The sequence below is a fragment of the Haematobia irritans genome, chromosome 2 (assembly GCF_050003625.1).
Source record: "Haematobia irritans isolate KBUSLIRL chromosome 2, ASM5000362v1, whole genome shotgun sequence".
Taxonomy (NCBI): Eukaryota; Metazoa; Arthropoda; class Insecta; order Diptera; family Muscidae; genus Haematobia; species Haematobia irritans.
In genome coordinates, this window is record NC_134398.1 from 216,840,867 (window position 1) to 216,912,955 (window position 72,089).

Sequence of the window (72,089 nt, forward strand, 5' to 3'; positions counted from 1 at the left end):
ATTTATATAGAAAATTTTGTCAAAATTTTATTTCTATAGAACATTTTGTCATTAATTTATTTCTATAGAACATTTTGTCATTAATTTATTTCTATAGAAAATTTTGTAAAAATTTTATTTCTATAGAACATTTTGTCAAAAATTTAATTCTGTAGAAAATTTTGGTAAAATTTTATTTTTATATTTTTTTTAATTTTATTTATATAGAAAATTTTGTCAAAAGTTTATTTCTATAGAAAATTTTGTCAACATTTTTTTTTATAGAACATTTTGTCAAAATTTTATTTCTACAAACAAAATTTTAAAAAATTTAGTTATAAGAAAATTTAGACAACATTTTATTTATATAGAAAATTCTATTTATGTATAAATTTTATTTGTATAGAAAATTTTGCCAAAAGTTTATTTCCATAGAAAATTAACTTTTGTCAAAATTTTATTTCTATAGAAATTTTTAGCAAACTTTTATTTCTATAGAAAATTTTTGCAAAAATGTATACAGAAAAGTTTTGCGAATTTTTATTTCTATAGAAAAGTTTGTCAAGATTAAAATTTTATCAAAATTTTATTTCTATAGAAATACAATTGTAACAAATGTCGCAAAAAAAATTATATAAAAATAAATTTTTGCAAACATTTTCTAAAGAAATAAAATATTATTTCTATAGAAACTATAGCAAAATTTTAAAATTTTTTTCATATTTGTTGTTTTGTTCTCAGCTTTAAAACCAATACGTTGACTAAACTGCAAGAGTACAGAACGTGGCAAAATATTATACTCCCAAGTGGAAAAATCAACTGGCTAATGGATACGGATATAAATTAGGAACCGGAAATTAAAACAACAGCTAAACACCATTACTCTAAAACTCAAACCAACCCTATGAAATGTTTGGCTCAGCTAATGGTGTGAAACAGACACCATACAAAAATAATCTACAAAAAACGCGATGTTATATTACCACATACCTTTGTCCTTCAATCATGGGCTCCTAGTATTGGAAGCCGAAAATTTCTTTGAAGTTGCATTCCAAGCCGCCGAACACGCACACATTTCTCGTCATACCTACAAAGCATGAAAACCAATGGCAGCAAACTGCTGAAAAATTAGTGGTGGGAAATTTTACCCCAAAAAAACTTTTCTTGGGACAATGAAATAAGCAACAAAATTAATTTATTGTTTTCGTTTTGCAGCTTTGTTTCATACTATGGCTGCGGCTATATGACAGCGATTGTAGTTGCTTAGAGTTGAAGATTGAAAGACGTAACAGACATACATACAAATATTTTTCTTGAAATTTGCAATATTAAAAAATTTTGCCAACACCTTATTATTAGGAAAATTATATCACTATTTTATTTTTAAGGGAATATTTTATTTCTACACAAATTTTTTTTTTTTTTTTTGTAAAAAATGTTTATTTATTTCTACATACAATTTTCTCAAAATTATGCCAGAATAAAAAATTATGAAAAATTCTATTTTTATAGAAAATTTTGTAAAAATTATATTTATATAGAAAATATTATGAAAAATTTTTTAGGCAATATTGTTAGTACTTAATTTTTTTAAATTTTTGTTTTTTTTTTTACAGAACCTTTTGACAAAACTTTTTTTCTATAGAAATTATCGTTAAAACTTTATTTCTTTAAACCATGTCAACTTTTTATTTCTATAGAAAATTTTGTCAAAATTTTATTTTTATAGAATATTTTATTTATATAGGAAATTATGTCAAAATATTATTTATATAGAAAATTTTGTCAAAATTTTATTTTTGTAGTAATTTTTTTCAAAATTCAATTTCTATAGAATTTTGTCAAAATTTTATTTTTATAGTAAATTTTGTCAACATTTCATTTATATAGAAAATGTTGTCAAAATTATTTTTTTTTTAGACAATTTCGTCAGTACTTAATTTTTTCTAGAAAATTTCGTAAAAATTTGATTTTTACAGAACATTTTGACAAAACTTTTTTTCCTACAGAAATTTTTGCTAAAACTTTATTTCTTTAAACCATGTCGTCAACTTTTTAGCTCTATAGAAAATTTTGTCAAAATTTTATTTTTATGGAATATTTTATTTCTATAGGAAATTTTGTCAAAATATTATTTCTATAGAAAATTTTGTCAAAATTTTATTTTTATAGAATATTTTATTTCTATAGGAAATTATGTCAAAGTATTATTTATATAGAAAATGTTGTCAAAATTTTATTTTTGTAGTAATTTTTTTTTTTTCAAAATTCTATTTATATAGAATTTTGTCAAAATTTTATTTTTATAGTAAATTTTGTCAAAATTTTATTTATATACAAAATGTTGTCAAAATTATTGTTTTAGATTTCGTAAAAATTTGATTTTTACAGAATATTTTGACAAAACTTTTTTTCTATAGAAATTTTTGGTAAAACTTTATTTCTTTAAACGATGTCGTCATTTTTTTAGTTCTATTGAAAATTTTGTCAAAATTTTATTTTTATAGAATATTTTATTTCTATAGGAAATTTTGTCAAAATTTTATTTTTGTAATAAATTTTGTCAAAATTTTTATATAGAAAATGTTGTCAAAATTATTTTTTTAGACAATTTCGTCAGTACTTATTTTTTTCTAGAAAATTTTGCCAAAATTTTACTTTTTACAGAACATTTTGACAAAACTTTTTTTCTATAGAAATTATTGTTAAAACTTTATTTCTTAAAACCATGACGTCAAATTTTTTATTTCTATAGAAAATTTTGTCAAAATTTTATTTTTATAGAATATGTTATTTCTATAGGAAATTATGTCAAAATATTATTTATATAGAAAATTTTGTCAACATTTTATTTTTATAGTAATTTTTTTTTTCAAAATTCTTTTTATATAGAATTTTGTCAAACCTTTAATTTTTATAGTAAATTTTGTCAAAATTTTATTTTTATAGTAAATTTTGTCAAAATTGTAGTTATATAGAAAATGTTGTCAAAATTATTTTTTTAGATTTCGTAAAAATTTGATTTTTACAGAATATTTTGACAAAACTTTTTTTCTATAGAAATTTTTGCTAAAACTTTATTTCTTTAAACCATGTCGTCAACTTTTTAGTTCTATAGAAAATTTTGTCAAAATTTTATTTTTATGGAATATTTTATTTCTATAGGAAATTTTGTCAAAATATTATTTCTATAGAAAATTTTGTAATAAATTTTGTCAAAATTTTTTTTATATAGAAAATGTTGTCAAAATTATTTTTTTTTAGACAATTTCGTCAGTACTTATTTTTTTCTAGAAAATTTCGCCAAAATTTTACTTTTTACAGAACATTTTAACAAAACTTTTTTTTCTGTAGAAATTATTGTTAAAAATTTATTTCTTTAAATCATGTCGTCAACTTTTTAGTTCTATAGAAAATTGTGTCAAAATTTTATTCCTACAGAAAATTTTTTTTAGAAATAAACTACCGAAAATTTTGTCAAAATTTTATTTTTGTAGAATTTTTTATTACAATTTTATTTCTATAGGAAATTTTGTCAAAATATTATTTTTTTTGACAATATTTTTATCAAAATTTTATTTTTATAGTAAATTTTGTCAAAATTTTACTTCTATACCAAATTTTGTCAACATTTTTTTATACAGAAAATTTTGTCAAAATTTTATTTATATAGAAAATTTTGGAAAATTAGATTTCTTAGGAAAATTTTGACAATTTTTTTTTTATTTAAAATTTTATCTATTATTAAGTATTTCTATAGACAATTTTTTCAAAGTTTTATTTCTATAGAAAATCAAATAAAAGTTTAATTTTTATAGAAAATTTTGGCAAAGTTTAATTTCTAAGATATCATTACCACGGAAAATTTTATCAAAATTAAAAATTTTATCAAATTATTTCAATAGCAAATTTTGTAAAAATTTTATTTCTATAACAAATTTTATCAAAATTTTATTTCTCTAGAATATTTGTAAAAATTTTATTTCTATAGAAAATGTTGACAAATTTTAATTCAAATTTTGCAAAAATTTTTTCTGAAAACAATTTTGTTAATTTCATGAAAGTTTTAGTCAATTTTTTTAAAGGAACATTTTTAAAAATCTATTTTTAGGTGTGAGTAAACATAACACATGGCCCATTTGTAGTCAACTCCATTTAGAATCCTTTTTCATTACCATCATGCCATCAAACATACCACAACCAATGACGCATAAAGTTAATTAAGACTCACCTTTTGTGGATAGTAAATATGTGTGAAGCAAACCCAATTTCTTCAGTTTACATCATCATCAAAGACATATGCCGCATTTATTACCAGGCGAGCAAAATATGGAAACAACGTTCGTTCAAAAGAAATTGCAAATATTTGTATGTCCTTTGATCTGCATAACAATTCCGCTCCAAGGATATTTCCATAGCTTGTTATTATCCTGTCTCCTAGTTGTTTGCCATCGAGGATATTGGACCGTAATAGTTTTTGTTTTTCACTCATCCGACATGCAGCTATATTGACATTATCAAAGGACTATTTTGTGCTTTGATGTCGGCATTTTTACCACTTCAAAGAAATTTACCGCATGCAATACCAGGAGATCATAATAGTCAAGCAAATATCAAACAGTTGTTACAGAGCTCTTTTTGAATTGGCGTTTGAATCTGTTATAGTTTTTGTTCAAGGGTGTTTTTGGTAACCGAGAGGTTGCTTTTTCCATGGAGATGGGACTATTTCACTGGTTGCAACAATACACACTCATTTGAAATGCTTGTCAGAGGAAAGCAATTCAATTGTACAACCGGAAAAACAGAACGAAATTTTTAACAAAATATAGTGAAATAAATTGATAGATATAATATCAATCAAAAAGTTTGTGATGATAATTCTTTTTATACTTTTTTATATAAAAAATTTCAAAATTTTGACAAAATTTTATTTCTATAGGAAATGTTATCAACATTTTATTTCTATAGAAAATTTTGTCAAAATTGTATTGCTATAAAAAATTTTGCCAAAGTCTTATTTCTATAGAAAATTTTGCCAAAATTTTATTATACCCTGCGCCACACTGTGGAACAGGATATTATAAGTTATTGCATATGTTTGTAACACCCAGAAGGAGACGAGATAGACACATGGTGTCTTTAGCAATAATGCTCAGGGTGGGTCCCTGAGTCGATATAACCATGTCCGTCTGTCCGTCCGTCCGTCCGTATGTCTGTGAACACATTTTTGTGATCAAAGTCTAGGTCGCAATTTAAGTCCAATCGCCTTCCAATTTGGCATATGTTCCTAATTTGGGTCAGAATAGAACCCTATTGATTTTGGAAGAAATCGGTTCAGATTCAGATATAGCTCCCATATATATCTTTCCCCCGATATGCACTAATATGGACCAAGCATCCAGAGTTTTATACCGATTTGCTTGAAATTTTGTACAAACATAACACTTAGTCGTATAGTCAAGTGTGCAAAATTTGATTGAAATCGGTTCAGATTTAGATATATCTCCCATATATATCTTTCGCCCGATATGGATTTATATGGCCCCAGAAGCCAGATTTTTGGCCGAATTTGGTTGAAATTTTGCACTAGGAGTACAACTAGTAGTATAGTAAAGTGTGCAAAATTTGATTCAAATCGGTTCAGATTTAGATATAGCTCCCATATATATATCTTTTGCCCGATATGGACTAATATAGTCCTAAAAGCCAGAGTTTTGGCCCAATTTGGTTGAAATTTTGCACAGGGAGCAGATTTAGCATTGTAGCTATACGTGCCAAATTTGGTTGAAATCGATTCAGATTTAGATATAGCTTCCATGTATATCTTTTGCCCGATATGCACTTATATGGACCCAGAAGCCAGAGTTTTATCCCGATTAGCTTGAAATTTGCACAAGGAGTACAATTGGTAGTATAGTCATGTGTACCAAATTTAATTGAAATCGGTTCAGATTTAGATACAGCTTCCATATATCTTTTTCGCCCTAGAAGCCAGAGTTTTGGCCCAATTTGGTTGAAATTTTGCACTAGGAGTACAATTAGTAATATAGTCATGTGTGCCAAATTTGATTGAAATCGGTTCAGATTTAGGTATAGCTCCCATATATGTTTTTCTGATTTCGACAAAAATGGTCAAAATACGAACATTTTCCTTGTTAAATCGCCACTGCTTAATCGAAAAGTAGTAAAAATGACTCTAATTGTCCTAAATTTCTAATACATATATATCGAGCGATAAATCATTAATAAACTTTTGCGAAGTTTCCTTAAAATTGTTTCAGATTTAAATATTTCCCATATTCTTTTTGGTGAGAAACTTCAAATTTAGTGTAGGAAATTTAGGTAGCAAATTGTCTTTCTATGGAAAATTTCTTCACAATTGCCTTTCTATAGAAAATTTTGCAACATTTTATTTCTATAGAAAATTTTCTCAAAATTTTATTTCAATAGAAAATGTTCTCAAAATTTTATTTCTATAGAAAATTTTGTCAAAATTTTCTTTCTATAGAAAATTTGGTGAAAATTTTATTCCTATAGAAAATGTTGTCAAAATTTTATTTCTGTAGAAATTTTTGTCAAATTCTGTAGAAAGTTTGGTCAAAATTTTATTTCTATAGAAATTTTTCGTAAACTTTTGCTTCTATAGAAAGTTTGGTCAAAATTCTGTTTCTATAGAAATTTTTTGAAAACTTTTGTTTCTATAAAAAGTTTTGTCAAAATTTTATTCCTATAGAAAATTTTCTCAAAATTTTATTTCTATAGAAAATTTTGTTAAAATTTTATTACTATAGAAAATTTTGTCAAAATTTTATTTCTATACAAAATTTTGTCAAAATTTTATTTCTATAAAAAATGTTGTCCAAATTTTTTTTCTTTATAAAATTTTGTCAGAAATTTATTTCTATAGAAAAAATTGCCAAAATTTTATCGGTTCAGATATAGGTATAGCTCCCATATATGTTTTTCTGATTTCGACAACAATGGTCAAAATACGAACATTTTCCTTGTTAAATCGCCACTGCTTAGTCGAAAAGTAGTAAAAATGACTCTAATTTTCCTAAATTTCTAATACATGTATATCGAGCGATAAATCATTAATAAACTTTTGCGAAGTTTCCTTAAAATTGCTTCAGATTTAAATGTTTCCCATATTTTTTACTAACATTGTGTTCCACCCTAGTGCATTAGCCGACTTAAATCTTGAGTCTATGGATTTTGTAGAAGTCTATCAAATTCTGTCCAGATCGAGTGGTATTAAAATGTATGTATTTGGGGCAAACCTTTATATATAGCCGCCAACATATTTGACGGATGTGATAAAATGTATCGACAATTTAGATCTACAAAGTGGTGTAGGGTATAATATAGTCCGACTTTAGACTTTCCTTACTTGTTTCTATAGAAAATTTTGTCAAAATTTTATTTCTATTAAAAATTTTGTCAAAATTTCATTTCTATAGAAAATTTTGTCAAAATGTTATTTCTATACAAAATTTTTTCAAAATTTGATTTCTATAGAAAATTTTGTCAAAATTTTATTTCTATTAAAAATTTTGTCAAAATTTTATTTCTATTAAAAATATTGTCAAAATTTTATTTCTATAGAAAGTTTGGTCAAAATTTTATTTTCTATAGAAAATTTTGTTAAAATTTTGTTTCTATAGAAAATTTTGCCGAAATTTCATTTTTACACAAAATTTTGTCGAAATTTTATTTCTATAGAAAATTTTGTCTAAATTTTATTCCTATAGAAAATTTTGTCAACATTTTATTTCTATAGAGAATTTTGTCAAAATTTTATTTCTATAGAAAATTTTGTCAAAATTTTATTTCTATAGAAAATTTTGTCAAAACTTTATTTCTATAGAAAATTTTGTCAAAACTTTATTTCTAATTTTGACAATATTTTCTATAGAAATAAAATTTTGACAAAATTTTCTATTAAAATAGAATTTTGGCAAAATTTTCTATAGAAATAAAATTTTGACAAAATTTTCTAGAGAAATAAAATTTTGACAAAATTTTTTATAGAAATAAAACTGACACAATTTTTTATCTTGAAAATGTTGTTTTTTTTGTTTTTTTCGTAGGAAGCCTTTCAAAAATTTTATTTCTATTGAAAATTTTGTCAAAGTTTTATTTCTATAGAAAATTTCGTCAAAATTTTATTTCTATAGAAAATTTTATTTCTATTAAAAATTTTGTCAAAATTTTATTTCTATAGAAAATTTTGTCAAAGCGTTATTTCTATAGAAAATTTTGTCAAAATTTTATTTCTATAGAAAATTTTTGCAAACTTTTATTTCTACAGAAAATTGTTGCAAAATTTTATAGAACATTTTATTTCTAGAAATAAAATTTTGACAAAATTTTCTATAGAAATAAAACTATGACAAAATTGTCAATAGAAATAAAATTTGTGATAAGTCTTCCTACGCAAAAACAAAAAAAAAAAATCAAAATCAAAAATTTTGTCAGTTTTATTTCTATAAAAAAAATTTGTCAAAAATTTATTTCTATAGAAAATTTTGTCAAAATTTTATTTCTATAGAAAATTTTGTCAAAATTTTATTTCTATAGAAAATTTTGTCAAAATTTTATTTTTAGAGAAAATTAAAGTTTTCAATTAAGTGCAGTAATAATGCCCGCTTAATTACCCCGCTTAGAATCTTCACATCGGAAGATACATTTAATCATGCTCACATAGAGAAGAAATAAGAGTTTTCTTTTCTGCGGAATGAAATTTTAGACAAACAAAATTTTCTTTAGGCCAAAAATTAATGTATGCATTTATCACCGTGAATAGGGTCGCAAACATAGTGTTGTTAAGTTATTTGTGGTTGAAAAATTTTTGGTGAGAAACTTCAAATTTAGTGTAGGAAATTTAGGTAGCAAATTGTCTTTCTATGGAAATTTTCTTCACAATTGCCTTTCTATAGAAAATTTTGCAACATTTTATTTCTATAGAAAATTTTCTCAAAATTTTATTTCAATAGAAAATGTTCTCAAAATTTTATTTCTATAGAAAATTTTGTCAAAATTTTCTTTCTATAGAAAATTTGGTGAAAATTTTATTCCTATAGAAAATGTTGTCAAAATTTTATTTCTGTAGAAATTTTTGTCAAATTCTGTAGAAAGTTTGGTCAAAATTTTATTTCTATAGAAACATTTGTCAAAATTTTATTTCTATAGAAAATTTTGTCAAAATTTTCTTTCTATACAAAATTTGGTGAAAATTTTATTCCTATAGAAAATGTTGTCAAAATTTTATTTCTGTAGAAATTTTTGTCAAATTCTGTAGAAAGTTTGGTCAAAATTTTATTTCTATAGAAATTTTTCGTAAACTTTTGCTTCTATAGAAAGTTTGGTCAAAATTCTGTTTCTATAGAAATTTGTTGCAAACTTTTGTTTCTATAAAAAATTTTGTCAAAATTTTATTCCTATAGAAAATTTTGTCAAAATTTTATTTCTATAGAAAATTTTGTTAAAATTTTATTTCTATAAAAAATGTTGTCCAAATTTTTTTTCTTTATAAAATTTTGTCAGAAATTTATTTCTATAGAAAAATTTGCCAAAATTTTATTTCTATACAAAATTTTATTGCTGCACAAAATTTTGTCAAAAATTTTATTTGTATAGAAAATTTTGTTAAAAATTTATTTCTATAGAAAATTGTGCCAAAAGTTTATTTCTATAGAAAAATTTGCAAAAATTTTATTTCTATAGAAAATTTTATTAAAATTTTATTGCTACAGAAAATTTTGTCAAAATTTTTATTTGTATAGAAAACTTGGACAAAATTATATTTTTATAGAGAATTTTGTCAAACGTTTTATTTCTATAGAAAATTTTGTCACAATTTTATTTCTGTAGAAAATGTCGAAATTTTATTTTTATAACAAATTTAGTCAACATTTTATTTCTATAGAAAATTTTGCCAACATTTTATTTCTATAGAAATTTTCGTCCAAATTTTATTTATATGAAAAAATTTGTCCAAATTTTATATATATGAAAAAATTTGTCGAAATTTTTTTCTATAGAAAATTTTGTCCAAGTTTTATTTCTATACAAAATTTTGCTAAAATTTTATTTCTATAGAAAATTTTGACAAAATTTTATCTCTATAGAACATTTTTGCTAAATTTCATTTATATAGTAAAATTGTTTCATAATTTTATTTGTATAGAAAATTTTTTTAAAATTTTATTTCTATAAAAAATTTTGTCAAAAATTTTATTTTTATGGAGAATTGTGTCAAAATTTTATTTCTATAGAAAATTTTGTGAAAATTTTATTTTTATAGACAATTTGGTGAAAATTTTATTTCTATAGAAATTTTTTGCAAAATTTCATTTATATAGCAAAATTTTTTCATAATTTTATTTGTATAGAATTTTTTTTCAAAATTTTATTTCTATAGAAAATTTTGCCAAATTCTATTTTTATGCAAAATTTTTTCAAAATTTTATTTATATAGCAAAATTTTTTCATAATTTTATTTGTATAGAATTTTTTCTCAAAATTTTATTTCTATAGAAAATTTTGCCAAATTCTATTTTTATGCAAAATTTTTTCAAAATGTTATTTCTATAAAAAATTTTGTCAAAAATTTATTTATGAAAAATTATCACTTTGATACTCTTTGTCAAAATGTTGTTATAAATTGTTCCTTAAAAATTTCCTCCCACTTTTTTGTGGTGTATTAGTAACATTTCTTACAGTGTTTCCACTCATATTTGGAATCACCAAAATTTCCTACAAATATACATTATCCTTGAATTTCGTATTCACACCAAATAGTGTTAGCGGCCAGCCACCCAAAAACTGTTTTTTTCTTTCGGAATATTATCCACATGCATATACAGTGGAACCTCTAAAACTATGGAAAATGTAAAATTTTTGTGACACGTTTGGTATATCATCACAGCAAAGCTAATCACTCATAAGTGATTTGCTTTCAAAAATGGCCACAATATAGGTGACCCTGGATGTCCACTTCTGAGAGGTTTCACTGTATATGTGGCTGTCACATATTCCTCTAGAATTATCTATTTGCCCAAATATGATAGCCTGGTAGTAACATCGAGAAAATTCTTTGAAGTTGCACTACAAGCCGCCATCTACATCTGTCACAATAAGGACTCATATGCGTGTGTGTTATATCCTGTTTGTCATTATGATTACGTGTATGACAGTGACAACAAAATTGTGGATTCGATAATTATTTTTATTCATTACTTCTTTCAGAGATGATGTCGTGTCTTTTTAGGGGTGGCGCTAAAATTCTTCCATTTTGAATCATCAAAGAATTCTTCCGCATTTTATACTAGGATCCCATAATATCCAAAGCAAGGCGCTCTATTCATATACGGAAATTTCATTGGCATGCAACGATCTAAAGAAGTGAACTTCAAGGATATCATCCTTTATGAATGATGATTAATTCACAAATGATTAAATATCCTACCGTAAAAACATCCATCCCTTCCCTGCACGTTCCATGCTAAATTGATATTCTGCTTCAGATGATGTTGGTTGCATGACAACATTGTCAGCGGCGACGGCGGCATGTTCAATCAACATCAAAGATATTTTACCGCATACTACACCAGGAGATCATATATTCCTAGGAGGATTCCTAGCACAAGTTCATACGTATATCCTTTTGGCTTTTGGTTTGAAACTGCAATAGTTTTGATTTAAGGGTGTTTATGGGTGGCGCAATAGGAAGCAGCTGCATGACTGATGATGCCACAATTATAGCGTCTTGTCTTTTTGTGTGGAGGGAAGCAAGCGTGTTTGGAATATGAAGTAGTATCAGTACCCAGACAATTTTCATCTCTCACTGAAGTTTGTGAATATGTGGCATTTCTTGCTACTTATATGAATATTTATATTCGACACTCAAAGAAAATGTTTTCTTTCAGTCACAAATGGTAACCGATTCAGTTACTATACCTTAGGCTTCTGTTAGGGATACAATTGAAAATCGACATTTTTGTAATCTTCAAAATCTAATCGACTTTTGATGTTGGTCAAGGTTGACTAATCGCATTAAAGCGAACAAGTATATACGGCCGTAAGTTCGGCCAGGCCGAAGCTTATGTACCCTCCACCATGGATTGCGTAGAAACTTCTTCTAATCACTGCCATCCGCCATCGAATTACTTGGGTTGCGGTAACGCTTGCCGATGGCAAGGTATCTTAAAACCTCCTAACACCGTCTTCTAAATTGTATGTAACACCATACGTGATATATATTAAATCAAAAAAGATCGAGACTCGAGCCAAAAATAATATACCAAAATTTTATTTCTATAGAAAATTTTGTCAAATTTTTATTTCTATAAAAAATTTTGTTAAATTTTTATTTCTATTGAAAATTTTGTCAAAATTTTATTTCTATAGAAAATTTTGTGAAAATTTTGTTAAAATTTTATTTCTATAGAAAATGTTGTCAAAAATTTATTTCTATAGAAAATTTTGACAACATTTTCTATAGAAATAAAATTTTACTAAAATTTTCTATAGAAATAAAATTTTCACAAAATTTTCTATAGAAATAAAATTTTCACAAAATTTTCTATAGAAATAAAAATTTCACAAAATTTTCTATAGAAATGAAATTTTAACAAAATTTTCTATAGAAATAAAATTTTGACAAAATTTTCTATAGAAATAAAATTTTGACAAAATTTTCGATAGAAATAAAACTTTGACAAAATTTTCTATAGAAATAAAATTTTGACAAAATTTTCTATAGAAATAAAATTTTGAAAAAATTTTCTATAGAAATAAAATTTTCACAAAATTTTCTATAGAAATAAAATTTTCACAAAATTTTCTATAGAAATAAAATTTTGACAAAATTTTCAATAGAAATAAAATTTTAACAAAATTTTCTATAGAAATAAAATTTTCACAAAATTTTCTATAGAAATAAAATGTTCACAAAATTTTCTATAGAAATAAAATTTTAACAAAATTTTCTATAGAAATGAAATTTTCACAAAATTTTCAATAGAAATAAAATTTTCACAAAATTTTCTATAGAAATAAAATTTTAACAAAATTTTCTATAGAAATAAAAATTTGACAAAATTTTCTATAGAAATGAAATTTTAACAAAATTTTCTATAGAAATAAAATTTTGACAAAATTTTCTATAGAATTAAAATTTTGACAAAATTTTCGATAGAAATAAAACTTTGACAAAATTTTCTATAGAAATAAAATTTTAACAAAATTTTCTGTAGAAATAAAAATTTCACAAAATTTTCTATAGAAATAAAATTTTGATAAAATTTTCTATAGAAATAAAGTCTTGACAAAATTTTCCATAGAAATAAAATTTTCACAAAATTTTCTCTAGAAATAAAATTTTGACAAAATTTTCTATAGAAATGAAATTTTAATAAAATTTTCTATAGAAATAAAACTTTGACAAAATTTTCTATATAAATAAAATTTTGACAAAATTTTCTATAGAAATAAAATTTTGGTAGATAATTATACCAATTTTGGTATGGTTGTTAGCTGCCTAACAACACGTTCCAAATTTGAATTTTGCTCCTCCAAGAGGCTCCGGAGGTCAAATCTGGAGAACGGTTTATATGGGGGCTATTTATTATGGACCGATATGAACCAATTCTGGCACGGTTGTTAGAGATCATATACTAACACCATGTTCCACATTTCAACCGGATTGGATGAACTTTGCTTCTTTTAGAGACTCCGCAAGCCAAATCGGGGGATCGGTTTATATGGGGGCTATATATAATTATGGACCGATGTGGACCAATTTTTGCATGGTTGTTAGAGACCATATACCCACACTATGTACCAAATTTCTGCCGCAACGGATGAAATATGCTTCTCTTAGAGCAATCGCAAGCTAAATTTGGGGGTCCGTTTATATGGGGGCTATACGTAAAAGTGGACCGATATGGACCATTTGCAATACTATCCTACATCAATAGCAACTACTTGTGACAAGTTTCAAGTCGATAGCTTGTTTCGTTCGGAAGTTAGCGTGATTTCAACAGACGGACGGACGGACGGACATGCTCAGATCGACTCAGAATTTCACCACGACCCAGAATATATACTTTATGGGGTCTTAGAGCAATATTTCGATGTGTTACAAACTGAATGACAAAGTTAATATACCCCCCATCCTATGGTGGAGGGTATAAAAAATCGAAAAATAAAATTCAAATTACAAGAATATATGTGATAATGCTTCTCATCAAATACTCCAAGGTCGAGACTAGAGATACTTTTTGTCACAATATTCGATAAGTCGATTGTTTTAGTCTTCATATTTGGCTACTCCACTTTTAATATTTTTTTAAATCTTCTTTAGATATTGGCCATAATCGACTAATCGATTTTTAACGGAAATATCGACATTGACTTAAAAGGGAATATGACGCCATTATTTCTATGGCAACACCAAGAGTATGTATAGACGATATCATTTATTTATTAATTTATTTCCAATTTAACAATAGCGCAAATTTTTAAAAATATAAAAAGTCTATTTTTCAAATTTTTTAAAAAAATTTTGAAAACTGCAAGCCACGTTTTCCAATTTGTTCTAAAGTAGAAAGAATAAAAAGTCGATATTTCCAATTTCTTAAAGAACACAAAAAGTCAAATTTAAAAACTCAAAAGGTCACGTTTTATTCAAATTAAAAAAAAAGAAATAATGAAGATCGATTTGTTCCAAATTTCAAAATATCAAAAACATGATTTTTCCAAAGTAGAAAGATTGAAAATTTGATATTTCCAGTTTCTTGGAGAAACTGGAGAAACGAAATGTCACTCTTCCAAATTTGCAAGTAGTCGAGAGACATCAAAAGTCGACTTTCCAAATTTTTATAAGGTTGGAAAGTCGAGTGTTTGATTTGCATTACCATCCCCAATCGAGACTCGAGAAGTAGAGTTTTTCAAATTTTAAAAAGAAATAACCTCGAAAAGCCGACTCTTCCAAATTTTCAATAAATCGAAAACTTGACTTTTTCAAATTTTTAAAAACTCAAAGAGTCAAAATTTTTCGATTTTTTTCAAAAACATGATTTTTCCAATTTTTTTCAACTTTCCAAAAAGTCGTAACATCAAAAATCAAAGGCTAAGGATTCGAATTTCCAAAATTTCAAAAGGTCTAATTTTTTTTTAAGTTTTAAAAATTTAAACTTTTCCAACATTTCCAACATTTCAAGAACTCAAATGGATTTTCCAATTTTTGAAATAATCGAAAACCATCGACTCAAACAAGTGACCTTTCCAAATTTTGAAATTGTTACGATGTCATAAAGCCAAAAAAAAGTTTTTTTTTGAAAAATTTATTTTTCCAATATTTCAAAAAAAAAAAAAAAAACAAAGTTCGACTTTTCCAAAATTTCACAAAATCAAAAAAATTGTTTCTCTCTATTTTTTTTTTTGAAAACTTTAAAATTCATCTCTTCCAAAATAAAAAGAAAAGGTCAAAATCGACTTTTCCACAATTTCAAAAATTCGTTATTTTGGAAATTTTATTTTTTCCAATTTTTTCTCTCCGAAGTTAAAAAAAAATCGATTTTTCCATTTTTTTTCCAAAATTTTCAAAAAGTCTATAAGCCTAAAGTCGACTTTTCCAACATCTCGAAAAGTTTAGATAACAAAAAATTGATTTTTCAAACTTTGAAAACGTCGAGACGTAAAAACTTGTCTTTTCCAAAATTTCAAAAAATTAAAAACCAGATTTTTTCGATTTTTGAAAAAAACAAAATTCAAAAAGTTCCATTCAAATTTAAAACAAGAAAGATCGATTTTTCAATGATTTCAAAAACTCGAAATCTTCAAAAGTAGTTTTTTTTTCTAATTTTTGAAAAAGTCGGAATTTCAATATTGCAATCCGCAGTCGAAAGGGGAAGTCGATATAAAAAATCATTTTTTTCCAATTATTGATGATATTTTATTTTTTATTTAAAATTTATTTTGAATGGGTTCATAGGTATTGGCATGAGGTTAATAAAAATGTCTAAAATTTTAGTATCAACTTAAATTTTAAATAGTCGATTCTTTAAATTTTTGAAAAAAATAGAAAACCCAAAAATACGAATAATCGACTTTTCTAACTTTTGAAAGAGTCGAAAAGTCGACGTTTTGATTCTGATTACAATAGCCAGTCGAGACGCCAATAATTGGGTTTCATTAAAAGCATAGTCTATTTTTCCAAAACTAAAAAAAAATATTTCTATATTTTATCATTGTCCTGAATTGATGACATTCATCCCATTTTAAATAATTTATTTTGAAAGATTTCATAAACTTAACTCAACCCACTTTAGTGTTGCTCACAACATTCCAAAAACTTTTATATCACATTTTTTCTATTGTTTCGTGTGAAATAAGCGTAAAAGTACCCTTACCACCCAACCTCTACACACACAAAAAGGTAGGCAATAAATAATACCAGCAATGCTGGGCAACAACCCTCTCGAAAGAGACAATAAAAGTCTGGATTTTCATTTTCACATGGTGTGAAAAGTTGAATGTATCATTGCCAAAAATTATATTAAGTAATAAAAATTGTGCTCTTTGCTGTTGTATTCTGGTCTCCTAATACTGAATGCCGAAAACTTCTTTGAAGATACAAAAAGCTATTCAAATTAATGGGATTTTGCCTAACAAAATGACTCAAATGGTCATGGGCAATTTAAGTTGGAAAAATGAAACCTAGTCTGACAGTCATGGCAATAAAAATAACATTTTTTTTGTTTTAATTTTTACGGTAGAGTAGATATGAGTAAATTTTCGATTTTCTAGGTCAGAGAAGGTTTCATTATTTTTGTCTTTTTGACTGGTATTTGCATTTGATTCATATGGGTCCATGGTTTAGTATGGCCCCATAAAGACCGATTTGACTTCAGGACGCCATAGAAACCTAATAAGCTCCATTTTTTAGTATGGCCTCATAAAGATCGATTTGAATTTTGGACGGCATAGAAACCTAATAAACTTCGCTGAATAAAAAACTTTAATTCAGCCCGGTTGAATATATGTTTCTATAGGAAAACTTTAATTCAGCCCGGCTGAATATACTTTTCTATAGGAAAACTTTAATTCAGCCTGGTTTAATACAGTTTTCTGGCTAGTTCAGCCTGGCTGAATACAGTTTTTATAGGAAAACTTTAATTCAGCCTGGCTGAATATAGTTTTCCATATGAAAATATTAATTCAGCCAGGCTGACTACACTTTTCTATAGGAAAACTTTAATTCAGCCAGGCTGAATACAGTTTTCTAGGGGAAACATTTAATTTAGCCAGGCTGAATACAGTTTTCTGGCTAATTCAGTATGACCGAATATAGATTTTTATACTAAAACTTTAATTCTGCCTGCCTAAATACAGTTTCCTTGCTAATTAAGCCTGGCTGAATACAATTTTCTATAAGAAAACTATAATTCAGCAAGGTAGAATACAGTTTTCTATAGAATAACTTTAATTCAGCCAGGCTGAATATAGTTTTCTATATGAAAATATTAATTCAGCCCAGCTGAATATACTTTTCGATAGGAAAACTTTAATTCAGCCTGGTTTATTACAGTTTTCTGGCTAGTTCAGCCTGGCTGAATATAGTTTTCTTTAGGAAAACTTCAATTCAGCCTGACATAATATAGTTTTCTATAGGAAAACATCAACTCAGCAAGGCTGAATACAGTTTTTTATAGGAAAACTTTAATTCAGCCAGACTGACTATACTTTTCTATAGGAAAATTTTAATTCAGCCAGGCTGAATACAGTTTTCTAGAGGAAACATTTAATTCAGCCAGTCTGAATACAGTTTTCTGGCTAATTTAGCATGACCGAATATAGATTTCTATACCAAAACTTTAACTCTGCCTGCCTAAATACAGTTTCCTTGCTAATTAAACCTGGCTGAATACAATTTTCTATAAGAAAATTATAATTCAGCCAGGCTGAATACAATTTTCTAGAGGAAACATTTAATTCGCCCAGGCTGAATACAGTTTTCTGGCTAATTCAGCATGACCGAATATAGAGTTCTATACGAAAGCTTTAATTCTGCCTTCCTAAATACAGTTTCCTGGCTAATTAAGCCTGGCTGAATAAAATTTTCTATAAGAAACCTATAATTCAGCAAGGTAGAATACAGTTTTCTATAGGATAACTTTAATTCAGCCAGGCTAAATATATCTTTCTATATGAAAATATTAATTCAGCCAGACTGACTATACTTTTCTATAGGAAAACTTTAATTCAGCCAGGCTGAATACATTTTGCTGACTAATTTAGCCTGGCTGTATTATAGTTTTCTATAGGAAAACTTTAATTCAAACTGCCTAAATACCGTTTACTTGCTAATTCAGGCTGTCTGAATACAATTTTCTATAAGAAAACTATACTTCAGCAAAGTAGACTACAGTTTTCTATAGGAAACCTTTAATTCAGCCTGGCTGAATATAGTTTTATATATGATTTTAATTAAGCCAGGCTGAATATACTTTTCTATAGGAAAACTTTAATTCAGCCTGGTTTAATAGTTTTCTGGCTAATTCAGCCCGGCTGAATATATTTTTCTTTAAGAAAACTTTAATTCAACCTGCCTTAATACCGTTAGTTGCTGCTTCAGCCTGTCTAAATACAATTTTCTATAGGAAAATTATATTTCAGCAAAGTAGAATACATTTTTCTATAGGAAAACTTTAATTCAGCCAGGCTGACTATACTTTTCTATAGAAAAACTTTAATTCAGCCCGGTGTAATACAGTTTTCTAGGTAATTTAACCTGGCTGAACATAGTTGTCTTTAGGAAAACTTCAATTCAGCCGGGATTAATATAGTTTTCTATATGAAAACTTCAACGCAGCCAGGCTGAATATAGTTTTCAATAGGAAAACTTTAATTCAGCCTAGATGAATATAGTTTTGTATGGGAAAAGTTTAATTCAGCATGGCTGAATATCGTTTGCTATAAGAAAACTTTAATTTAGCAAGCCTGTATATAGTTTTTTGGCTAATTCAGCATGGCCGAATATAGATTTCTATAGGAAATAATTCAGCCTGGCTGAATAGAGTTTTCTATAGAAACATTTTAATTCAGCCAGGCTGAATATAGTTTTGTACAGGAAAACTTTAATTCAGGCAGGCTGAATATAGTTTTCTATAGGAAAACTTTAATTCAGCATAGCTGAATACAGTTTTCTCGCTAATCTAGCCTAGCCGAATACGGTTTTCTATAGGAAAGTTTTATTCAGGCTTGCTGAATATAGTTTTCTATAGGAAAACTTTAATTCAGCATAGCTGAATACAGTTTTCTCGCTAATCTAGCCTAGCCGAATACGGCTTGCTGAATATAGTTTTCTATAGGAAAACTTTAATTCAGCCTGGCTGAATAGAGTTTTCTATAGAAACATTTTAATTCAGCCTGGCTGAATACAATTCTCTATAGGAAATTTTGTGATTTTTTTATTGTACTTAGATTACGAATGTGATCTGTGTCTTAACAAATAATAATAAATGTTTTATTTGTAAGGACTTTTTTCTAGCCATGCCATAGTTTTTAAAGGGGACACACCGCCTGAAAGCATACAAAGAAAAAATCCTAAAATATTCGGAGACATTTTGCGGATTTTTTTGGTGTTCCTTCTTATCCAATATCCTATCTAAGCACAATCTACGATTATGTCCTTATAGCTCTTATAATCTTTCGCCAAAATTTTAAAATTCTGTCGATAGCAGACATGAAAAAAAAACTATTTCCAATTTTTAATCTCGAATAATATTGTAGCTGCTCAAGCCAAGTAAATCAAACAATTTTAACATCGAACGAAAACTAGTTCCGTCCTTCGTTCCTTCCTTTCGAATGGCGACACATTGTCTCACACTTTCAAAAAGATACTTTGATGTCACAAAGCCTCCACTACCAATGCTTTACCCCAAAAAGCAACAAAAAAACATCCCTAATGGAAAACTAATGTGGACACACGTAACAAAAAGGACTTCTTGAATTTCGTCTAGCAAATTCAATGGAATTTCTGATCTCCTGATGAAGGATGCGGTAAATGTCTTTGATGATGACGATGAATACCGTCATTTACCCATGGCAAACTAGGAACATGGAACATGTTAAACATTTCAATTTAACATGGCACGTGGATAATGGACACACAGAGACAATGGGGTTTAATGCAATGCACGTTGATGTCATGACAACATGACATTGTCAGGATAATGGGAACCTTTGATAAATTATCTTAAAAGATGTAAAAATATCCTTGAAGCGTGTCGTGTCTTTCGATCATAGCAGATGTTGGTTGTTTTCCATGGGAATTCATATGGATTGATAAGAAAGACACTTTCCTGGCATTTATGGACTCCTGTTAAAAATTTCGGAAGAATTCTTTGATGACTTGGGACAAAAACAAAATCTAATTGTCGACCAAAACCGGGTATTTATTGACTTTTTCTTTATCTCTCTGAGAAATATGACGACCATGGAAAATTGTTATTCCAATGAAATTTGAGTAAAAATACTTAAAACCACGTATGCCTGGCTGAATACACTACACTATTGGAAAATATTTTGCCTTCCGAATACAGTTTTCTATAGGAAACTATAATTCAGCATGGCTGAATACAGTTTTCGATAGGAAATCTTTTAATTCATGAAGGCTGCATACAGTTTTCTATAGGAAAACTTTAATTAAGCCTGGCTGAATGCAGTTTCCTATAGCAACACATCAATTCAGCCTGGTTAAATAGAGTTTTCTATAGAAAACTGGAATTCAGCCTGGTTGAATAGAGTTTTCTATAAGAAAAATTTAATTCATCCAAGCTGAATACCGTTTTCTACAGGAAAACTTTAATTCTATAGGAAAACATCAATTCAGCTAAACTAATTACAGTTTTCTATAGGAGAACTTTAATTCAGCATAGCTGAATACAGTTTTCTATAGGAAAACTTTAATTCAGCAAAGGTGAATACACTTTTCTATCGGAAAACTTTAATTCAGCAAAGGTGAATACACTTTTCTATCGGAAAACTTTAATTTAAACTGTCTGAATACAGTTTTCTATAGGACACCTTTTAATTAAGCCACACTGAATACAATTTTCTATACGAAAACTGTAATTCATCCTCGCTGAATACAGTTGTCTATAGGAAAACTTTAATTCAGCCGAGCTGAATACTGTTTTCTATAGGAAAAATAAAATTCAGCCTGTCTGAAATTAGTTTTCTAGAGGAAAACTATAATTCAGCCACGCTGAATAGAGTTTTCTATAAGAAAACTTTAATTTAGCCTGGCTGAATAAAGTTTTCTATAGGAAAACTATAATTCAGCCACGCTGAATAGAGTTTTCTATTCGAAAACTAGCACGACTGAATAAAGATTTTTATAGGCCAAATTTAATTCTGCCTTACCGAATGCATTTTCTCTTGGAAAATTAAAATTCAGCCTGACTCTATACAGTTTTCTATAGGCTAACAATAATTTAGAGTGGCTGAATACGGTTTTCCATAACAAATTTAATTTAGCCTGGTTGAATACAGGTTTTTAAAAGAAAACTTTAATTCTGCCAAGCTGAATACTGTTTTCTGGCTAATTCAGCATGACTGAATATAGTTTTCTATAGGAAAACTTTAATTCAGCCTGGCTGAATACAATTTTCTATAGAAAACTTAAATTCAGCACGTAAAACTTAAATTCAAGATCTGTTGGTAAACTTGTTTTTAATATCCTACATTGTATATTGCCAAACTAAAAGACATTTTTACTTATTTTTGTTTGTTTCCTATTATCGCTCAAAGGATTCATGCAACAGACACAGACTTTGGTACAAAACATCATGGTTAATCCCAAGAGAGCCACCGTGGGGCAATGGTTAGCATACCCGCCTTTCATACACAAGGTCATGGGTTCGATTCCTGCTTCGACCGAACACCAAAAAGTTTTTCAGCGGTGGATTATCCCACCTCAGTAATGTTGGTGACATTTCTGAGGGTTTCAAAGCTTCTCTAAGTGGTTTCACTGGAATGTGGAACGCCGTTCGGACTATAAAAAGGCTATAAAAAGGAGGTCCCTTGTCATTGAGCTTAACATGGAATCGGGCAGCACTCAATGATAAGAGAGAAGTTCACCACTGTGGTATCACAATGGACTGAATAGTCTAAGTGATACATCGGGCTGCCACATAACCTAACCTAACCTATGGTTAATCCCAAACCCAGACAGTGTTTGCCAGGAAAATTTTTCGGCTTACCCTACAAGGATAAAAAAGTTGACTATTTTCCCCTACATTACCAAAAAAAGTTTCCCTACAATTTTCCCTACACTATTTTCGTTCTACATTTTCTATAGAAATAAAATTTTCACAAAATTTTCTGCAGGAAATAAATTTTGGCAAACTTTTCTATAGAAATAAAATTTTGACAAAATTTTCTATAGGATTAACATTTTGACAAAATTTTCTGCAGGAATTAAATATTAAAATTTTCTATAAAAAATAAAATTTTGACAAAATTTTCTGCAGGAATTAAATTTTGACAAAAGTTTCTATAGAAACAAAATATTGACGAAATTTTTTATAGAAACAAAATTTTGAAAAATATTTCTATAGAAATAAAATTTGACGAAATTTTCTATAGAAATAAAATTTTCACAAAATTTATTATAGAAATAAAATTTTCACAAAATTTTTTATAGAATTAAAATGTTGACAAAATTTTTTATAGAAATACAATTTTGACAAAATCTTCTATAGAAATAAACTTTTGACAAAATTTACCCTACAAGGATAAAAAAGTTCACTACTCCCCCTACATTCCCAAAAAAAGTTCCCCTACACTATTTTTCATTCTACACTATTTTCGTTCTATATTTTCTATAGAAATAAAATGTTGACAAAATTTTCTGTAGGAATTAAATTGTGGCAAAATTTTCTATAGAAATAACATTTTGACAAAATTTTCGGTAGGAATTAAATATTAAAATTTTCTTTAAAAAATAAAATTTTGACAAAATTTTCTATAGAAATAAAGTTTTGACGAAGTATTCTACAGATATAAAATTTTGACAAAATTGTTTATAGAAATACAATTTTCACAAAATCTTCTATAGAAATAAAATTTTGACAAAATTATCTGCATGAATGTAATTTTGGCAAAATTTTCTATACGAATAAAATTTTGACAAAATTTTCCATAGAAATAAAATTTTGACAAAATCTTCTATAGAAATAAAATTTTGACAAAATTTTCTTCAGATAAAAATTTTGACAAAAGTTTCTATAGAAACAAAATATTGACAAAATTTTCTACAGAAAAAAAATTTTACAAAATTTTCTATAGAAATAAATTTTTGACAAAATCTTTTATAGAAGTAAAATTTTGACAAAATCTTCTATAGAAATAAAATTTTGACAAAATTTTCTGCAGGAATTAAATTTTGGCAAAATTTTCAATAGGAATAAAATTTTGACAAAATTTTCTATAGGAACAAAGTTGACAAAATTTTCTACAGATATAAAATTTTGACAAAAGTTTCAATAGAAACAAAATATTGACGAATTTTTTATAGAAACAAAATTTTAACAAAATTTTCTATAGAAACAAAATTTTGAAAAATACTTCTATACAAATAAAATTTTGACAGATTTTTTTATAGAAATAAAATTTTGACAAAATTTTCTACAGGAATAAAATTTTTACAAAATTTTCTATACAAATAAAATTTTTACAAAATTTTCTGCAGGAATTAAATTTTGACAAAAGTTTCTATAGAAATAAAAGTTTGACAAAACTTTCTATGGAAACAAAATTTTGAAAAATATTTCTATAAAAAATAAAATTTTGACAAAAGTTACTATAGAAATATAATTTTGACAAAATTTTCTATAGAAGTAAAATTTCGACAAAACCTTCTATAGAAATAAAATTTTGTCAACATTTTCTACAGATATAAAATTTTGAGATAAGTTTCTATAAAAACAAAATATTGACGAAATTTTCTATAGAAACAAAATTTTTTATAGAATAAAATTTTTACAAAATTTTCTTCAGGAATTAAATTTTGACAAAAGTTTCTATAGAAACAATATATTGACGAAATTTTTTATAGAAACAAAATTTTGAAAAATATTTCTATAGAAGTAAAATTTTGACAAAATTTTTTATAGAATTAAAATTTTGACAAAATTTTTTATAGAAATAACATTTTGACAAAATCTTCTATAGAAATAAATTTTTTACAAATTTTTCTACAGGAATAAAATTTTGACAACATTTTCTATACAAATTATATTTTGACAAAATTTTCTGGAGGAATTAAATTTGGACAAAATTTTCTGCAGGAATTAAATTTTGGCAAAATTTTCTATAGGAATAAAATTTTGAAACAGTTTTCTATTGAAATAAATTTTTGACAAAATTTTCTATACAAATTATATTTTGACAAAATTTTCTGCAGGAATTAAATTTTGGCAAAATTTTCTATAGGAATAAAATATAGTTTTGACAACATTTTCTACATGAATAAAATTTTGGCAAATAATATTTTGAAAAAATTTTCTGCAGGAATTAAATTTTGGCAAAATTTTCTATAGGAATACAATTAAGTTTTGACAAAATTTTCTACATGAATAAAATTTTGGCAAAATCTTTTATAGACCGTTTTGTTTGGTAGAGTTGTGGTAAAATTCAAATTTCAAGATTTGTGGTAAAATTCAAATTTTAGTAGATTATTTTTGGCACGAGTGGTAATCGTAGTTTCCTCACACTGTTGAAGATCAATCCTTTGCCGGCTGCTCTAGAGCCACCAAAAAGTGAAAATTAATAAAAATTGTGTTGAGTGAGAAAGTCCCTACGTCCTTATGTAGGGAATTTCCCCTGCTTCTGGCAACACTGGCCCCAGTTGCTATTGCCACAAACTCAACAAAAGAAATATAAAAACTATAACACGCCAAAAACAAATCATGAAATAGAAAACTGCATTGAAGAAGTGAAACTTTATTCCATAGTTTTCCCAATTCATGAGCTCCTGGTAAAGAATGCGGTAAATGTCTTTGATGATGATTGAAGATGCCGCCGTTATCGAGGACTCTGTTAAGGAGAAAAGCGTATATAATTTTCTCTTAGATATGATGATTGGAGAATACCATTTCCAGCAATTAAATTCTTACGTGTCTTAAATACTTATAGGTTTCCAACAAGTGCCCAGGATAAAGTTTATCCATGCTGTAATGTTTGAGAAATTTCAATATCCTTTGAATAGTTTTTACGATCATGGATACTTGCTATTCTGTGTTTGCATGGAAATGATGCCAATAATCAGCAGTCTTGAATTTATGGAATCCTAATACATAATGCGGAACATGTCTTTGATGTTTAAAGTTGAAATTGGCAAAGTCTCCCGTGACATTGTTTTGTGCTGATAAGTTATTTGTTGCTTATAGCCTCTACACGGATGAAAAAGGCTGTTTTTCATATGTTTGGCTATAAACATTATATGTTTGGAACACAAATTTTTAAACACAATATTTTTGAGTGCAAGCATATAATGTTCATAAACTAGCATAACATGTTTGGGACATATATGTTAATATGTTAGAACATATTATGTTTGGGACATAAAATGTTTGTAAATATAAAATGTTAGGATGCAAACATATATTAATTTAGAAATAGCCTATAAACATATATGTGTTTAGTAGCTTGGAGCGCTATTTAACAGGGAGCGATAGTGAATTAAGTTGGTGGTTGTTGCTTGTTATTACAAAATTAACATTTTATTTTTCCTTGGGCAATTGATCAGCTACTTCTTTGATCCTTACAAACTGTGTGGTCCGCTGTTCGAATCCCCGTCCGGCAAAAGGTAAAATTAAAATAAAAAAAATCATACAATTGAATAATTTCTTCTACAATGTTTGTATTACAGAAAAAGGTGCTAAGAACTAAAAAATCTCGTGGAAGTGAGAAAGATGTGCGGGAATATACAATTGGGCAGAAACAAAATTTTGAGCATTCGGGTCGAAAACCTATGTTGTTAGCACCTATATTACCTGTTTATTTTCATAATTCGTTATGATTGTAAATATATAAATAAATAACTAAAATTTTGAGCACAATATTGTTTGGGAGAATTTTTTTAAGCATATAATATTTTTGGGTGCAAAATGCTTCCAAACATATTATATGTTCACATAATAACATATTGTTTTTTGGAAGACAACATTATTGAATTTGGATGCAAAAATACAAAATGTTTGAAACTTAGACTACCCAAACATATATTGTTTAGACTAATATGCTTTCAAACATATTATATATTGGAAGAGATCAAACATATAAATGTTTGGGCAATACCCAAAAATGTATATGCTTGAAGCAAAATATGTTTGGGAGTATATGTTACAGAAGCGATTTTTTGTGAGCGTGTACACATTACGCTCAAAACCTGCATTTTCGAGATTTGAAATGTACTTTTTATAAGGCAAATGACAGTTGAAATCTAGTAAAAGTGGATTTTGGAAGTGTAATGTGAATGAGGTATTAGGCTAATGGAAATATAAAATCATTACAAAGGATTAGTAACACCCAATGTGTCTGCTTCACTGTTCTCATTGAAATTCAATAGAATGTCTTCATCATCCAATAAAAGAATTACTGAAGAAATTTGTCACAAATTCAACTCAAACTCAAATTCATTCATCTGTCATTAAATCATTCACATATCCTATGACTGACTATTGATATTACCAACAACCAACTTTCACCTGTCAACATCAAAGAATTCTTCCGCATATTTTACCAAGTTTTCATAAATTCAAGGATATTCGCAAATAGTTTGGGGAGTGACAGATGTTTGCCATGGGTAGCATGTACAAAAAGGATACTTTTCTACCATAGAATTGGTGTTGAGAACCTATCACTATACATTGTTATATGTACATTGGAATTACAGCTGCATTTGAAGCCAATTTCAAAGGAATGTACCGCATAAAGGACTAGGGGATCAGAAATCATTAGAAAATCTTAATATTGCAAATACTCAATACACTAAAAAAAAACGGAACCAAAAATTTTTGTATTCATTCAGAGCCAAGGATGCGGATTTTTTAAAATAAAATTTTCTTTATTTTAAAGAATCAATAAGAAATCAATACCAAAATCCTTAAGGTTTGTTTTGAGGACATGTAAGCAATTAGGAAAAATAAATTAATAAATTTAAAGAGAAACCAAACAACGAGATGAACCCGATACATAAACCGTCTTTTACTCCGTTTGGATAAAGAATTAGCATTCAAGAGGAAATATCCCAATACAATTGGATATATCAATTAGAGGACCTTTCGAATGCTTAGGATAATGATGAATATATAATTCCTGCAAAAACAGAACTACGTAGAACCTCGAGGGACATACAATTTCCTTCGTAAATTCATCTCTCCACGTCGCATAGAAATTCCAACTGATAGCTTAGTCCAATAGTGAAGGGAAGCTTCAATAGTCAATAGACTTTTATTAGACAAATACTGTAAAGAGAAGTTCAATCTGGCTAAATTATCTGCTTGGCATTTCGTAATAGTCGTACCAAGCTCCAGTATTTAATATTTAACTACTACAGTGATTTTCTTGAAGGATCTCCTCTCTTAGTGAAACAAAATTCTTTCTTTTATGTAAAGGTACCCATTTTAAAATCTAATCACCTACTATAAGGGCAAAGCGACTACATTGCAGAGCAGCGTTGCCAATTTAGCTTTTTTCCCGCTAGATTTGGCTTTTTTTGAATACGTTTAACGGGGAAAAAATGCATTTAGCTTTTAGCTTTATTTCTGGCTTTTTTTCATGACCCTTTTAGCTATTTTTGGCTTTTTTATTTTCGACATGTTCCTATTGAAATATGGATAAAACTTCGTTTTTATCTAAGTCTTGCTGCCAGAATAAGGTTTTCCGCATATTTCAAAGCTCAATTGAAGCCTTAATAATTATTCCAGCCATTATGCGGGCATTTTTGCAGCAAATACACCTTGTTGTAAAGTTTTTTCCTCGTGTTCATAAAAGTTATCGTAAAATTTAAATCTACTATTACCATACAAATTCCTTATATAAACTGTCAGTAAATTATTAGGAATAATAGCATTTGACTCGTTTATCCTTTTTAAGTTATTATAATATTCTAAAGTTATTATGATATTACTAAATTGAAATAGTAGGTGTGAATTGCTTTGTACACCGAAAAAATATTGTCATGAGGCCAAAGATTTCATGTCTTTAAAATAAGAACGCGAATTTTGGTTATAATAGCATTTGTGAATTTCTCTTATTATATGTTATAAACTGTTTCCTTGTCCGATAAAATCGTTTTGTCCTTATAGTTAAGTGATTCAACGTAAAAATGGGTATCTTTTCATGAAAGAAGGCTAGGGTCAATTCTAAAAAATTCTTAAAATTAATTAAATACACCCAGAGAAGGAATATGATCACCTCAAACATGTTTTAAGAGCAAAATGTTATTTTTGGGTGGTGACCATGTAACATGGTTTTCGCAACCATGTTATTTTCTCGGAAATCATGTATCTGATTTCGGCAAGCAGTTTATATTTGACGATAAAATAAAATTTTAGTGACAAACATGTTACATGGTCACCATACAAAAATAACATTTTGCTCTTGAAACATGTTTGAGGTGATCATATTCCTTCTCTGCGTGTAGTCTTTAAATTTGTGGAGTTTTTGTATCTTGACCACAAACCAAAATAGCGTTCAAAAATAGAAGAGGTTTTGCAACATTTTATTTTAAAAACGTATACACAGAATAATTTCTACTTAAAGTCGAGTCTGAATTTGGAAATTTAAGTTGTCGTTAGCACGTTTTTAAAGCACTGTGATAGCTCATGAAGAAAAAGCTGAAAAAAACGAATATATTCAAATTTGACTCTGAATCAATACCAAAATCATTAGTGTACAAAATCTTTAGAACCGAACATAGAAATAATTAAGGAAATAAAGTTTTGAATGTGGTATTATTTTTTTAACATCAAAAAAATGCAATAAAAAATCGTAGTGATAGGATCAAAACAAATCTGCTACTTATTAATGGAATGGATTTACATTTACGAAAATTGGACAATAGGTTTGTATGGGAAATTTTCGAATAAAAGTTATTCAGTATAAACTTGCAAGACAGTTAGAATGTGTTTTATTCTCTTGGGTAATATTAGGAGAAGTGTACACGTTCAGGAATTTATCATTAATTCAGTTAAAACGAAATATATTGATATTTTGATGATTAACCAGCTGATAATTGCAAGTTTACCGGGAAAAAAGTTTTTACTAGGAAATATAAATGAAGGACTTCCAGTACAAATTTGTGATAGTAATCAAAATGTATCGAGTACGCAAACAGAGCTAATATGACATAGATTTTCTTACAGTCTCACAGAAATGGAAATAAAATGAATACAATTAAAATAATATGCATTTTAAGTGAAATAAAGCCTTTAAGTTTGTTAAATTTCAATCAAAAATGTGACTTTTGATACAAAAAAATTTAGCTTTTTTTCTAGATATTTTTTAACATTTTTTAGATTTTTATGGCTAGTTTTTTGGACAAATCTAGCGATTTTTGGTGAAACAATTCTGGCAACGCTGTTGCAGAGTTTATCGACTTTTGGACAAGGAAAGATAACTTGATATCAGAGAAAGTCGTCTTCTATGCTAAGCAAAATTCGCATTCGTATTTTAAGCACGGATGAAAAAGACTGTTTTTCATATGTTTGGCTATAAACATTATATGTTTGGAACACAAATTTTTAAACACAATATTTTTGAGTGCAAGCATATAATGTTCATAAACTAGCATAACATGTTTGGGGCATATATGTTAATATGTTAGAACATATTATGTTTGGGACATAAAATGTTTGTAAATATAATATGCTTGGATGCAAACATATATTAATTTAGAAATAGCCTATAAACATATATGTGTTTAGTAGCTTGGAGCGCTATTTAACAGGGAGCGATATTGAATTAAGTTGGTGGTTGTTGCTTGTTATTACAAAATTAACATTTTATTTTTCCTTGGGCAATTGATCAGCTACTTCTTTGATCCTTACAAACTGTGTGGTCCGCTGTTCGAATCCCCGTCCGGCAAAAGGTAAAATTAAAATAAAAAAATCATACAATTGGATAATTTCTTCTACAATGTTTGTATTACAGAAAAAGGTGCTAAGAATTAAAAAATCTCGTGGAAGTGAGAAAGATGTGGGGGAATATACAATTGGGCAGAAACAAAATTTTGAGCATTCGGGTCGAAAACCTATGTTGTTAGCACCTATATTACCTGTTTATTTTCATAATTCATTATGATTGTAAATATATAAATAAATAAATAAAATTTTGAGCACAATATTGTTTGGGAGAATTTTTTTTAAGCAAATAATATTTTTGCGTGCAAAATGCTTCCAAACATATTATATGTTCACATAATAACATATTGTTTTTTGGAAGACAACATTATTGAATTTGGATGCAAAAATACAAAATGTTTGGAACTTAGACTACCCAAACATATATTGTTTAGACCAATATGCTTTCAAACATATTATATATTGGAAGAGATCAAACATATAAATGTTTGGGCAATACCCAAAAATGTATATGCTTGAAGCAAAATATGTTTGGGAGTATATGTTACAGAAGCGATTTTTTGTGAGCGTGAGGACATGAAATCTTTGGCCTCACGACAATATTTTTTTTTTTTCATTACAGTACAATTCTTAGGTTTCATCATTTTCTCAATTACATTTTTTTACACGAGTAAAATCCCTTAGTCCTATTTTCTTATCCTATCTTCAATATTATTAAATCGAATTTAGATGAGTCCATTCTACTATTTGTCCTAGACCGATACTTCTAGGCGTTACAACCAATTATAATAACTTATACTACAATAATGTTCTCCCAAGAATAAACTTAAGTAACATTTGAAACCAACTTGAGAACAATTTCAAATTCAAATTCCATTTCAAAGAGCCATAACGAAGAGTTTCTTAATGATTTCTGATCACCTAGTATTTTATGCGGCACATGCATTTGAAAATGGTTTCTAAACGGCAGCCGCAATTCAAATGCAGATAATATCTGTATGTAGATACTTAGGTTTATTTACACAAATTCTACACGCTCACAAAAAATCGCTTCTGTAACATATACTCCCAAACATATTTTGCTTCAAGCATATACATTTTTGGGTATTGCCCAAACATTTATATGTTTGATCTCTACCAATATATAATATGTTTGAAAGCATATTGGTCTAAACAATATATGTTTGGGTAGTCTAAGTTCCAAACATTTTTTTTTTTTGCATTCAAATTCAATAATGTTGTCTTCCAAAAAACAATATGTTATTATGTGACCATATAATATGTTTGGAAGCATTTTGCACCCAAAAATGTTATATGCTTAAAAAAAATTCTCCCAAACAATATTGTGCTCAAAATTTTATTTATTTATTTATATATTTACAATCATAATGAATTATGAAAATAAACAAGTAATATAGGTGCTAACAACATAGGTTTTCGACCTGAATGCTCAAAATTTTGTTTCTGCCCAATTGTATATTCCCCGACATCTTTCTCACTTCCACGAGATTTTTTAGTTCTTAGCACCTTTTTCTGTAATACAAACATTGTAGAAGAAATTATTCAATTTTATGATTTTTTTTTTAATTTTACCTTTTGCCGGACGGGGATTCGAACAGCGGACCACACAGTTTGTAAGGATCAAAGAAGTAGCTGATCAATTGCCCAAGGAAAAATAAAATGTTAATTTTGTAATAACAAGCAACAACCACCAACTTAATTCAATATCGCTCCCTGTTAAATAGCGCTCCAAGCTACTAAACACATATATGTTTATAGGCTATTTCTAAATTAATATATGTTTGCATCCAAGCATATTATATTTACAAACATTTTATTTCCCAAACATAATATGTTCTAACATATTAACATATATGTCCCAAACATGTTATGCTAGTTTATGAACATTATATGCTTGCACTCAAAAATATTGTGTTTAAAAATTTGTGTTCCAAACATATAATGTTTATAGCCAAACATATGAAAAACAGTCTTTTTCATCCGTGTATGGCTAAAGAATATCCTTTTTGTATTCAGGATATCCATAGCAAACATCTGTCACTCTATAATGAATTTGATTAGATCCTTCAATTTATGAAGACTTGGAAGAACATGCGGAACAATTCTTTGATGATGACAGGTGAGAGTTATTAATAATCAATAGTCATAGGATATGTCAAGGATTTAGTGACAAATGGATGACATTCTCTCATTTATTGTATAATAGAATGATGAAGACATTCTATTGAATGTCAATAAAGAAAGCGAAACTAACTCGGGGATATTGTTAAGCCATCACTTTGACATTGTAATGCACAAAGTCTACGGAACAAATTGGTAATTATCCTTTAACATACAAAACAAATTTCATCTTGCAACATCAAAGACTTGTTTCGCATTTTGTACAAGGATTTCATAAATTCAAGACTGCAGTCAAAAAAGAAATTCAGTGCCAGTTACCATTCGTAAAAACTTCTCGAGGATATTGAAATTTCTCAAACAATTCGGCATGGATAATCAATATCCTTGTTGGCACTTGTTGGAAACCTATACGTATGCAGAAGTCACCTAAGAAATTAATTGCTGGAAATGGTATCCTCATATCATCATATTTGAGAGGAATTTATTTACGCATTTCTTTTTAGCCAAGTCATCGATAGCGGCAGCATGTTCAATCATCATCAAAGACATTTACCGCATACATTACCAGGAGATCATGAATTGCGAAAGCTATGGCATAAGCCATGGAATTTTCTTTGCATTTTGCTATGGTAGCTATTATTTTTGGATATGAATTAGTTTACATTTAAGTTTGGGGTGGTGGCAATGTCAACTGGGGTTGGAATCTCTCATGATTTTATGTCTCAAAGTATCATCTGACAAGATAAACAATGTTCTACTGAATAGTAAATAGTTTTTGTGTTTTTGTTTCATGGGTCCTTTGAACGCTGAGTCACCAATATTTACAAAGAAACAACATTCACTAAAATTTATCAAAATTTATCTATTTAAAATTTATAATAATCGAAGGTTTTGGCTCCCAGTTTAAATTAAACCACTGTTTTCAGCCAATGTGTAATTCTTGCATTTAGTCATCAGTTTCTTACTTTTTTTTGCAACACGAATAAAAGGCCACAATGGATTTTCGTGTCCATTCAATATTGAGTTGAAAATATCGCCATCTGTCATAATTCCGATGTGCACATCATTAAATCGAATTTGGACTTGATTTTGAGTTCATTCTCAAACTTCACTTATTTGGTCTTATACTGCCGTTTCTGGGCATTGCATCTAATTATAATAGCCTATATCACAGTAATGCGGTCACAAGAATGAACATAAAAACATTTGAAACAAACTTGAGAACGATTTCAAATTCAAACTCCCTTTCAAATAGGCATAACCAACAGTTTCTCCATGACTTCTGATCTCCTAGTACTTTATGCGGCTCATGCCTTTGAAAATGGTTTCAAAGACAGGCGTAATTCAAATACAGATATCAAATGTATATTGATACTTAGGTTCATTACCACCAATTCTATAGCTAAAGAGTATCCTTTTTGTATCCAGGATGTCCATGCAAACATCTGTCACTCTATAATGTATTTGAGTAGATCCTTCAATTTATGAAGACTTGGTAGAAGTTCCTGGATATCCTTTTTGTATCCAGGAACTTCATGCAAACATCTGTCACTCCATAATGAATTTGAGTACATCTTCCAATTTATGAAGACTTGGTAGAACATGCGGAAGAATTCTTTGATGATGACAGGTGAGAGTTGTTAATAATCAATAGTCATAGGATATGTCAATGATTTATTGACACATGAATGATATTCTCTCATTTATTGTTTAATTAAATGATGAAGACATTCTATTGAATTTCGATATTGAGAGCGTCGTAGTCAGGGATATTGTTAAGCCATCACTTTGACATTGTAATGCAAAAAGTCTACGGAACAAATTGGTAATTATCATTTAACCTACAAAACTAATTTCATCTTCCAACATCAAAGACTTGTTTCGCATTTTGAAACATCAACTAGATTCTGAATCCATTCGCGAAACAACGCCATATGTGTTAGACTGCTTCTTCTAGGCGTCACATCCAATTATAATAGCCTATACCACAGTAATGTAGTCACAAGAATAAACTTAAATAACATTTGAAAAAAAAACTAGAGTACAATTCCAAATTCAAATTCCATTTCAAATAGGCATAACCAAAATGGTTAATGGGTTCTGATCTCCTAGTACTTTATGCGGCTCATGCCTTTGAATATAGTTTCAAAGACAGGCGTAATTCAAATGCAGAAACCATCTGTATATTGATACTTAGGTTCATTAACACCAATACTATGGCTGAAGTGTATCCTTTTTTTTATCCAGGAAATTCATGCAAACATCTGTCACTCCATAATGAATTTGAGTACATTCCAATTTATGAAGACTTGGTAGAACATGCCGGAGAATTCTTTGATGAAGACAGGTGAGAGTCGTTAATAATCAATAGTCATAGGATATATGGATGACAAATGGATGATTTTACCTCCTTCATTATATGATTGAATGATGAAGACTTTCTATTGAATGTCAATAAAGAGAGCGAAACTAACTCAGGGATATTGTTAAACTGTCACTATGACATTGTAATGCACAAAGTCTACGGAACAAATTGGTAATTATCCTTTAACCTACAAAACTAATTTCATCTTGCAACATCAAACACTTGTTCCGCATTATGTATTAGGATTTCATAAATTCAGGACTGCAGTCAAATAAGAAATTCTATGCACAAAAAAATAGTATAGCAAATTTTTTATGATCGTAAAAACTCCTCGAGGGTATTAAAATTTCTCAAGTCATTTTCCTGGGCACTTGTTGGAAACCTATACATATTAAAGTCACCTAAGAATTTAATTGGTGGAAATGACATTCTCCTTTCCTCATATCTAAGAGGAAATTATTTACGCATTTTGGTTTTGGCCGAGTCCTCGATAGCGGCAGCATGTTCAATCATCATCAAAGACATTTACCGCATACTTTACCAGGAGATCATGAATTGCGAAAGCTATGGCATAAGCCATGGAATTTTCTTTGCATTTTCCTATGGTAACTAGTATTTATACCCTTCACCACTACTGTGGTACAGGGTATAATAAGTTTGTGCATTTGTATGTAACGCCAAGAAGGAGTAATCATAGACCAACCTTTTAGTATACGGATCGGCTTAGAATTAAATTCTGAGTCGATTTAGCGATGTCCGTCTGTCTGTCTGTCCGTCTGTCTGTCCGTCTGTCTGTCCGTCTGTCTGTCTGTCTGTCTGTCTGTCTGTTGATGTATTTTTGTGTGCAAAGTACAGCTCGCAGTTTTAGTCCGATTGTCCTAAAATTTGGTATAGGGGCCTGTTTCGGTTCAAAGACGATCCCTATTGATTTTGGAAAAAATCGGTTCAGATTTAGATATAGCTGCCATATATATTTTTCACCGATCTGGTCATAATTGGCGTGTATATCAACCGATCTTCCTCAAATTCCGTACATCCGAATATTTTATGAGTCTCGAAAAACTTGCAAAATATCAGCAAAATCGGTTCAGATTTAGATATAGCTCCCATATATAGCTTTCGCCCGATTTACACTCATATGACCACAGAGGCCAATGTTTAACTCCGATTTAGTTGAAATTTTGCACAGGGAGTAGAATTAGCATTGTAGCCATGCGTGCCAAATTTGGTTGAAATCGGTTCAGATTAAGATATATCTCCCATATATACCTTTCGCCCGATTTACACTCATATGAGCACAGAGGCCAATTTTTAACTCCGATTTAGTTGAAATTTTGCACAGGGAGTAGAATTAGCATTGTTAATATGCGTGCCAAATTTGGTTGAAATCGGTTCAGATTTGGATATATCTCCCATATATAGCTTTCGCCCGATTTACACTCAAATGAATACAGAGGCCAATTTTTAACTCCGATTTAGTTGAAATTTTACACATGGAGTAGAATTAGCATTGTAGCTATGCGTGCCAAATTTGGTTGAAATCGGTTCAGATTTAGATACAGCTCCCGTATATATGTTTTTCTGATTTCGACAAAAATGGTCAAAATACCAACATTTTCCTTGTAAAATCGCCACTGCTTAGTCGAAAAGTAGTAAAAATGACTCTAATTTTCCTAAACTTCTAATGCATATATATCGAGCGATAAATCATAAATAAACTTTTGCGCAGTTTTCTTAAAATTGTTCCAGATTTAAATGTTTCCCATATTTTTTTACTAACATTGTGTTCCACCCTAGTGCATTAGCCGACTTAAATTTTGAGTCTATAGATTTTGTAGAAGTCTATCAAATTCTGTCCAGATCGAGTGATATTTAACTAATTAAATGTATGTATTTGGGACAAACCTTTATATATAGCCCCAACACATTTGACGGATGTGATATGGTATCGAAAATTTAGATCTACAAAGTGGTGCAGGGTATAATATAGTCGGCCCCGCCCGACTTTATACTTTCCTTACTGGTTTTGGATATGCAATAGTTTCCATTTAAGTTTGGGGTGGTGGCAATGCCAACTGGGGATGGAATCTGTCATGATTTTATGTCTCAAAGTATCATCTGACAAGATAAACATTGTTCTACTGAATAGTAAAAAGTTTTTGTGTTTTTGTCTCATGGGTCCTTTGAACGACAATTATTGCTGTCTGGCTGAGTCACCAATATTCCAATATTTACAAAGAAACAACATTCACTAAAATTTATCAAAATTTAAAATTTATAATAATCGAAGGTTTTGGCTCCCAGTTTAAATTAAACCACTGACTTCAGCCAATGTGTAAATCTTGCATTTAGTCATCATTTTCTTACTTTTTGTTTGCAACACGAATAAAAGGCCATAATGGATTTTTATGTCCTTTCAATATTGAGTTGAAAATATCACCATCTGTCATAATTCCGATGTGCACATCATTAAATCGAATGTGGACTTGATTCTGAGTTCATTCTCAAACTTCACTTATTTGGTCTTATACTGCAGCTTCTGGGCATTGCATCCAATTATAATAGCCTATATCACAGTAATGCGGTCATAAGAATGAACATAAAAACATTTGAAACAAACTAGAGAACGATATCAAATTCAAACTCCCTTTCAAATAGGCATAACCAACAGTTTCTTCATGACTTCTGATTTCCTAGTACTTCATGCCGCTCATGCCTTTGAAAAATGGTTTCAAAGACAGGCGTAATTCAAATACAGATATCAAATGTATATTGATACTTAGATTCATTAACACCAATTCTATGGCTAAAGAATGTCCTTTTTGTATCCAGGATATCCATGCAAACATCTGTCACCCCCTAATGTATTCGAGTAGATCCTTCAATTTATGAAGACTTGGTAGAACATGCGGAAGAATTCTTTGATGATGACAGGTGAGAGTTGTTAATAATCAATAGTCATAGAATATGTGAATGATTTATTGACAAATTGATGACATTCTCTCATTTATTGTCGAGGATTTAGTGACAAATGGATGACATTCTCTCATTTATTGTATAATTGAATGATGAAGACATACTATTGAATGTTAATAAAGAAAGCGAAACTAACTCGGGGATATTGTTAAGCCATCACTTTGACACTGTAATGCAAAAAGTCTACGGAACAAATTGGTAATTATCCTTTAACCTATAAAACTAATTTCACCTTGCAACATCAAAGACTTGTTTCGCATTTTGTATTAGGATTTCATAAATTCAAGACTCCAGTCACATAAGTAATTCTATGCCAAAAAAAGAATAACCTATTTTTTATGATCGTAAAAACTACTCGAGGGTATTGAAATTTCTCAAATCATTATCCTGGGAACTTGTTGGAAACCTATACGTATGTAAAAGTCACCTAAGAATTTAATTGGTGGAAATGACATTCTCCTATCCTCATATCTAAGAGGAAATTATTTACGCATTTTGGTTTTGGCCAAGTCCTCGATAGCGGCGGCATGTTCAATCATCATCAAAGACATTTACCGCATACTTTACCAGGAGATCATGAATTGCGGAAACTATTGTATAAACCATGGCATTTTCTATGTTAGTTCTTATTTTTATTTTTCCTTTGAGCGACAATAGTTACAGGCTGTGATTTTGAAATCAAGAACACAATATATAGCTTCATAAAAAATTTCCTTATTTTAAAGAAGTCTTATCCTTGGCTCGGAATCAACACCAACATTCTTAAGGGAAGGTAAAATTTTCGATCCAAGTAAACTTTTTTTGAGGGTATACAAAACTATTCAGCACTTGTTATCCTTCTCAGCAATCGAGAAATAATAAATTAATAAATTTAGAGAGCAATCCATAAAGAAATATAGATAAGAGAAATTCAACCAGCTTTAGTTTGAAGTCTTGCTATAAACAGTCTATTGTTCCATTTGTATAAACAAGTGATGTGAGCGGTGGCATATGAGGATGTGGTATCAGAGAATGAAGCCGCAGAGTCGCGTCGCAGATTCCAGTCCCCGCTGACCATTTTTTGCCAGTCGCCGCCGCCGCCGAATATGTCGACTCATCTCGACTAAAATATAGCCGGCAATTAATAAAAAATATCGATTTAAATGTATTAATACTTGTCATGTTTTTGTCAAAACTTTGAAACTTACAGCCACAATCAATCAATTTCAAACTGCTAAAATAGTTTTGCAAAAATTTAGCTCAGAAAAATTTAACGAAATGTAAATTTAATTGTAAGATTGGTTTTACAACTAATCTCATTATCATTCGAATAACTTCAAATTAATTTTATAATGGATAATTGTGCGCCGCCGAATGGACAAATTTATATCGGCTTAGCCGTCAAGCCACTGCCGACAAAAATGGGTCGGCTTCATTCTCTGTGGTATTAGAATTCAAAAGAAAATTTCCATACCAAATTGCCACCTCTTTTATTGCTAAAATCTTAGTCGTAAAAGACGCTATATTTCGATATTAGGTTGCGGATCTTTAGAGTAGTCAGCAAAACTTTGTTGTGCATATCATTTGGAACCATTGAAGTACGATGCTTTAAAATTGGGAATCTGACATTATATTGAGAACAACCCGGAGCTGCAATTGTGACAGCACACTGTTTTTTGTTTAATACTAGATGTAGATAATAGATGCAATATGGCATAAAGAAAATATATGATTGTCTCTGTGAAAGTCCAATATATACACAAAGACGACAGTCACTAAACTTTTTCTATAACAATCAAATATTTTGGACCCAGCCTATAGTATTGACATTTTAATCACAGCCCTCAAAAAAACGATCCCTTTAGGGCACAAAAGAAAATTTTATTTTATTTGATTTAAAGGAAACATCATATGACACTAAAGACATTTGTGAAATGTTGAACTACAAATTTTCCTATCAAACTACGGAATTTTTTAACACGTAGAACAATTTAATTATGTCTAATAAAATTTCCTAACTTTGTACAAAAAAAGTTTACTTATTTTGATGATATCGGCGGTTTTAATACAGGTAAGTTATATTTTCTAAAATGAATCACATTTCCCTTCCTGATGGGTTCCATTTTTTTTGGAGTGTTTCTTCATTCAATGTACAATTCTTGCATTTAGTCATCACCTACTCACTTATTCCTTTTTACTTGAGTAAAAGGTCACAGTAGATTTTCTAGGCTTTTCTTCAATACTGAGAAAATACATATAGATATAAAAATATAGCCTTTGTCCTATATAATTCCGATTCTGACATCATCAACTAGATTCTGAGTCCATTCGCGAAACAACGCCATATGTGTTAGACTGCTTCTTCTAGGCGTCACATCCAATTATAATAGCCTATAGCACAGTAATGTGGTCACAAGAATAAACTTAAATAACAATTGAGAAAAAAACTAGAGTACAATACCAAATTCAAATTCCATTTCAAATAGGTATAACCAAAACGGTTAATGGGTTCTGATCTCCTAGTACTTTATGCGGCTCATGCCTTTGAATATAGTTTCAAAGACAGGCGTAATTCAAATGCAGAAACCATCTGTATATTCTGTATATTCATGCAAACATCTGTCACTCCATAATGAATTTGAGTACATTCCAATTTATGAAGACTTGGTAGAACATGCCGGAGAATTCTTTGATGAAGACAGGTGAGAGTCGTTAATAATCAATAGTCATAGGATATGTGGATGACAAATGGATGATTTTACCTCCTTCATTATATGATTCAATGGTGAAGACATTCTCTTGAATGTCAATAAAGAGAGCGAAACTAACTCAGGGATATTGTTAAACTGTCACTATGACATTGTAATGCACAAAGTCTACGGAACAAATTGGTAATTATCCTTTAACCTACAAAACTAATTTCATCGTGCAACATCAAAGACTTGTACCGCATTATATATTAGGATTTCATAAATTCAAGACTGCATTCAAACAAGAAATTCAGTGCCAAAGGAATAGAGTGGCAAATTTTTTACATTCGTAAAAACTTCTGGAGGATATTGAAATTTCTCAAACAATTCGGCATGTTCAATCATCATCAAATACATTTACCGCATCCTTTACCAGGAGATCATGAATTGCGAAAGCTATGGCATAAGCCATGGCATTTTCTTTGTATTTTGCTATGGTAGCTATTATTTTTGGATATGCAATAGTTTTCATTTAAGTTTGGGGTGGTGGCAGTGCCAACTGGGGTTGGAATCTGTCATGATTTTATGTCTCAAAGTATCATCTGACAAGATAAACATTGTTCTACTGAATAGTAAATAGTTTTTGTGTTTTTGTTTCATGGGTCCTTTGAACGACAATTATTGCTGTCTGGCTGAGTCACCAATATTCCAATATTTACAAAGAAACAACATTCACTAAAATTTATCAAAATTTATCAATTTAAAATTTATAATAATCGAAGGTTTTGGCTCCCAGTTTAAATTAAACCACTGTTTTCAGCCAATGTGTAATTCTTGCATTTAGTCATCATTTTCTTACTTTTTGTTTGCAACACGAATAAAAGGCCATAATGGATTTTCGTGTCCTTTCAATATTGAGTTGAAAATATCGCCATCTGTCATAATTCCGATGTGCACATCATCAAATCGAATTCTCACTAGATTCCTAGTCCATTCGCGAAACAACGTCATATCTCTTAGGCTGCTTCTTCCAGGCGTCACATCAAATCATAATAGCCTATACAACAGTAATGTGGTCACAAGAATGAACCTAAAAAACATTTGAAACAAACTTGAGAACGATTTCAAATTCTATTTCAAATTGGCATAACCAAAAGTTTCTTAATGGGTTCTGATCTCCTAATACTTTATGCGGCTCATGCCTTTGAAAATGGTTTCAAAGACAGGCGTAATTCAAATGCAGATAACATCTGTATATTGATACTTCATTAACACCAATTCTATGGCTAAATAATATCCTTTTTGTATCCAGGATATAGGTGCAAACATCTGTCACTCCCTAATGTATTTGAGTAGATCCTTCAATTTATGAAGACTTGGTAGAACATGCGGAAGAATTCTTTGATGATGGCAGGTGAGAGTTGTTAATAATCAATAGTCATATGATATGTGGATGACAAATGGATGATTTTACCTCTTTCATTATATGGTTGAATGATGAAGACATTCTATTGAATGTCAATAAAGAAAGCGAAACTAACTCGGGGATATTGTTAAGCCATCACTGTAACATTGGAATGCACAAAATCTACGGAACAAATTGATAATTATCCTTTAACCCACAAAACAAATTTCACCTTGCAACATCAAAGACTTGTTCCGCATTATGTATTAGGATTTCATAATTTCAGGACTGAAGTCAAATAAGAAATTCTATGCCAAAAAATAGAATAGCAATTTTCTATGATCGTAAAAATTATTCAAAGAACATTGAAATTTCTCAAACAATACAGGATGTATAATCATTATCCTGGACACTTGTTGGAACCTATACGTAAGTAAAAGTCACCTAACAATGTAATTGTTGGAAATGGTATCCTTCTTTCATCATATCTAAGAGGAAATTAATTACGCATTTCTTTTTGGTCGGGTCCTCAATAGCGGCGGCATGTTCAATCATCATCAAAGACATTTACCGCTTGCTTTACCAGGAGATCATGAATTGTGAAAGCTATCTCAAAATCCATCACATTTTTGTATTTTTCTATGTTAGTTCTTATTTTTGACTATGCAATAGTTTTCATATTAAACGTGCATTTTTTTTGGGTGGTAGCAAATAGCAATTGGGGTTGGACTCTGCCATAATGTTAGATATCAAAGTATCATTTGAAAAGACAAATAATGTTCTGCTGAATAGTAAATAGTTTTTGTGTTTTTGTTTCATGGGTCCTTTGAGCGACAAAAGTTGTTGTTAGTTATGCAAATGGAAGGGGATAAATGAAAATGAGTGCATAAAGCCCGAACCTACACAGAAAAAAAAGTAAACTGTTTCATAGGAAGTATGAACTACTTCGTGCGAAAATTGAAATAAATTTTAGTCTACATTTTGAGATTTCCATAAAGCGGTGTTAAAACCACGAACATTTAATGGCTTGGTGTACTTTTTAACTACAACTCACCATCGTGGTGCAATGGTTAGCATGCACGCCTTTCATACACAAGGTCGTGGGTTCGATTCCTGGTTCGACCGAACACCAAAAAGTGTTTCAGCGGTGGATTATCCCACCTCAGTAATGCTGGTGACATTTCTGAGGGTTTCAAAGCTTCTCTAAGTGGTTTCACTGCAATGTGGAATGCCGTTCGGACTCGGCTATAAAAAGGAGGTCCCTTGTCATTGAGCTTAACATGGAATCGGGCAGCACTCAGTGATAAGAGAGAAGTTCAGCAATGTGGTATCACACTGGACTGAATAGTCTAAGTGAACCTGATACATCAGGCTGCCACCTAACCTAACCTAATTACAACTCACGAAATTACACCCTCTCAAAGAAGAAAAAATTTACTAAAAGTATTCATGACCATTTTAACCATATTGTAGTTCTTTCTTACTATTTTTGGGAATTGTACGAAAATTTTCTTTTGCCTTAGTTCATATTGAACTTATGAGTACGGTCATTGAACTTTATACCTACGTTTAAAGGGTGATACGGTCAACATTTGGTCAAGGGAAAATGCGTGTAAATCGGTGAAATCGTTTATTTAAAAAATCAAATTAAATTTCTTTTTCAAGTTCAATTAGTATAAAATTCAGGAAAAATATTCAGTTAGGCTTTCGCTTTTCCAAATCCGAATTGCCGGGCCTCACGCTTGACACCTGCCATCAGATTTTGTACAGCCACCTTGTCCACCTTCTTCGCCGCAGAAAGCCAGTTTGCCTTGAACTGCTGCTCGTCCTTAGCAGTTTTTTTGGTCTTCTTTAGGTTCCGCTTGACAATGGCCCAGTATTTCTCAATTGGGCGGAGCTCTGGCGTGTTGGGAGGGTTCTTGTCCTTGGGAACCAACTGCACGTTGTTGGCGGCGTACCACTCCATGGCCTTTTTACCGTAATGGCAAGATGCCAAATCCGGCCAAAACAGTACGGAACAACCGTGTTTCGTCAGGAAAGGCAGCAGACGTTTATTCAAACACTCTTTCACGTAAATTTCTTGGTTGACAGTCCCGGAAGCTATGAAAATGCTGCTTTTCAAGCCACAGGTACAGATGGCTTGCCAAACCAGATATTTCTTTGCGAACTTTGACAGTTCTTTTGCCGTATAAAACTCCTGTCCCGGAAGATGCTTGTAGTCGGCTTTGACGTAGGTTTCGTCGTCCATTACCACGCAGTCAAACTTCGTCAGCATCGTCGTGTACAGCCTCCGGGATCGCGCTTTGGCCTTCGTATTTTGTTTATCATCGCGATTTGCAGTCACTACCTTCTTGTAAGTCGATAGTCCGGCTCGTTTTTTGGCTCGATGCACGGTTGTAGACGATACACCCAGCTTATTTGCGGCATATCGGAGAGAGAGGTTAGGGTTTCGCTTGAAACTACCGGCAATTCTCTTTGTCGTCTCAGCGGCTTCCGGTTTTCGATTTCCCCCCGATCCAGACTTCCTGGCTGTCGACAAACGTTCCCCAAACACTTTAATTACATTTGTAACGGTTGATTTGGCAACTTTTAGCGATTTTGCCAGCTTTGCGTGCGAGTAGCTCGGATTTTCGAGATGCGCGAGCAAAATTTTGATACGCTGCTCTTCTTGCTTGGACGGCATTTTGACAACTGAAGAGTGAATTCCAAAATCAAAATAGGAGCAACATTCTACACACACACACCTTCAAAATGAGGGGTGTTCAGATTTTTTAAATGCAAAATTGAAAGAAATACGTCAAGTTTATATGGACCAAATTTTGACCGTATCACCCTTTAATAATCTAAATTTTCTAAAATTAACCAAAATTTCCTTTCTTTCTTGGGGGTTCAGTGTAGATAGGTCCCTAGAAAAATGTATTTTTTTAAAGATGCGTCTTCTTTAAATTCGACTCATTTTCCATTATACTAAACCCTAGTATGTTTTCTCAACTTTTACTTACACCTGAATTTCAATAACACTCTCTACAAATTCATTCATGTCTTCAAACCAACTTTTCACCATCACATGTACTCTCTCTCTCCCTGTGTCTCTGGTCACGGCCCAGTGTGTGCGTAAAATTACCCTTAAAAGTCAAGTTCACACCAAATTTAAAAACAACAACAACCACATCAGCGACGCGCCATCACACTTTTTACCAAGACAACTTTCAACCACAAAAAGTCATCGAAATAAAACCATGACACCAAACATTTGTCTACTCCGTATAATAGTTGCGAGTGTCATGATGTCATTGCCAAAAAAATACCAAAAACAAAAAAGAAAACAAAAACTGCTACATTCCAACATGACCGATACGAACTTAACACATATGGGCTCCTGGTATTGGAAGCCGAAAACTTCTTTGAAGACACATTCCATGCCGCCTTCGATGACGCTTAGCCTGCTAAGCTGCTGCTGCTGCTACATTCCATTGCGGAATGGCAACATCAAAGAAACTCTTTTTGTTTAATATGAAAATAGTGGTGGTGGTGGGAAAAACTTACCCCCATACACCCAACATTGTAATGTGGGAAAACGAGAAACGGAAATCATTTCATTTGTTATTGTCTTTGTTTCGTTGTTGGTGTTGTTTTTGTGAAGTTGGAATGTTTTGTGGCTCTCGTTGTATTGATGAAGAAACTTTTGAGATTTCGATTCGATTAGACGTTGATCGGTTAAGTTTTACTCTACACTGTAAAAAAATATTAATCTAATATGAAGGATAAATTATAAAAAAAAAAATTACTATACGTTATTTACACAATATTAAGGAAAAATGTCTTTAAAATAAAAATATTACTCAAACAACCAATTCATCGCCTAAAAATAGGCAAGGAAAATTGTTAAAAGCAGGGATACCAGATTGCTTCTGTAAAAAGCCAATTTCCAGAAGTGATTTTGGATGGACTGGAAATAAAATGGTTTTAAATAAATTTATGACTAATTTGAAAAACGAATGATTTAAGAACTCAATCGAAAATAACCTTATACGAGGTTTGCCTTATATATTACGGGATTAGAGAAAAAAAATATCATCAAAAATCGCCCCATTAAGAGCTATACATTTTTGTACGAGCAATTTTGCCGCTCTGATTGAGGTATATCCAAAACGTGAATTTTCACTTTTTTATTTTTTTTTTTTTTTTGTATGGAAATAAGTCATTTGGTGACTATATTGCGGGTGATCCATCACATCGATGTTTCCAGTACTATAAAATGGAGTTGTTTGAGCCGATGTGTGAGAGCTCGCATTGTCGTGGTGAAGAGTGTTCCGTTTTCGGCGGTTGGTTTTCTTGATTTCTTGGTACGCGTTGTTCTAGTGGTACGATTTCGACATGTTAAGTTTTTCCGAAAAATATGTGATGATTTGCTTGGAAGTGCTTTGTGCGCGTGGATTTTTTTTTTGGGATTTGGCTACTATTAGTATGAATGGCGCATTTGAGACAACATGATATCAACTCAACAGTTGAAAAACTAGGAACATCGTTGATCAAGTCACGGCAGATTTCATAGAGACTTCAATACGAAAACGGATTTAATTCGTGACCACCCCAAAAGCATCAGCATTTTGGAAGAAAATCCTTAAAAAATCACATTTTTATATGGAAAACTTATTTTGCCAATATTTCCTTAAATGTGCGTCCTAGAGCGAAAAGGGTGTTAATTGGTAACCACACCAAAAAAATCTAAATTTCGATAGAAATCCTCAAAATCCAAATTATTGTATGACCATATCTCCTTAAATATCATTCTTAGACATTGTTGCCACCCGTGCCAAAAATAATCTAGCAAAATTTGATGAAAATTTTACATAAATTCTACCACATTTCAATCAATTTTTGGGGTTCTTATCAAAAAAACTGTTTTTTATTTTTCTTCGAAAGAAATATATATATTCTTTGAATTGTACGTATGTCGAATTTTAAATGTTTTATACGAACTTATTCGAAAATTTTGTCAAAATTTTATTTCTATAGAAATGATGTCAAAATATTATTCCTATGAAAATTTTTTGTCAAAATTTTATTTCTATTGAAAAAAATTTGTCAAAATTTTATTTCTATAGAAAATTTTGTCAAAATTTTATTTCTATAGAATATTTTGTCATAATTTTATTTCCATAGAATATTTTGTCTAAATTTTATTTCTATAGAAAATTTTGCCAAAATTTTATTTCTATGGAAAAAAATTTGTCAAAATTTTATTTCTATAGAAAATTTTGTCAAAATTTTATTTCTATAGAAAATTTTGTCAAAATTTTATTTCTATGAAAAAAAATTGTCAAAATTTTATTTCTATAGAAAATTTTGTTAAAATTTTATTTCTATAGAAAATTTTGTCAAAATTTTATTTCTATAGAAAATTTTCTCAAAATTTTATTTCTATAGAAATTTTTCTCAAAATTTTATTTCCATAGAAAATTTTGTTTTCTATGGAAAAAAATTTGTCAAAATTGTCAAAATATTATTCCTATGAAAATTTTTGTCAAAATATTATTCCTATGAAAAATTTTGTCAAAATTTTATTTCTATAGAATATTTTGTCAAAATTTTATTTCTATAGAAAATTTGCTCAAAATTTTATTTTTATAGAAAATTTTGTCAAAATTTTATTTCTATGAAAAAAAAATTTGTCAAAATTTTATTTCTGTAGAAAATTTTGTCAAAGTTTTATTTCTACAGAAAATTTTGTCAAAATTTTATTTCTATAGAAACTTTTGTCAAAATTTTATTTCTATAGAAAATTATGTCAAAATTTTATTTCTGTAGAATATTTTGTCAAAATTATATTTCTATAGAATATTTTGTCAAAATTTTATTTCTATAGAAAATTTTGTCAAAATTTTATTTCTATAGAAAATTTTCTCAAAATTTTATTTTTATAGAAAATTTTGTCAAAATTTTATTTCTATGAAAAAAAAATTTGTCAAAATTTTATTTCTGTAGAAAATTTTGTCAAAGTTTTATTTCTATAGAAAATTTTGTCAAAATTTTATTTCTATAGAAAATTTTGTCAAAATTTTATTTCTATAGAAAATTTTGTCAAAATTTTATTTCTATAGAAAATTTTGTCAAAATTTTATTTCTATAGAAAATTTTGTCAAAATTTTATTTCTATAGAAAATTTTGTCAAAATTTTATTTCTATAGAAAATGTTGTAAAAATTTTAATTCTATAGAAAATTTTGTCAAAATTTTAATTCTATAAAAAATTTTGTCAAAATTTTATTTCTATAGAAAATTTTGTAAAAATTGTATTTCTATAGAAAATTTTGTCAAAATTTTATTTCTATAGAAAATTTTGTCAAAATTGTATTTCTATAGAAAATTTTGTCAAAATTTTATTTCTATAGAAAATTTTGTCAAAATTTTATTTCTATAGAAAATTTTGTCAAAATTGTATTTCTATAGAAAATTTTGTCAAAATTTTATTTCTATAGAAAATTTTGTCAAAATTGTATTTCTATAGAAAATTTTGTCAAAATTTTATTTCTATAGAAAATTTTGTCAAAATTTTATTTTTCTAGAAATTTTTGTCAAAATTTTATTTCTATAGTAAATTTTGTCAAAGTTTTATTTCTATAGTAATCGGGGTAAAATTACGGTGTCTATATGCTGAAAAAGTCGAATGGTCTATATGGGCGCTACACCAAAACATGGACCAAATTTAACGCGCATTTTTGTGCACCTGAACTAATCAACATCGGAGCAATAAAATTGGAGTCTAGACACTCCAAAATCCAAATTTTCAAAAATCCAAACAAATCCAAAAATTCAACTCGGGAGATCGGTCTATGTGGGGTCTATACCCCACAGTTCAGTTCAGTCCATTTGATCTCTTATCACTGAGTTCGGTTTATATGGGGTCATAGCAAAAAGTAGACCGACGTAGTCTATCTTCGATTTTGACTTTTCTGCAAACAAAAAAAACCAATCTGTGTAACATTTCAGAGTGGTAGCTTTATCATTGATATCTGTGATAGCTCCATTATTGAAGGTCATGCTATGTCGTGCGAGTTAAGTTAGGTTATGTATAGAGTAGAGGTCTGCACAATTCCATTTGTAAATGCAGAGTACACGTGTACTTGCTAAATGAGTACATCTATTTGAGAGAGTCGCAAAACAATTGGTACACATTTTAATGAACACCAAAAGTCACGAGTAACTTCTTGTTGCTACTCTGATGTCTTCACTACCAACAAACACATATTCCTCTTTCTCTCTTATTGAAGTGTACTCAGAGTGATCACGTCGAGTATGTTGCGAGAACAAAACTTCATAGAGTACTGCATGTACCACGTGCAGTTTCAGAAATACAAGAAGACAGTTAGTCTCCATAATATATGTTTTCGGATTGATATAAACAACGGCAAACGTTAAGGTAAGTGTGTGACATACATAAATATATGAAATATGTGACATACATACATATCTATGATTAATAATAATGGAAAGTTTTGCTTCGCACATAACTGAGCAATACTTGTGGTACCACGTGAAGTAAAGAGAATCCATCTTGTACTTTTTCGCAAGTACTTACATTTTTATTGTTCCTTTTTTTCGGAACACATATTGTTTCGGATAAGTACTTGGTGGTATTTGACAAGCAAGTGTTCTCTTCACTTCACTACTTGCGCTTTGAGAGAAAGACAGAGTACGTACTATATTCGACAGCGAATTGCATACATGTAGTGAAAAGTTATTCGATGCAGACCTCTAGTATAGAGGCTGTCCGTTATTTCAGACTCATACGGACTATTCTGCCCATTATGATGCCACAGTGGTGAACTTCTCTCTTACACTGAAAAAACAGTGAACCCACCAGGAAGAAAAGTTTCGGTTACTTTTAGAAAATTTTGAATATTTGTAGAAAATTTTAACTAAACAGTATTACAAACGTTGGCATCACGCCGATGTCATAAAAATAAGTAAATATTTTTCGACAAATACAAGAAAATTTATTAGACATAAATAAGTTTTTTCACTTGTTAAAGAAAATTTTGTAGTTTGAAGTAAAAACTTGGAGTTCAAAATTGCAAGAATGTCTTTAGTGACATACGAAGTTCACGATGGACGCATTTTTGGTAAAATTTACAAATTTAAAGAAATTCTGAACTATTTTGTGGAAGACACGAATTTAGTTAATCTTTATGCTTCATTTGAGTATATTTTTTTCCTCGGGTTTAGTTAATTTAACTAACGTACACAAAAAAGTATTAGAGTAAAGAAAACTTTCTCCAAACATAATATTTCTATGAACTAAAATAAAGTTAAATTGGCTTTAGTGAAATAGAGAGTTCACTTTTTTTTGAGTGTATTACAGAGTTCTGTCCGATTCCATATTTAGTTCAGAATTTCGTGGGAGATAGAGTATCAACTTGCTTTATTTAGATAATCTAAGAAGGTCAGGTCAGATTAGGGGCAGACCGATATTTCAGGTCCACTTAGACCGTTCAGTCCATTGTGATACCACAGTGGCGAACTGAGTACTGTCCGGTTCTATATTTAGTTCAATGACAAGCAGTGTTGTCAGTATTGTTCTGGCTCTTCTGCCCAAATTACGACGCTTCGTTCCCAAAAATCCTCAATTTAAACCAAAAATCCCCCAAAAAATCCCCAAAAAACTAAAAAATAAAGAAATAGGCTCTGCGGTAGAATATCGGTAATAATTAAAAAAAATATATTAAAATTTATTGTCATACCAGATTGCGAGCTCCAATAAGATCAAGATTTCGAAACACAACACCAGGAAACTATTGATTGGCTTCAAAATGTTCGAAAAATGAGAGTTCGTTCATACCAGCTTGTGAGCTCCAAATAGATCAAGATTTCGAAACACAACACCAGGAAACTATTGATTGGCTTCAAAATGTTCGAAAAATGCGAGTTCGTTCACCATGTATTTATGGACTAAAATTTATTTCTAAATACTCAAGTAATAACATTGGGCGGTAGATTAATTTGAAGGTGAACCAACTTCATCATTTCTATATTTATCGGGTATGAGTACTGATGAGAGGATGAATACTGATGAGAGGACAACATTTAGGTCCGAGTCCTCACGAAATGATTTCGCAATGTCTTAACCTTGCTGCGTAAAATTATAAATTAGGGAATGGGTCCCCAAAATAAAATCCTGTGTCCGTTTCTGTCCAAATGCTTCATTCGTGTCATTTATAGTAATGTAGAAATAACCGAATCTCATGAAAATCATTATTGCAAACTTGATTTATTACACTGAACGGATTTGGAAAAAATCCCCAAATTTATAGAAATTCCCCACCAAATCCCCAAAGTCCCCAACTCTAAATGTTTGGGCCCATTCACGAAAAAATATCCCCAATACTTGCAACACTGATGACAATGTACCTCCTTTTTATAGCCGTTTGTACTCGCCGAAACGCTCAGAAATGTCACCAGCATTTCTGAGAAGGAATAATCCACCTCTGAAAAACTTTTTGGTGTTGGGTTGAAACTGGTGTTGAACCCACGATCCTAAGTATGCAAGGCGGCCAGCTAACCATTGCACCATGGTTGCTCCCTAATAACCTATCAAAGATCTGACTCAATTTTGTAGGTTTTTTTGTGTGTGTTCGTAGGGTTATCCCCAAGTTCAACATAATCCAAACAAGACCAATGACCACAAAAGCTACGCAGTCTACGATGACTTATGGTGTTTTCTTTTCTGAAAAAAGTGATTTGCTTTCATTTTGTCTGTACAGAATGCGCATTTTTAAAATGTTACCAGCAACCTAAAAAAATGCTATCATTTCAGCGGGCAGAAAAGAATTCAAAGAAGGAAACAGGGCAATCGCAGCACTCTCGTTTGTTGGCAGTGCTGAAAATGCCCGTAATTTGCCTCTAATGGTGGCGCTATTTTCAAAACAGAATTCGAAGCCTTTTCGCACTTTTGCCTGTTTTTTTTTAGAAAAGAATCTAAAGAGTACATTTTCCGGGCAAAATGCAAAAAAAGTGTGCATTTTTTACAAGAAAAGAAAACGCCATTAAACGGACCATTGCATCCTAATAACCTATGAAATATCTGAATCAATTTTGTAGGCTTGTGTGTGCTCGTAGGGTTATCCCCAAGTTCAACATAATCCAAACAAGACCAATGACCACAAAAGCCACGCAGTCTACGATGACTTAAACGGAAATTGTCATAAGTTTCCGTAAATGGTTAGACAACAATTGACCAATATTTTGTTTGTTGTTTTTTCTTTTGTCTCAGACAATGGCAATGGTGGGGGGTATTGTAATTCAAAATTTTATCATAGCCCACGATGTGTGTTTGTGTGTGGGGCTTTTGAATTTTATTGTTCCCATTGTGTGTTCGTTTTGAGTGGCTACAATTATTCACAAAAAAGGTCAGTGTCTATATTTTAGACATAAAATTTATTTTTATTAGACGTCAAAGTGACTGAGTGGCTAGCAAGTCGACTGATTGTCTGGCATGTTACTTGGCTAAGTGCAGGTCGTCTTCTTTCTAGCCAAATTGAAAAAAAATGCGGCTTCACTATATTTGTGTGCCTGGGATATAATTTTTCTTCCTCGCCTCGCCCCGTTTTCTCTCTCTCTCTATCTGTGTTTGGTTTATTTGGCCATTAACACACATTGCGCATCGCTATAAAATAAAAACGTCTTAATTTCTTGGTGTTTTTTTTTGTCTCAATTTTTTATTTTTGCCGCCGTTTGGTTGGCTGGCTGGCTGGCAGGCAACCGACAAAGTTTGTGGGTCTTACAGTTCTTATTTCGTTCGTGTGACTAAAGCCTTGATACCGCAACTGCCATGAGACGCCGCTGCCGCCTCAAGAGCGGCGGAACAAGTCTTTGAAGATTCGTCACAAAATAAAAATACCGCTTCCTAAGAAGCGAAACGACGAAGGGAGAGCCGGCCAGCTGGCTATATTTGCTTCATGGCAAGAAGAAATGTTGTTGAGTTTTCGCTGTCGTCTCTATTATTGCTAAGACATTTCTGTTCGCCTGATCCAAAAAGCGGCATTTGTCTTTAATAATGCAACAACGAATGAGCAAAGAACCCAACCAATGGACAAACGTTTCGTTTGGATGACGCCGACAAGGAAAAAAGAGACTCCCTCCCTTAACGCACTCTCGGCGGCACTTATACATGTACAAGATAAAACACATTTAGCCTTCCAGCCTTATTTTTGCACACTCTTAAGAGGCATATATGGAATTCGTTTGCCTTTGTTGTCGTGGTTGTCTTATTAAGAGGTATTTGGTATCACATATTGGGGATTTTTGTTTTAAGAGTACCCAAGGGGAATTAATTTAAGGAGTTTGGCATAAGACTTCGATGGAAATATGCCTTATATTTCATGAAAATTCCCTGTTGGCAAAAGGCTAATTCATTCCATATCAATTAATTCGGTCCGATTCGATATTCCCTTTATTAGAGGTGAGAAAGAGCCACACATGGTTAGGTTAGGTTAGGATCACTTAGACTATTTAGTCCATTGTGAACTACTCTCTTATCACTGAGTGCTACCCGATTCCATGTTAAGCTCAATGACAAGGGACCTCCTTTTTATAGCCGAGTCCGAACGGCGTTCCACATTCTGCCATTCTGTATTTGCTGGTAGAACCGTCGACCCGAAGGGTTGGTAGTGTGTTGGCCAGTATGACCAACATTGGATTTTCATGGTTGGTTCATGGTTCAAGGGGAATTAATTTAAAGAGTTTGGCATAAGACTTCGATGGAAATATGCTTCTATATTTCATGAAAATTCCCTGATGGCAAAAGGCGAATTCATTCCATATCAATTAATTCGGTCCGATTCGATATTCCCTTCAATTAGAGGTGAGAAAGAGCCACACATGGTTAGGTTAGGTGGCAGGCCGATGTATCTGGCTCATTTAGACTATTCAGTCCATTGTGATACCACATTGGTGAACTACTCTCTTATCACTGAGTGCTGCCCGATTCCATGTTAAGCTCAATGACAAGGGACCACATTGCAGTGAAACCACTTAGAGAAGCTTTGTAACCCTCAGAAATGTCACCAGCATTACTGAGGTGGGATAATCCACCGCTGAAAAACTTTTTGGTGTTCGGTCGAAACAGGAATCGAAGCCACGACCTTGTGTATGCAAGGCGGGCATGCTAACCATTGCACCACAGTGGCTCGAACACATACTGCCATTCTGTATTTGCTGGTAGAACCGTTGAACCGAAGGGTTGGTAGTGTGTTGGCCAGGATGACCAACATTGGATTTTCATGGTTGAAAAATCGTCAGATTTGTGTTTTTAAGACTCTTGGGTACACGTCGACCTCTAGTACCAATCAAAGTCCTGAAGGATGGGGCGAAAACACGGATCCGACCATCCGTTACACGTCGAGCTCTAGGTCAAGTCCAACTCCGGAGGGACGATAAAAAAGAGGATCGACCAGTGGGAGGCCTTCAAAATGCTCTGTATTGGAATCCGATGGGATGAAACCACATGTCGGATCCTTACTCGTCGGGCTCTAGGACCAAACCAACACCGAAAGGCCAATAAGAAGATGACAAGATGAAATCATCCCGGAAAGATTACAAAATAGAGAGTCGGCCAGACGGAGACTTTCGAAATGCTCTCTAGTGGAATCTGGAACCCACCACGATGTGGTGAAAACACGGGTCGGACCCGTCGAACTCTAGGATCCAATCAACTCCGAATGGAAGACAAAATAGAGGGAATGGTTAAGTGAGGTAAATTGGCAACCCGATGTGTGAGGCTCACTTAGACTATTCAGTCCATTGTGATACCACAGTAGTGAACTTCTCTCTTATCAATGAGAGCTGCCCGATTCCATGTTAAGCTCAATGACAAGGGACCTCCTTTTCATAGCCGAGACCGAGCGGCATTCCGCATTGCAGTGAAACTACTTAGGAAAGCTTTGAAACACTTAGAAATGTAACAAGCATTACTGAGGTGGGATAATCCAACGCTGAAAAAACTTTTTGGTGTACGGTCGAAGCATCGATCCCACGACCTTGTGTATGCAAGGCGCATATGGTAACCATTGCACCACGGTGGCTCCCATAGAGGGAATGGGATCTGGAATGCACAGCAATAAGGTGAAAACACGGGACGGATCCGTTACCTGTGCAGAAAAAATCAATCTATTCTACACGTTGTTGCGGGAGACCTTCACTATGATAAAATAGAGTCGGCCAGACGGAGACCTTCGCAATGATCTCTAGGGGAATCTGGAAACCACCCCAATGGGTAAAATCTAGGTACAAACCAACTGCAGAAAATTTAGAGAGTCGGCCAGCTGGAGACCTTCACATTATACCCTAGTGGAATCTAGAACCTACATGGATGGGGTGAAAACACGTATCCGAGCACCCATTACACATCGGACTCTAGGACAAATCCAACTCCGGAACGACGATCAAATAGAGGATCGACCAGTGGGAGGACTTCAAAATACTTTGTAGTGGAATTCGATGGGATGAAAGCACGTGTCGGATCCTTACGCGTCGGGCTCTATCACCAAACCAAATTCGGAAGGGTGATAAAATAAAGGGTCGGCTAGAGGGAGACTTTCGAAATGCTCTCTAGTGGAATCTGGAACCCACCACGATGTGGTGAAAACACGGCTCCCATAGAGGGAATGGAATCTGGAATGCACAGCGATAAGGTGAAAAAACAAATCGGATCCGTTATCCGTGCAGATAAAAATCAATCTATTCCCCATATTGTTCCAGGGTAACAATAATCAGTGGAAAAAATTTCTTCTGTGCTGTCATGGCAGAAGTAAGCGCTGGGTTAAGCTGCTAAATATCATCCGTACTCGCACTTGGGTCCAGAACAAGAATGCGACGATCAGGACGTGGATGTGACTGTTCGAGGAGAAGCTTGCGGTGATCTTCTCCACATTCGCGACTATTACAAGTCGATCCTATGGGATTTTCTTAGGTGATTTGACAGACCCGATGCAACACTATGGTGCGCAATGTTTGCTCCAAACGTGAACAGATATGAAGATCAGATAGCACGAACAATAGTAGGTCCAAAACCAACCGTATGTTGTAAAACTAGAGATGGTAATCGCATTTATATGACGGGGACTCAGGCGGTTTTGATTTAATTTTCGAGACTCTCTTGGACAATTGGTACGAAGAAGCGAAAGGACGAGGCTGTAGCACCGAGCAGTAAAACATCGTATGGCGATCTTCTCCACATTCGCAGTACCTTTTAGCGACTATTTAAAGTCCGCAGACAGTTTGAACACACACCGTTGCAAACTACTACTCGCAATCGTAGCTCCAAACGCATACCCAGGAAATTATGCTTTTGCCTTTTATACTTAGAATTAACCCTTTCGTTCAGGGACGAATTCTTGGAAGTAGTTTCCGTAGATGAAGACGTCGATAATGATGTTTTAATTGCGGATACATCAACGGGACCCGTATCAGCCCCCAAAGGAGGCGCAACTATTGGGGTTGGTTCTACCTTTTGTAAAGGGGCGACGAATGAGGTCATCCCATCGTCAGGAACCTGCTCGATGGCTGGTAATGGCTCGCTAAGAAGCGGTGCAACACCAGATTCTACAATAATTCTCTCATCGTTGGATATAGGGACGTCATTATCATAATCTCAACAAGTTCCCTCATAATTTTTGGGTCTATCTCCATAGCGGAAGACGATGATAATATTGTTTTGGTTACGGATAAATCAGCGGGATCCGTATGAGTTTACGACGGAGGGGCTACAGTTGGCACCGGTACTACCTCTTGTATAGAGTTGGGACAACTGTGGTCATGTCTCCGTCGGTTACCTGCTCGTTGTCTGGCAACAACTCGCTACGGTTTGTCTCTTCTCATAAGATGTAGGGACGTCATCCTCATAATCAGGTAGAGTCTTAACAATTTCTCTCATATTTCCGATTGTGCTGCGAAAAGAAATACAACGCGATATTTAAACGAAGAGAATAGTGTGCTCTTAAGGACGAGCATAGAGAGAAGCCAGAGGTAAAACGTGACAAATTGCGACATTAGAAGGTAAATTTCTACGGCGAAAGTGGCCCACTTTGAGGAGGGAAAATATCAAATGATTAACTCGGAACGGTAGGGAAAATTGTTAGGGAATTCATTGCAAAATGAGGACTCCATAACAGGACACGCCGAAAGAGGAAGAAATTCTTCTTTCTCCACTCCATTGGTTGCTTTTGGAAATAAGAGCAACCAAAACCACATTGCTAATAAGCTAAAAATAGAATCGGGCAGCATGCATTGAAAAGGAGGAATAGTCTAGAAGATCCTAAAATATCGGATTGTCACTGTAACCGAACCTAACCACAAATCTCTGGTTCCCATTGGTGCGATTTTCTGTTTTAACCCTCTAATGCCCCAATTTTTGTGTCAGCTGATTAAATGTTCAATGTTAACGGACACAAATTCAAGAAAACTAATCAAGAAAAAATTATACGGAAAATTCAGTATATGCTGCAAAGGCTCTTGAACAGGTTCAATTAAGTTTTCTTTTAATTTTATTCATTTTTTTGTCTTAAGGTGTGTTTTACTAAAAACTTCCTTATTTAATGAAGCCCGTCTAAAGGCGGGATTGGGCATTAGAGGGTTAATGCCGCTTCTTAACAGATTGTCGCCCTAAATCATCGTTGTAAGACATTTTGGTGTTCGGCCAAAACTGGCATTGAACTAGAGGTTCCGCCACCGCGATGCAATGGTTAACATACCTGTCTTGCATACAAAGGATCATGGTTCAATCCCAGTTTCACCCAAATTACCCTCTCTCAGTAATGCCGGTGACATTGCTCTAAGTGGTTTAACTCGGCTATAAAAAGGAGGTCCCTTGTCGTTGAGATAAACAAAGTCAAAGAGAGCCTAAACTTACGGGCTGCGATTATACCCAACCCAACGTAATTTGATATGCGAACATTTTTGTGACTCACCCGAAAGGTTATGCATCAATTAAATTTAGGACACAAATCTAACAAATTTTCATTTCTCCCTACAAATCGAATGTCTTCGAAGTAAGGCAGCTTTCCTTTTTCCCAGAAAACAAAAAACAAACACAATTTGGCAACCCTAGCATAGAATGAGTAAGTGATCCAAGCACATAAAGTACACTGGTATATGTGTCGGCTCCGTCTCCTTGTTCCACGAGTAGTTTTCGTTTTCTAAGACTTTTGTCAGTGCCGACATAGGCCTCCTCATCCACCATTACCCTCAGTGGCAGCATGGCATGGAAAGCGGAAAATGTGCTTTGAAGATCCACCATCCACCATCAAAGTGGTGATGGTCTTCGGTCGCTCATTTCTGCTGTCGTAAAATGCACACACAAGTGAGCGAGCAATGGTAGTGGCTGGTGAGGCCCAGTGATGTGTTGTGTGTGTGTGCTGTTCGACGCTCTGGTTATATTTCTTGGTCTTCCATCAGGTTCAAGCGATGATATTATTGAGTGCGGAAATTCTCTTTGAAGAACATGGAATGATGGAACGGTGGTAAATTTTTGAATGGTGCCACAAATTTTGAAGTTGTTTTTTGGGTTAATGTTTTGAGGAGTTCAGTTGCTGAGTTGAGTTGAGTAGTGTGGCCATGACGGTGAGCTAAGTTTTTATATTCCGCCGCAAAGACTGACTGCGTCTTTTTGGTTAGCGGCAACAGCGATGGCGGCATCTGTCCAGTGATGTTCTCTCCTTCACATTTGAGGAGGTCTGACATGGTATGGCCATGGTATAGTCTCTGTTTGATTTTGAAAACTTTTCTGTTTTCCTGTTACGAAAAGCGGCGAATACTTTTGATGACTTGTTTCCAAAGGTACCACCAAAGCAGACGATGACGACGATGCCCATGACGACAACGAGTGGTGCTTTTTGGGTGAAGCCATTCATTCATTGACGACGACAGAGACAGCAGCAACAACGACGATTGAATGATGAAGATACTTATGGACAGATACTCCATGGACAGGCCCAAATGGATATGTACTCGAGTTCTTATCAAAAGTACATACGCGCATTACGAAGTGTAGTAGATGTCTGCTGATTGCTTTGGCTGGTGAATTCCATTACCAAGTGGTAATCACTGCACTGTTATTAATCCAATGGATTTTAATGAATCCAATGGGAGTTGTTTTTTAGCCTTTTGATGTTGTCGTTATTTTTTTATCGTTTGCTAAAAATGAAAATCTTAAGAAATAAGACTTGAAGATGGGTCATTTGAAACATTAGGCTCTTCTTGAATCCTATGTTCGGAAGAATGATAAAGAAATTCAAAATTTACATCCTAATGGAATATCTGAAATACATCCAGAATTTGGACAGAACTATTGGCGGAGCTTAGAAATTTTTCTAAAATTTAAAACGAAAAAACTTTTTTTAGACATAATGTGTGAATAATTTCAAAAATTTTACGTTACTCAACTTCGTACCTACACACAAACAAAATTTTTCTGATTCAATCAGGAAATTAATTGATCCACTTAATTTTTTATACCCACCACCATAGAATGGTGATGGGGGTATAATAAGTTTGTCATTTCGTTTGTAACAAATCGAAATATCGATTTCCGACTATATAGAGTATATATATTCTTGATCAGGGAGAAATTCTAAGACGATATAACCATGTCCGTCTGTCTGGCTGACTGGCTTCTGTTGTAATCACAATACAGTCTTCAATAATAAAGCAAACGTGTTGAAATTTTGCACAAACTCGTCTTTTGTCTGCGGGCAGGTCAAGTTCGAAGATGGGCTATATCGGTCCAGGTTTTGATATAGTCCCCATATAAACCGACCTCCCGATTTGAGGTCTTGGGCTTATACAAACCGTAGTTTTTATCCAATTTGCCTGAAAATGGAAATCTAGTGGTATTTTAGGACCACAAAGAGGTGTGTCAAAAATGGTGAGTATCGGTCCATGTTTTGGTATAGCCCCCATATAGACCGATCTCCCGATATTACTTCTTGGGCTTTTAGAATCCTTAATTTTTATCCAATTTGCCTGAAATTGGAAATCTAGTGGTATTTTAGGACCACAAAGAGGTGTGCCGAAAATGGTGATTATCGGTGTATGGTTTGGTATAGCCCCCTTATAGACCGATCTCTCGATATTACTTCTTGAGCTTCTAGAATCCATAGTTTTTATCCAATTTGCATGAAATTTAAAATCTAGCGGTATTTTAGGACCATAAAGAGATGAGCCGAAAATGGTGATTATCGGTCCATGTTTTGGTATAGCCCCCATATAGCCCGATTTCCCTATTTTACTTCTTGGGCTTCTAGAAACCATAGTTCCATATATCCAATTTGCCTGAAAATCTAGAGTTTTTTTTATGACTATAAATAGGTGTGCTGAATATATTGTGCATTGGTATAGGTTTTGATATAGCCCCCTTAAAAACCGGTCCTCCGATTTTCTATTGATTTTGGAAGAAGTCGGTTCAGATTTAGATATAGCTCCCATATAAATATTTCGCCCCAGAAGCCAGATTTTTACCCTAATTTGCTTAAAATTTTGCACAAGAAGAACAATTAGTATTATAGTCAAGTATGCCAAATTTTATTGAAATCGGTTCAGATCCCATATATATCTTTCGCCCCATATGGACTAATATGGTCGCTGAAGCCAGAGTTTTACCCTAATTTGCTTAAAATTTTGCACAAGAAGAACAATTAGTATTATAGTCAAGTATGCCAAATTTTATTGAAATCGGTTCAGATTTATATATAGCTCCCATATAGATCGTTCGCCCGATTTACGCTCATATGACCACAGTGGTCAATCTTCTACTCCGATTTAATTGAAATTTTACACAGGGAATAGAATTAGCATTGTAGCTATGCGTGCCAAATTTGGTTGAAATCGGTTCAGATTTAGATATATCTCCCATATATAGCTTTCGCCCGATTTACACTCATATGACCACAGAGGCAAATTTTTAACTCCGATTTAGTTGAAATTTTGCACAGGGAGTAGAATTAGCATTGTAGCTATGCGTGCCAAATTTGGTTGAAATCGGTTCAGATTTAGATATAGCTCCCATATATATGTTTTTCTGATTTCGACAAAAATGGTCAAAATACCAAAATTTTCCTTGTAAAATCGCCACTGCTTAGAGCGAAAAGTTTTAAAAATGACTCTAATTTTCCTAAACTTCTAATACATATATATCGAGCGATAAATCATAAATAAACTTTTGCTAAGTTTCCTTAAAATTGCTTCAGATTTAAATGTTTCCCATATTTATACCCTGCGCCACACTGTGGAACAGGGTATTATAAGTTAGTGCATATGTTTGTAACACCCAGAAGGAGACGAGATAGACACATGGTGTCTTTGGCAATAATGCTCAGGGTTGGTCCCTGAGTCGATATAACCATGTCCGTCTGTCCGTCTGTCCGTCCGTCCGTCCATCCGTCCGTCCGTCTGTCTGTGAACACATTTTTGTGATCAAAGTCTAGGTCGCAGTTTAAGTCCAATCGCCTTCAAATTTGGCACATGTTCCTAATTTGGGTCAGAATAGAACCCTATTGATTTTGGAAGAAATCGGTTCAGATTTAGATATAGCTCCCATATATATCTTTCGCCCGATATGCACTAATATGGACCCAGCAGCCAGAGTTTTATACCGATTTGCTTGAAATTTTGTACAAACATAACACTTAGTCGTATAGTCAAGTGTGCAAAATTTGATTTAAATCGGTTCAGATTTAGATATAGCTCCCATATATATCTTTCGCCCGATATGGACTTATATGGCCCCAGAAGCCAGATTTTTGGCCGAATTTGGTTGAAATTTTTCACTAGAAGTACAATTAGTAGTATAGTCAAGTGTGCAAAATTTGATTTTAATCGGTTCAGATTTAGATATAGCTCCCATATATATCTTTCGCCCGATATAGACTAATATGGTCCTACAAGCCAGAGTTTTGACCCAATTTGGTTGAAAATTTGCACAGGGAGTAAATTTAGCATTGTAGCTATGCGCGCCAAATTTGGTTGAAATCGATTCAGATTTAGATATATCTCCCATATATATCTTTCGCCCGATATGCAGTTATATGGACCCAGAAGCCAGAGTTTTATCCCGATTAGCTGGAAATTTTGCACAAGGAGTACAATTGGTAGTATAGTCATGTGTGCCAAATTTGATTGAAATCGGTTCAGATTTAGATATAGCTTCCATATATATTTTTCACCCGATATGGACTTATATGGCCCCAAAAGCCAGAGTTTTGGCCCAATTTGGTTGAAATTTTGCACTAGGAGTACAATTAGTAATATAGTCATGTGTGCCAAATTTGATTGAAATCGGTTCAGATTTAGATATAGCTCCCATATATATGTTTTTCTGATTTCGACAAAAAAGGTCAAAATATCTAAATTTTCCTTGTTAAATCGCCACTGCTTAGTCGAAAAGTTGTAAAAATGACTCTAATTTTCCTAAACTTCTAATACATATATATCGAGCGATAAATCATAAATAAACTTTTGCGAAGTTTCCTTAAAATTGCTTCAGATTTAAATGTTTCCAATATTTTTTTACTAACATTGTGTTCCACCGTAGTGCATTAGCCGACTTAAATTTTGACTCTATAGATTTTGTAGAAGTCTATAAAATTCTGTCCAGATCGAGTGATATTTAAATGTACGTATTTGGGACAAACCTTTATATATAGCCCCCAACACATTTGACGGATGTGATGTGGTATCGAAGATTTAGATCTACAAAGTGGTGCAGGGTATAATATAGTCGGCCCCGCCCGACTTTAGACTTTCCTTACTTGTTTTTTACTAACATTGTGTTCCACCTTATTGCATTAGCCGACTTAAATGTTAAGTCTATAGATTTTGTAGATGTCTATCAAATTCTGTCCAGATCGAGTGATATTTAAATGTATATATTTGGGACAAACCTTTAAATATAGCCCCCAACACATTTGACGGATATGATACGGTATCGAAAATTTAGATCTACAAAGTGGTGCAGGGTATAATATAGTCGGCCCCGCCCGACTTTAGACTTTCCTTACTTGTTTAGGACTATAAATAGGTGTGCTTAATATATTGTACATTGGTACAGGTTTTGATATAGCCCTCTTAAAAACCGGCCCTCCGATTTGGGGTCTAGATTCTACAACCGCCATATAGACCGATATAGAAGGCGCTTGAAACTGAATGTAAAATTTCAGGTAAAATTTTTAAAAGTATCATCGGGAAACGTAGTGGTTGAACTGATCTGCTTGGGAGAATATTTATCATAAAATCCCCTGAAATTCTATATATTATCAAGTAAGCCGATACGACGAAGAATTTTCAAAGGAAACTATTATATTTGATTCATGGTGGTGGGTACTTAAGATTCTGCCCGGCCGAACTTAATGCTGTATATACAGGGTGTGGCTAAAGTTACTATATAATGTAAAACAATTGTAACTCTTTTGCTTGCGAGTATTTAACTTTTTATTTTTTCCTATTTCAGAAATTAAACTTGGGAGAATATTTAAAAATGGAACGCTATACAATTGCGCAAAGAACTAAGTTTGTTTTTCTATTCATTGAAAATCATCGTTCGATAATTAATACTCAACGTGCATACAGAAGATTTTATCCAACGGGTCCAACCATTCGTTCGTTGGTGAATAATTTTGCTTAATATGGGACTGTAGGAGATTCAAGACGTACGGGCAGACCTCGAACTGGCAGTTCGGCCGAAAATATTGATGCTGTGCGACAGAGCGTCGAAGAAAATCCGGAGATATCAACGAGAAGACGATCTTCCCAGTTGCAGCTTTCTGACCGCACTCTTCGGCGAATTTTAAAACACGATTTGCACATTTTGCCTTACAAAATCCAATTAGTCCAAAAACTAAATCCTGAGGACTTCGTATTGCGCTTGGAATATGCTAGAGCAGTTTTAAATCTCGTTGATCAAAATGAAAATTTTTGTCAAATTTGAGAGGGCCCCCACGATCGCCAGATTTGACTGCACCGAATTTTTTCTTGTGGGGCTATCTCAAAGACAAAGTTTATGTGAATAAGCCCCAAACCTTGCAGCAACTAAAGGACAACATTCAAGAAGAAATTAATCGTATATCACAAGAAACACTCAACAAAGTTATGGAAAATGCCATAAAAAGAGCACATTTTTGCGTTAGAGAAAACGGTTCTCATTTAACTAATATTATTTTTCATAATTAATGTAAAAAAATAACATAAAATAAACTGTCTTTTTATCATAATTTTTTTTTGTTTTTTTCATTCCATTCAATAGTTATATAAAAAAACAAATCATATAGTTACTTTAGCCGCACCCTGTACTTGTTAATTGAAATGTCTTCAATCACACAAATGATAGTATCAACTAAATTAAAATAAAACAAGTAAGGAAAGTCTAAAGTCGGGCGGGGCCGACTATATTATACCCTGCACCACTTTATAGATCTAAATTTTCGATACCATATCACATCTGACAGAATTTGATAGACTTTTACAAAATCTATAGACTCAAAATTTAAGTCGGCTAATGGACTAGGGTGGAACACAATGTTCGTAAAAAATATGGGAAACATTTAAATCTGAAGCAATCTTAAGGAAACTTCGCAAAAGTTTATTTATGATTTATCGCTCGATATATATGTATTAGAAGTTTAAGAAAATTAGAGTCATTTTTTCAACTATTCGACTAAGCAGTGGCGATTTTACAAGGAAAATGTTGGTATTTTGACCATTTTTGTCGAAATCAGAAAAACATATATATGGGAGCTATATCTAAATCTGAACTGATTTCAACCAAATTTGGCACGCATAGCAACAATGCTAATTCTACTCCCTGTGCAAAATTTCAACTAAATCGGAGCAAAAAATTAGCCTCTGTGGTCATATGAGTGTAAATCGGGCGAAAGCTATATATGGGAGCTATATCTAAATCTGAACCGATTTCAACCAAATTTGGCACGTATAGCTACAATGCTCATTCTACTCCCTGTGCAAAATTTCAATTAAATCGGAGTAAAAGATTGGCCTCTGTGGTCATATGAGTGTAAATCGGGCGAAAGCTATATATGGGAGCTATATCTAAATCTGAACCGATTTCCACCAAATTTGACACGCATAGTGCAAAATTTCAACTAAATCGGAGCAAAAAATTGGCCTCTGTGGACAAAGGAGTGTAAATCGGGCGAAAGCTATATATGGGAGCTATATCTAAATCTGAACCGATTTGGATGATATTTTGCAAGTTTTTCGAGACTCATAAAATATTGGGATGTTCGGAATTTGAGGAAGATCGGTTGATATACACGCCAATTATGACCAGATCGGTGAAAAATATATATGGCAGCTATATCTAAATCTGAACCGATTTTTTCCAAAATCAATAGGGATCGTCTTTGAGCCGAAACAGGACCCCATACCAAATTTTAGGACAATCGGACTAAAACTGCGAGCTGTACTTTGCACACAAAAATACATCAACAGACAGACAGACGGACATCGCTAAATCGACTCAGAATTTAATTCTAAGACGATCGGTATACTAAACGATGGGTCTCAGACTTTTCCTTCTTGGCGTTACATACAAATGCACAAACTTATTATACCCTGTACCACAGTAGTGGTGAAGGGTATACAAAATAATTGAAAGTCAATTAAAAAATTAATTGATCCAATTAAACAATTAATTGATGCTATTTATTTTTGTGATTGATTTTTGTTTCAATTGAAAAATTTGTTGATTCAATTAAATTTTTAATTGAATATTTTTTAAAACTCAATTGAAATTTTAATTGGAAAATTTTACGTGAATTTTTTTTCCTGTGTAGTCTAATGCTAGGTACTAAGTTCGAGTTTGTACGCTAAAATCAGTACTAGCAGAGTATTTTGTATTATGTACACAGAAAAAAAATTTCATGAATTTTTTTCCAATTAAAGTCTTAATTAAGTTTTAAAAAATAGTCATTTAAAAATTTTATTGATTCAACAATTGTTTTAATTGAAACAAAAATCAATCACAAAAATTAATAGTATTAATTGATTTTTTAATTGGATCAATTAATTTTTTAATTAGCTTTCAATTTTTAATTGATACTGTCATTTCTGTGATTGAAGACATTTCAATTAAAAATTAATTGGATCAATTAATTTCGTGATTAAAGACAAAACATATTTTTTTGCGCAATGCTTACTCCAAACGCAAACCCAAAAATTTTCGAAACGACAACAAAATATGCTTTTGCCTTTCACACTTACTACACTGAAACGTTCGAATGAACCTTTTTGTTCAGGGACGAATTCTTTGGGCCAGGCCCCAGAGGCGAAGACGTCAATAATGCTGTTTTGGTTGCGGATACATCATTGGGACCCGTACTCTAGGATAGCCCCTGACGAAAGGACAAATTGTGGCGTCGGAACTACCTCTTGTAAAGAGGCGACGAATGTGATCATCCCGCCGTAAGGAAACTACTCGCTGGCTGGTAACGGCTCTTTAAGAACCGGTGCAACATTAGCTTCTACAATTTTTCTCTCCTCGTAAGACATAAGGACGTCATCCTCACAATGTTAACAATTTCCATTATAATTTTTTAACCCAGTCCCCATATGGGAAAATGATGATAAAGTTGTTTTCGTTGCGGATTCATCAGCGGGAACCGTATGAAAAATTTAACATTTTCAGCGGGACCCGTATGAGTCTCCGACGGAGTGCAACTTGCCCAAAAATTAAAAAAAAAATTATGATTTTCGCGAGATTAATTTTTTAGGGTGAAACTCCGTCAAGAACCCGTGTTTATCGCTGGTATGGTGAATTCGTCCTGGTCGTAGTTCACTGCAAGACGAGTTTCGTTGTCGTCAAAAATCCGTTGTTTTGGTCCGCAAGACAGGAATGCTATGCGCCAACCGATATTGCAAGATCGCCTTATGGCGTTTTCGATTGGAATAAACGGTGCAACATTCTGGAAATTGATTGCAAAATATGAAGGACACTGTCATAGCTTTTGGGTCCTTAACCCCTTACAACATAATGAATTAACAATCACTATGAAATGACACTGGGGCAATGGGGGAACAATTGTGTAACATCAAGGCAACATATTTTTTCCGAAACGAAATCGCCCTTAGTCATTATTGAGTCCAGTATACATTGAATATTTGACCGTCAAAAAAAGTTGTTCACGTTGGATCCCCCACAATTTGTCAATCGCTCAAAAAAAAAAAAACGACTGATGGCGATCGGTCAAAAGAAATGCTCGAAAAACGGCAAACGAAATACTCGAAAAATATAATGGCAGTGCTTCGAAAGATGTCTATGACATCGTGACAGACGATGAGTCGCGGATTAACGCGTATGATCTTGAAAGTAAAAAGCAGACGACTGTATAGATGTTTCAAGATGAGTCAAATCCAACAAAAGTTGCTCGGTCACGAAGTATTTCGAAGCAAATGATCGCCTGTTTTTCGGAGAAACTGGATATGTCGCGACCACTAGAACGTAGAACAATCAATTCTGGCTGGTACACAACTATTTGTTGGCAAGTTCTTTTCCAAGAAATCAGGAAAACCAACCACCGAAGACGGAACACTTTTCAACACGCTAATGCGAGTTGTCACACGTATCGAACAAGTGAATTTTTGAGCACTCGAAATATCGATTTGATGGGTCATCCACTGTATAGTCCAGACTTGGCACCGAAGGACTTAATGAGAGGTCAACATTTTCGACACCTCAAAAAGCCGTTGATGACTTCAGCATGCAAGTTTTGAAGATACCTCAAAACAGAGTGTCAAAAGAGCTTCGACAATTGGTTCAAATGCATGCATAAGTGTAAGGATCTCACTGGGGAATATCTTGAAAAAAAATATTAGTTTTTGTTCCCTAATACCGAAATATAAAAGGCAACCCTCATCATTTGCAGATTTGTGGTTTGAGAATGTGAATAAAAACCACAGACTTAACATAAACGAAAATACGAACTGGTATAATAAATATCGTTAATAAGCTTAATATTGAAGAAAGGGCGAGGAAAGCAACAGTAGCTTTTTACTCGTGCAAAAAGGCAATAGGGAAAAAGTGGGGACTAAAACCAAAAATTGTACATTGGCTATACACGGCAGTGGTTAGACCTATAATGCTATATGGTGTTGTAGTCTGGTGGCCGGCACTTCACCAGCCGACAAGTTTAGACAAAGTTCAGCGTATGGCGTGCTTGTGTATCTCAGGTGCATTCAGCAAGACAGGAACAAACTCCCTTAATGTCATACTGCATCTATTGCCTTTAGACATTTTGGCCAAACAGTCAGCCGCAACAACGGCTGTGCGGTTGCGCGAGCTATCGCTGTGGTCGGAAAAAAGTTACGGTCACAGTTCGGTCCTCAAAATAATGCCAGATGTGCCTAACGTAGTGAATTACACTTTGGCGAGTCCACTTTTCGACAAAAAGTTTGAGACTCTAATTCCCAACAGTGAGGCGTGGTGTACACGGACCCCGGGGAATAAAAGATATATAGATCTCTATACTGATGGCTCCAAATTGGATGGCCAAGTGGGTTTCGGAGTATATTCTAAAGATCTGGAACTTCGAATAGCGAAAAGATTACCTGATCACTGTAGTGTTTTTCAGGCTGAAATATTAGCAATAAGAGAAGTGGTGAATTGGCTGAGAAGTAATGCTCCAAGCAATATTGGCATTAATATATACTCAGACAGTCAACCTGCAATAAAATCCTTGGACTCTGTGTTCCTCAACTCGAAAACGGTCATCGACTGCCCCAAATCTCTCAATGAGATAGCTGAGCAGCACAATATTCACCTAATATGGGTGCCTGGCCACAGGAACATACCGGGGAACTGCGAAGCAGATGAGCTAGCAAGGCTAGGAACTACCTTACATATTCCAGGGGAACTAGAATCTGTTGGTGTGCCTCTGGCTACCTGCAAGCTCTTACTGCGTGGGAAGGCTGTCATGATGGCAAATGTTCGATGGGAGAATTGTAAGGGTTGTAACGACACCAAGCAAATATGGCCCCATTTAAACTTAAACCGCACACTAGATATGAGTGTTCTCGAGACGCCAGATATCACTCCTGATATCTGCTATAACGGGTCGATGACTGATAGGCGATTTTGCAAAAACTATTGGTGCGAAGTATAATGACTATTGTATGAGCTGTCATGTTGCGGAGGAAAAGGAATCAATAAAACACCTCTTGTGTGAGTGTCCTGCATTTTGTGTAAGGCGTAAGCAAATTTTAGGGGCATATAGCTTCAGATTACTGGCGGACCTGGAAAACGTTAACTTAAGCAGTCTGCTAATGTTTTTGGAACAATCTGGTTGGTTCAACAGAAGAAAATAATCGAGAAGGTTCAACGGTTAAAACTAGAAGTGCCCATATGTAATAGGTACTTTTAGTTAATGTGATATCACAATGGACTGAATAGTCTAAGTGAGCCTGAATCTTAATCGGGCTGCCACTTTAACCTAACCTATCGTTAACAAGCGACTGTAAATTTTTTATTTACAAAAGGAAAATTATATTTACATAATTTTTGGTGGCCAAAAACTAACATAAGCCCAGGTAAAGGTGCAACATCCCTGTCTGAGAGTAAAATAAGGTTCCCTCTAGCGGTAGCTAGTGGTTCCCTCTAGCGGTAGCTAGTTGTACTAAATTAATGCTAACAAAAATTCTGATTGCTTCTTAAATTTATGACGCCTTAAGATATGCAACATAATATTTTCAATATTTATCAAAGGCAACACCCTTACACTGGTAACTATCTTCGAATTTGTAATTTCAAAAGCTAATTTCATCACCTTTTTCTATATCCCAAATGCAATTATCCCCGCTAGGGAGCTCTCTTCAGTTTTTTATGAATGCCTTTTTTGCAAAAACGATTTCTCATAAATCCTTTTTCCTATATAAACCGATCTCTACCCATAATTGTTGACACTAAGTTTTGACGGTAGGCGGCTCTACGGCTAATCCCATACAAATTTATGAACTTAGAGTCGGTCAATTATTCACTAAATAACATCAACTTGGTAGAATCAGAGAGAATAAAAACACGAGATGACGAAAATGTCTCTTCTACAAAAACAACAAATGTCATCTGTGTAAATGTCGCACAATGCCTGCAGCTTTGGTATTACCGACGTTACGGTCGAATCGCTGTTTTCATAAATTGTTTATAAAGGCATCGGCAGTTATAATATCAAATTGTCTACCAAAAAATTTAATGGAATTAAAACATTTATAAAACAGAACATTTCTTACTACAAAGTAGGTCTTAAATTCTATTTTCTTTACGTTTCGCAAAGTCGACAGAGAACTGAACTGGGTGACGCCGACGCACACTGTACGATATTTGAAAGAAGAGCCTACAAAAACTGCATGATATTGGAGAAATTTTCCTCATGACTGCCACCTACTGACGCAGTTTCGCTTCATAGTTTCATTCTCTTGCATCTTTATTCTCTCTGGAGCAATTTGAACCAGTGTAGCCAGAAGTAGGGGAAATTGCCTACATGTAGGTTTTTTTTTCTTTAAATATTTAGCGTCTTATAAGGACGTAGGGGCACAATGTAGGGAATTTTTCACTCAACACAATTTTTAATAATTTTTAGGTTTTGGTGGCTCTAGAGCAGGAAATTAGAAGCAGACTCGGCTTGATCTTTAACAAAGTATGGTAACCATGGTTACCACTCGTGCCAAAAAATCCATCAACAATTTAAGAAAATCTTACCAGAAATCTACCAAAGAAATCTACTTCTATAGAAAATTTTCTCAAAATTTTATTTCTATAAAAAATTTGACAAAATTTTATTTCTATAAAAAAAAAATTTGTCAACATTTTATTTCTATAAAAAATATTGTAAAAAGTTTTATTTCTATAGAAAATTGTGTCAAAATTTTATTTCCATAGAAAATTTTCTCAAAATTTTATTTCTATAGAAAATTTTGTCAAAATTTTATTTGTATAGAAAATTTTGACAAAATCAGTGTAAAACAGAGTGTGAAGCTGTGCACACCAGAATAAATCCTTGAAAACGGTTTTAACGAAGTCAACCGAAATATTGGAAATAAAACTTAAATAAAAACATCAATCCTATGTTTTTTTAATCGACCTATAGCCGAAACTATGATAAGTACAGTCGAAGCTCGGTTTAACGAACGATATATTGTCAGACCCATTCGTTATTTAGAAAAATTCGTTAAAACGAACGGGAATATAAAATGTTCAATTTTTTTGAAAATCGTAGTTTTTTACCAGATGACTAAAAATTCATAAGCATTTGGAAAACTACAGAGGCACTTAAAAATACTACTTTAAATAATCCTTAAAAACTGATGGACTTTAATATATCCAGGTTAGTTTAGATTGAAAAGGGGATCCAAGATTCGCTGTCTCATGATGACCTATGTACACCCATGTCAATATTTACCTTGATGTGTGCTCTAAGTTCTTAGGCGAATTCCCTAGTTTGTTTCCTGTCCCCGGTTTCAAGATGGGCCAGGCTAGGTAGTGTTCATAGTAACATCGTCCTAAAACGTCCTACATACATCATTACTTTGCTGCTCTTGAAAGAAGCAAAAAATAAAATACTTTCCTCCGGAACGAAATTTTAGACAAACGAAATTCTCCTCTCTTGTAAACTGATTTCTTCTAGAGCAAATAATCCCAATTTATGATAAGTGATTTAACGATTGTCCCTAAACTATTTAATTTGCTTTTAAGGATTTTTTTTGTCAAATGAAAACTTCGCTTGTCTAAAATTGCGTTCCACTCAAAAGAAAACTCTTCTTTGAGTGTACTCTCAACGAGCACCAAAAAAGTTTATCAGCGGTAGTTTATCCCTCTCATTAATGATGCTGACATTCCTGTGTATTTCATAGTTTATCTTCAGCTACAAGAAGGAGTTTCCTTGTCATTGAGCTAAATATAGAATCGGGTAGCACTCATTAATAAGATAAAAATTCACCACCAGTCCAACAGGCGATAATAAAATTTATTCATTTCTATACTCTCTTGATTTTAAAATCCTATTGGATCTAGACGTTTACCTATAGGTCAACATATTCCAAAAGATTTTCCTTTCTGGTACAATTGGGCTGTACAAAATAATACCGGTCCATAAGGGTTTGTCCCAGACTGGGTCACGAGGACCTGTCTAGTCCCACTAAGTTCTCATGTCTTTTGGAATGTGTCCAAGCCGTGTCATGCAGTGTAAATTTACACCGTCAATGACAAACCCGTGTTAAAGTGACCGGCCCTTGCATACGTTTAGACCAGAACTGGGGCAGGTTCATTCACACCAGGGAGTAGTCATGTACCGGTTCTGGGTAGATCCATTTCCCGTAGCGGATCTACCACTCTATCTAACA